Consider the following 72089-nt stretch of genomic DNA (forward strand, 5'->3'; position numbering starts at 1 on the left):
AAATTATTTGCTTTCAGTCTGTCAACTTCCTCCTTTAGTGCTTTCTTTCTGTCTTCATCCAGCTGTCTTCGCTTTTGTTGCTTCGGGGGAAAGCTTTTGTCTATATTCAATGCGTGGCTCACTACATTAGGGCTTATTCCCACCATGTCAGAGTGTGACCATGCGAAGACATCCTGGTTTTTCTTCAGAAAGTAAATTAATTGCTATTTGGCTTCGTCTAGGAGGTATTTTCCGACCTTTACCTTCTTCGAGGGTTCAGCTTCGTCAAGCTGAACTTCTTCGAGCTCTTCCAACGATTCGAGGTCAACTTTCTCCTCAATCCTTGGATCGATTTCCTCGTCGATTTCTAAAACCATCCCATCCTTATTTTGTATGATAACGAGTGCTTGAGCGCTCGTTTGTTTCTTTCCCCTCAAAGAGATGCTGTAACACTCTCTCCCTGCCAATTGATCTCCTTTCAATGTTCCGACCCCGCTCGGAGTTGGGAACTTAAGGGCTAGATGCCTTACAGATGAAACTGCCCCCAGCCCGACCAGGGCGGGTCTCCCGAGCAGTACATTGTAGGCAGATGGTAACTCTACTACCACGAACTCCATCATCTTGGTCACCGAGACTGGATAGTCTCCCAAGGTCACAGGGAGTTCGATGGACCCCATACAGGCGGTTCCTTCTCCAGAAAAGCCGTACAAAGTGGTTGCGCAAGCCTTCAGGTCGCGAAGGGAGAGTCCCATTTTCTCTAGTGTTGCTTTATAGAGAATGTTAACTCAGCTCCCATTGTCTATGAGAACTCGGCGCACTCTTTTGTTGGCAAGCTGCAGGGTGATGACTAGTGGATCATGATGAGGGAACTGGACATGGGAAGCATCTTCCTCGGTGAAGGTTATAGGTTGAGTTTCAACCCTTTGGCTTTTTGGTGCCCTTGGTTCGGGTTCATAAGGAGACCCGTCCCCTGTCTTCAGCTCATTCACATATCGCTTTTGAGCATTTCTACCCCCTCCTGCGAGATGAGGACCTCCCGAGATGGTTATTACGTCCTCTCCATCTATCGGCAGAGGCCTGTCTTCTTCCCGAGATCGGGAGTTATTATTTTGTGCTGCCGGAAGTGCGGCTACTCTCTGACTTGCAGTAGTCTGTCCAGTACTCTGGTTTTTGACATACTACCGGAAATAACCTCTCGAGATCAACCCTTCGATCTCGTCCTTCAGCTGTCGGCACTCATCAGTTGTGTGTCCGGTGTCTCTATGAAACCGGCAATACTTACTGGAATCCCTCTTGGAATTTTGATTCCTCATTGGGTCCGGACGCCTGAAGGGGACCTGGTTTTCATTAGCCAGGTATATATTTTCCCGAGACTCGTTGAGCTCGGTGTGTACTTTATATACGGAGTAATACCTTTCTCCTTTCTTTTTCTTTCCTCCTTCAGCCTCGGGGTTATTTCCCTCGCTCTTTTTCCTCTTGGAGGGATTCTCCGAGGTAGGCAGTGGAGCTGCTGGGTCAGCCGAGGTTGAGGCGGAGTTAATGTTTATTGTTGTAGTTTCGTTCTGCGAGGTCGCCTTAAGCGTTGACCTCGCCTCCTCTACATTGACAAATCTCTGCGCCCGTCTGTTAAACTCGGTTATCGACCTCACCGGTTTCCCTTGCATGTCATCCCAAAGGGCACTCCCAGGTAAAACACCAGCTCGGATAGCCATTAGGTGTCCACTGTCATCCACATCTCGAGCTCGGGCGACCTCAAGATTAAATCTTGTCAGATAGCTTTTCAGTGTTTCGCCCGGCTGTTGTCGGACGTTGGTCAAAGTGGATGCCTCTGGTCTGACTCCCATCATAGCCCGAAACTGCTTCTTGAAGTCCCTAGACAACTGATCCCATGAGGTTATCGAGTGTCTCTTGTACTTCTCGAACCAACTCTTGGCAGGTCCGGCCAATGATGTTGGAAACAACATGCACCTGAGCTCGTAACCCACGTTACTAGCTCTCATAATAGTGTTGAATGTACTCAGGTGGCTACATGGGTCAGTTTTTCCCTCAAACGCTGGGACGTGAGGAATCCGGAACCCTTGGGTAAACTGAGTGTTAGAAATATTGGGAGCAAACGGCTCAAGCTCCTCGTCAGAGTCCTCATATCGACCACTCCCTCGTTCATTCTTCAAAAGCCTAAAGGCTTTTTCGAGCTAATCAATCCTTTCTTGAACTGGGTCCTTAGGTGGTGTCTGGAATTGATAGTCATTAATCGCGATCCCAGGCTCGCGTCTCCGTGAGGGATCTCTACGCCCATTCAGATGATTCCTTAGATCCGGATTTGTCTGATCTCCCTTTCCCCTGCTCTGATTCAGATGATTTCGCAGGTCAGGATGACTCTTGCGATTCCCAGTATTTTTACGACCTCGGTCGTGTTTACTGACGGACCTAGTCTCTCCGGACTCATCACTGGTGAAACTCATTGATCGGTCATTTCGTGGTGGATCCTTTCTACGTCGCCTTGTCTCCGCAGTGCGAGATCGAGACGTCTGACTTCTCTCAGATGGTGCGCCTCTCCGCTCCTGGAACGTCTCCCTGTTTCCTTGTCTTTCCCCTGCACGCCCTTGATCCTGATCTCGAACAGGTTGAGCGTTTCTGCGGGGAGGTGAAGGATATCTTATGGGAGACGGAGGGAACCGTATAGGCGACGGTGGTTGTCGCCCTTGCCTCGGCCTAGAGGGTCCAGAATTTGCCCGAGATGGGTCAGTCGCGTTCGGTGCACTACCAGGAACCTGAGTCCGAGCCTCGGCAGGAGCTCGGTTGTTCTCAGTTCCTGCAGGCACTTCCACAGGTGGATTAGGCGGGACCCGAGCTCGGGTACTCCTCTGAGGCCTAGAAGGAGCAGATGGCTCTGCTGGTGCTGGAGGTTGTGTCGGCCTCCTTGTGGCAGCATTTTTTCGTGGACGTCCACGGGGCCTCCGGGGAGGAACGTGCACGTCCCTTGGAGGAGGGACTTGGTTTTCGCGCGGAGGCGGGGGCTGAGCCACCTGCGCCTCTGCGGCTATCCTGGTCAACTCCTCGTTACGTTTGTTGGCTTCTGCCAACAACTGTTTCAGCTGCCGATTCTCCAATTCTACAATGGGAACATAACGCTCAGGATTGTAGTACATGTCCTCATCCCTTGGTTGTGCAGGTGGTCCCCGGGAATCAGAGGACCCACTTCTTTCATCAGCATCCGGGTTCTCCATTGGTTGTTTTCCAGGGCGCCTTGGGTAATTTTCTTCAGGAGTGTTCTGATTGTTTGCAGCCATGAATCTCTCAGGGATGGATGCTTAAGGCTCTCAATGAAAGCACCAAACTGTTGACGCCGTTTTTCGTCAACAGATAAAAGAAGAGAGCACGTAAACAATTAAAGACAATGGCCAAAAGAAATAAACGAATCAAACACACGATTTTTTACGTGGTTCAGCAGTTAAATCTGCCTAGTCCACGAGTCTCTGTTATTAATCTTAAGATTATCTCTGAAAAATTCTTTAGCATGAATTCTCCAGAGTTTTCTCTCAAAGATCAGAATTTCGGTCCATTACAATGGTGCATGGCTTCTCTATTTATAGAGAAGGATGCAGAATACTATCTCACATATTTTGGGTAGTTACTCTTTTGTGAATAAAATAAATGGCTTTAAATTCCTTTAATCAGATAAAAAAGGAAACGTCCCTGAAGACCAGGGAACGCATAACTGACTAAATAATATCTCACGATTCTTGGGGATTTACATCAATAAATGAGGATTACATCTCATGTTTACAATACTTGTAGATATTCAAGGTGGTTATAGCGTATCTCCAAGGCTTCAGCATCTCAGGTTTCATATCATTGTGCGAGCCACAGACATCTCCCGAGCTAACATTGCTTTCGAGATAGTACATCGAGCTCAAGACCCATGCTCCGAAGTTCCTGAAGATGAAGTGTTCTCGGAGCTACCTTTCGAGATCGAGATCATTTCGAGGTCACCGCATTCGAGATCATACATCATACTTTGCATGCTCGATTTACAATCCTAGATCATACTCTAATCCTCACGAGACCATTTATTGCGAACTCAGCTTTCGAGGTCATATTTACCATGGCTCGAAATCTGGGTATAACAAATTGTTATAAAATATCATTAATTATATATTCAAATGTTATAAAATATCATTATTATTCTATATAAAAAGTGTGTAGATAATAGAAATTCTAGTTTTAACAGTTTATTTTGTTAACTTAAACCGAATGTTCAAAATATTTAATGGAATATATTTTTAAAACCAAATAAAAATCATTTTTTATTAATTATATTAATATAAATTCAAATGTTATTATATTCAAATATTATAAAATATCATTAATTATAAATTCAAATGTTATAAAATATCATTATTAAATTCAAATATTATAAAATATCATTAATTATATATTCAAATGTTATAATTATTGTTTACCGAGTTTTTCGGAAACTATAATTATAAAAAATTAGAGAGCTTAAACGAAAAGATTTAAGAAATGTAAACAAGGTTTTTACGTGGTCTGGGCATTAATGAGCTTTAGTCCACGAGTCAGTTGTATTAGAACTCAGAGAGCTTTTGACAATGAAGTTTTCTACAAGTTTGAGCAGAGTAATTGCTTATATTAGAAAATCTAGGACCCCCTCCTCAGTGCACCACTATTCGTATTTATAGGCACACGAGTGCACTGGGCTTGGGCCAGGCTAGTCCAGGCCCAATAAGGGTGTAAGTACCATTGGCTTCTCTGATGGGAGTCCAATACAAATGATTGAAATATGAAACATACATTAATCAAAGCCCATTGGGCCAGCCCAAACAAAATCTTATTATAAGACATGCGACAACTGGTGTTTCAGTTTGGGTGTTGTGGGCTATGAGGAAGATTTGGGGGATAAGATCGGTCAAAGTAGTGGCGACGCAGTTCTGAACCAATGGCGTACAATCCCGAGGTAGCCTCATCTGCAGATTACTTAAGGGGACAACACTCCAGGCTTTTGGGACGGTGTCAGTATCGGGGATACTTTATCACGCCAAACTCGACCAACCTATCCAGGTCCATTTACCAACGTCCCCCTCCGTTTACCAGGGTCTCGGTCCGTTTACCAAGACCCGAGTTTATCCACAGCGATCCTAGCCCAATCTCGGATTCGGGAGCCGCGACCTCCTTTACCGCATCTTGGGGGACATCCCGATACGCGGTCCCGGGTTTATACAACCGGCCCATGGACTTAGAGTGCGGATCCGTAAATTTTGGAAGAAACGGGGATAACAATTATATTAATACTAGACTAGATATTTATTAATTATATCTATACAAATTTAAATGTTATAAAATATTATTATCGTAATAATATATAATTCTAATTTTATAAATTTTTGCTAGAATAAATATTTAGTAATTATAATAATATAAATTCTTATGTTATAAAATATTATTATTACAATAATATATAATACATAATAAATATATTATATATAAGTTTCGTGTGTACAAATAGTATTACTATGTAACTAAATAAGAATTTAAAATAGCATTTATCTTCTATCAATAATAAATAAGTTTATTCTCCAATCATTGAGGTGTGATTTAAATAATATCATAAATGTTTTCCACCTTAAATATGTTAGTTTGTGATCTAAAATGTTATCGTATTGTGTTTTTTTTTTTTAGAAATCATAAACAATATTTTGGCTTAATTTTTCTTTTAATATATTTATATCATTCTTTTATATATAACTAGATATAAATAACGTGTAATATGCACGTTTGCTTAATTTTATTTATAGAATTTATAAATTATTTTTATTAAATTTATATTAATGTCATATAAATTTCAAATAAATATCTTATTTTAATTAAATAATTTATTTATTTTTGTTTATGTTGACGCCGTTTTTCGTCAACAGATAAAAGAAGAGCACAAAAACAATGAATGACAATGGCTAAACGAAACAAACAAATCAAACACACGGTTTTTTACGTGGTTCAGTAGTTAAATCTGCCTAGTCCACGAGTCTCTGTTATTAATCTTAAGATTATCTCTGAAAAATTCTTTAGCATGAATTCTCCAGAGTTTTCTCTCAAGGATCAGAATTTCGGTCCTTTACAATGGTGCATGGCTTCTCTATTTATAGAGAAGGATGCAGAATACTATCCCACATATTTTGGGTAGTTACTCTTTTGTGAATAAAATAAATGGATTTAAATGCCTATAATCAGATATAAAAGGAAACGTTCCTGAAGACCAGGAAATGCATAACTGACCAAATAATATCCCACGATTCTTGGGGATTTACATTAATAAATGAGGATTACATCTCATATTTATAACACTTGTAAATATTCAAGGTGATTATCGCGTATCTCTAAGGCTTTAGCATCTCAGGTCTCACGTCATTGTTCGAGCTAATGGCATCTCCCGAGATCACGTGTCTTTCGAGATCGTACGTACATCTAGCTCGAGACCTCCGATCCGAAGTCGTCCCCGAAGACGAGTGTGTTCTCAGAACTACCTTTCGAGATCGAGATCGTTTCGAGCTCATATATTCGAGGTCATATATCGTACTTCGCAGGCTCAATATACAATCTTGGAGCATACTTCAATCCTTACGAGACCATTTGTTGCGAATCCAACTTTCGAGGTCATATTTACCATGGCTCGAAATCTGGGTATAACATCTTGCCCCCTCAAAAGTATTTGTTCGAATCCTAAGAGAAGGAAACTTTTGAACTACTTTCTCTGGGAACTGTACCGTCACACCTTTGAAAATGGTCACGCGTCAGCTGGGTATTGCTCATTTTAGGTACTTGAGTACCTTGGAAACACGCCCACGATCGTCCGTCTGACAACTTTTCGGCGCCTTCTTGTCATTGATCCCCATCCGTTCGATCTAGTGAGGATTTTATTCAATGCTCCTGATTAACTCCATTTTCCCACCTATATATACAAGACCCCGCTTCATCTTTACCTTCACTTTTGTTCCTCGTAAGCAAGAGAAGAAGAAAAAACATCCCCAGAAACCCCTTGCCACAGATTCTACTCTGTGCATGTTTTCTCGGCCAAAGAAACACAGGAATCCTGGTCTGTTCGAGTCAGTGAGTTCTTTCTTGCAACCTCTTCTTCAGTCGACGATTTCTCTGCAATCACCATCACTGTGTAAGTACGCCATTTTTGTTTTTCAGTTTTTTATCCATACTGTTCTTATTGTGTATGCTAGCTTACGTTCTTAGCATACTAAGATAGGGGGTTTCATTTCGATAGGCTTTCAAGTTTCTTAGACTTTCCCTGCTGGATTTCGCATCACTGGTTTATATCCAGTTTTAACGTTTGAGCGAAGTTTCAATTTTCTGGGTTTTGAAAATTTTAGGCCATGTTTCTTGTCTACTAAGTTTTTGGGTAAAAACCCTTGTCCTTGACAAATGCACAAAACCCAAGAATACCCTTTCTGGTTAACCGCCACCTTTCTTTCCCTTGAATCTCGGGATTTTCAAAAAATCTTCCACGCTCCTTTTCTTTCCCGTGGAACACACGCTCTGACTCTTTAGTAAGGGTCTCAATATTTAATTTCTTGTTCCTAAATCTCCGAGCTCATACCATCGAGCTCGTGATTCTTGCATGCATGGCCCTCACCATTTTTTCTTTCTCGTTAGATGTCACAGAATCTGGAAAGACGGTGGGGGTCATTGCGAGCCATCCCTTACGAGCCTAATTCTCCGAGCCCATAATCGATGTTCGCCCGGAATCAGCGTCGGATAAAAGAATACGAGCTTGCGCGCGAGCAAGAGGACATTCGAGCCCACTATCGCCGTCAGATAGACGAGGTCATCGAAAAGAAGAGAAGGGTTCTTCGGGAGGCTATCTATCCGGAGCCCAACCCAGGACCTAGACCAATTCCCCTCGACCCTGCGCTAAAAGTCACGGTTGCATATCATCCAGGAGAACTCCAATTTTCTCTAATGGCGGAACCTTCGTCCTCGCAGCCTAGGAGAGAGATGTTTGAAGCTGAGCTATACCAGAGCTCGGTTACCACCACCGACCAAATAACTGACATTTTGGCCCTCCATGGCCTTGGTTTGTTGGACACCCTAAAGTGTCGAGCTCCGGCTAGTCATGAACGAAGCTGTTTCGCCCCTGGGGGCCGCGATGTCAATGTGAAATATGCGGCCTGGAGCCAGGAACATATAAGGGCAGGAGCTCTGCTGCCCTTGAAGTCCTTTTTCAGAGATTTCACTGATTTTGTTGGGTTGGCTCCATTCCAACTCAACACCAATTCATACAGGGTGCTGTCTGCCCTGAGGTCCTTGTTCCACGAGCTGGGGTGGACAGGACCTTCACCCCAAGAGATTTTATATCTCTTTTGTTTGAAGAGTAACCCCTCCCGAGCTCAGGGAGGAGATGGTTTTTATTATCTTTCGAGCTACCCCAAAGAGACGAAGATTTTTGAAGATCTTCCAAACCACCCTCCTGACTCCAAAAAGGCTTTTTTCTGGACAGATGGTCTGTCCCTGTCTCGACATCGTTCGTTCAGGCGGATTCGTAAGTACTCTTGTTACTTTTATTTTTTTATTGAGCTCGGAATTTCAGCCCTTAAGACCATACTTAGCTGAAATGTGTTTCGCCTTTCAGCTAATTTTCAGCGTCCCTCCCCCACCAAGGCAATGAGGGAGCACAGAGAGGCCTTGCTCCGACTTCCTTATGGCAGGAGGTCTCTTTCATACCTTCTTCAAGAGGGCAAGCTCCGAGCCTGTGGGTTGTTGGGAGAAGGCCAGTCAACCTCTGACTGGTCTAACAAAAAATACGAACGTTGGGAGGAGGTGCCACAGCCCACAAGCACCCTTCCTCCGAGGAGAGAAAAGAGGGCATCTCTCCCAGTTCGCTCGAGGAGTCCACGATCTGGGAATGAAGCCAACGACGAGGCCTCGAGCTCGGACTCAGATGAAGGTAAAACCCTTCCTACCTTGAGAATGTAGTCCCCCACTTTGCTAAAACACAGGCCCAATAGGTTAGTCTCGTGCCCACAGGATAGGTACCATTTCTACATATGGAGTTGGGTAGACGACTGTGTCCATAGGTTTGATAGTGGGCTTGGGAAATACGACACTATGTACACCACGGACGAGGTGTGGAATGGGATAGCTGTGTAGTATGGGACCAATGATTATAGGGACCTCTCGAGGTTATCACCAACTTATAGGGAAGGCACTCCCCTCGCCTCTTCTGAAGACGGGGGAATTTCATGGTCCCCAAGCTCGAGCTCGGGGGAAAGTTTCAGTTAGATTTTTTCTACCATCACTCTATACGTCTGTGATACTGAAGTAACTTATACACCTCTTTTACTGACTCACTGTGTTGACTTGTGCAGGCGAGATGGACTCCGACCTTGACACCCTTATCGACAATGCGGGTGCCAAGAGGAGCAAACGCCCCAGGGCAGGGTCACTGAAAACCAGCCAGCCGGGGAAAGGCTCCAAGAGATCTAAGAAAACGCCTCCTCCTGCCCCGCCGGCTTCGAGCTCTGCTGCTGCGTCGACTGGCCAGATCAGCGCCCCCACGACGATGCCATCCTCGCAGGTCGTCGTCTCTGCGGTGGCACCGGCCTCGTTGGCTGGTACCCCTGTCGTGGCTGAGTCCCAACCTTCCGCGGTGGGTCAAATGTCTTCTGCTCAGCTCGCCAAGAGACCTTCTACTTCTCGAGCTCAGAAGCTAACCATCTCCACCCATATGGGCTCATATGTGGTGGATAACGCTGCCGGACCTCATGGATCAACGCTGATTTCGGATGTCATGTCCCGGATCGGCCAGAGCTACGGCAGTTTCGAAGCTCCTCAATGGCAGTGCCTAACTGGCACCCGAGACCGCACTGTTCTCTACGAGAAGAGTATCGAGCACACCGCTGCAGTAAGTATTTTTCCATATTTCTTTCGCTTATATCCATGCTGTCTTGAGGCTAATGGTGGTGTCTTCCTTTTTTCAGGCTTTTGCCTTCACGGCCCAGCTCAACTACGAGCTTAATAACGAGGTCCATTCGAGCAAGACTCATGCCCAAGAGGCGAAGGATCTCCACCTTAGAGCGAACGATGATCTGAAGGCGGCGAATGCTAAGCTCGAGGCAGTGGTTAAGGAGCGTGAGGATATGGCCAAGGAGCTCGGAAAGTTGAAAACTGAACTCGAGGAGCAAAAGAAAGATAACACCCAGCTTCAGGAGACCAATAAGAAGCTCGAGGAGGACAAGACCGCCACCTTCGACCTCATAAAGGATGTCAAAGCTCGCCTTACGGCCGAGTACAAAGAAAAGAAGGAAAAGGCGGTCGACTCAGCCATGTACCGGATGTGGGCCTTTAACGAAGAGCTGGACACCAGCTTCTTGGGTCCCCACGAGGCACTGCTTCTCGAGCGATGGAACGCTCGACTCGAGAAGGAAGAGGCCGAACAGCTCGAGAAGGAAAAGGCTGAGCAGCTCGAGAGAGAAAGTGCTGCTCCAGGCACCGTTTCGGTGGAAGCTCAGGGGGATAGTCATGCTATTCATCCTGGTGGGTCCAATGTTACTGATGCTAAGAAGGCCAAGGAGACTCCTCTTCCTTGAATCTGGCCTCGGGGAGATCAGTTATCGGGGCTGCGTCCCCTTATCTCTGTAATTATTTTAATTTATGCCCAAGGGGCTGATACAATTTCCTTTACTATTCTTTTATATGCTTTACATTTCTTGGCTCGAAATATTTTGCATATTTTTATACTGATGAACCGGTTATGTTTATTTATTCGTACAAACATAGTTTGGATTTGGGATCGAAATTCGATGCATTCATGCATAGTTTATTCAAATTATCCGCTTCCGACCTCGTTATTCATCAAGGTCGGATATTACTTTAACCATGAACTGAAAAGTACTTATATGGTATGTAATATGAATGATTTGGTTATCTTTTTAGTCACTTTTCCTCATCCTCAGTATTTTGGCTCCGAGGTTATGAGTTCGAAACTATTTTTCTTTAAGATATTCCAGCCTCGATCTCGACATATTTCGCAATAGGTTTAGGTTCCCATTTATCATCGATCAATAATTTGGCTGGTTTGTTCCAAACCTGTTGTGTTTGCATATCTGGTTAACTCCAAATATTTTGCATATCTGGTTAACTCCAAATATTTTAGGTTCTTGATGGTCGGTTATATCCGAACTATCTAAGCTCGTGTATTTGGTCATATCCAAATACTTTGTTTTTGATAATTCGGTTATGTCCGAACTATCTAAGATCGCGTACTTGGTTACATCCAAATACTTTATGTTTTTGAAAATTCGGTTATGTCCGAACTATCTAAGGTCGCGTACTTGGTTACATCCAAATACTTTATATATATTTTTTATTTTTTAAGCTGGTGGTGTGTATACCAATGATGCCCCCTTAATATCCTATGAGTGTGACCATAGGTTATTAAATTAAGAGAGTTTGCAAAAATAAAAATACATTACATGTGAAACAAAGCAGACCTTTTGTTCATAAACAAACAAACAAACTAGTACAGATAGAAATTCATGGTTACAGGCAACACTTCCTACACTATTGATAATATGGTCTAAGGTGTTCGCCATTCCATGCTCGTGGTATCAGGCTCCCATCTAATCTCGCAAGTTTGTATACGCCAGGTCGGATGACTGATTCTATCTGGTATGGTCCTTCCCAGTTTGGCCCGAGCACTCCAGCTGCTGGATCTCGGGTTGCTAAGAATACGCGTCTCAATATCAGATCTCCCACTCCGAACTTTCGATCTCGAACCCTTTTATTGAAATATCTTGCAGTTCGTTGCTGGTAAGCAGCATTTCTCAGTTGAGCCTCTTCCCTTTTTTCTTCGATCAAGTCTAGGGTTTCTTCGAGCCGAGTGTGATTTGAATCCTGATCGTAAATTTGAGTTCGAATCGTTGGGATTTCGACCTCGATGGGCAACATTGCCTCGCATCCGTACGCTAGAGAGAACGGGGTATGTCCCGTTGATGTCCGAGCTGTAGCTCTATATCCCCAAAGGACTTGAGGTAATTCCTCGGGCCATCGTCCCTTTGCCTCCTCCAACTTTTTCTTTAGAGAACTCTTGAGGGTTTTGTTAACGGCTTCGACCTGACCATTCGCTTGAGGGTGAGCCACTGATGAAAAACTCTTTATTATACCGTTCTTGTCACAAAAGTTGGTGAATAAGTCGCAATCGAACTGGGTCCCGTTATCAGATACAATCTTTCTTGGTACTCCATATCGGCATACGATGTTCTTTACCACGAAATCAAGGATCTTTTTCGAAGTTATGGTCGCCAATGGTTCAGCCTCTGTCCATTTTGTGAAGTAATCAACGACGACCACAACATATTTTACTCCGCCTTTGCCAGTTGGGAGTGAGCCTATGAGGTCGATGCCCCATACCACGAAAGGCCATGGGGATGTCAACATGGTCAGTTCGGAAGGTGGAGCTCGGGGTATCGTGGCGAATCTCTGGCATTTGTCGCACTTTTTCACGTATTCGAAAGAGTCCGCTTTAATGGTTGGCCAGAAATATCCTTGGCGTATAATCTTCTTGGACAGGCTATGCCCCCCGGTATGGTCTCCGCAGAACCCTTCATGAATTTCTTCAATGATCTTCTTAGCTTCGGGAGGAGTTACACATCTAAACAGCGGCATGGAGTACCCTCTTCTGTATAACTTTCCATCCAGAATGGTGTAACGAGGAAGTTGATACATCAACCTTCGAGCTTGATTTTGATCTCTTGGAAGAATTCCATTTTCGAGATAATCAACTATTGGACTCGTCCAGGTTGGTTCTGTTTCAATCATACACACATCTTCCCCGTCTGGCTCAGTAATGCTGGGTGCTGATAGGTGTTCTACGGGTATAACATTCAGTTCTTCATTTTCGGCGGAAGTGGCGAGCCGAGCTAAGGCATCTGCATTTGAGTTTTGTTCTCGGGGAACCTGTTCGATCGCATAAAACTCGAAATACTCTAATGCAGATTTTGCCTTCACCAGATAAGCTGCCATTCTTGTGCCACGAGCCTGGTACTCCCCCAAGATTTGATTAACCACGAGCTGGGAGTCGTTGTAGCAATGTATAGCTTTGGCCTTAAGCTCTTTTGCTATTCGTAGTCCCGCAAGTAGAGCCTCGTATTCAGCTTCATTATTAGATGCATTAAAACCAAATCTTAAAGCAGAGTGAAATTTGCTCCCTGCAGGAGTGATCAGAATAACTCCTGCCCCCGCTCCATTTTCATTTGACGAGCCGTCGACGTAAAGTTTCCACAGCTCGTGGGCCGTGGTTATTACCTCATCGTCGGCTATACCAGTGCACTCCACTATGAAGTCTGCCAAGGCTTGTGACTTAATGGTCGTTCTTGGATGATAAGTGATCTCGAACTGTCCGAGCTCAACAGCCCATTTAAGGAGCCGACCTGACGCCTCTGGTTTAGACAGGACTTGCCTAAGTGGTTGATCTGTCAGTACATGGATGGGATGTGCTTGAAAGTAGGGGCGGAGCTTGCGAGATGAGTGGATTAGGCTGAGGGCAAGCTTCTCCATCAATGGGTATCTTGACTCTGCACCCAGTAATCTTTTGCTGATGTAATAGACGGGTTTCTGTAATTTCTCTTCTTCTCGAACGAGCACCACGCTTATCGCGTGTTCGGTAGTTGAGAGGTATAGGAACAATACTTCTCCCGTCTCAGGCTTCGATAGGATGGGCGGTTCAGCTAAGTGCTTTTTGAGCTCCTGAAAGGCCAGCTCGCACTCCTTTGTCCATTCAAACTTCTTACTTCCTTTCAATAAGTTGAAGAATGGAAGGCCACGATCCGTTGACTTCGAGATGAATCTGCTCAGGGCGGCCATCCTGCCAGTCAAGCTTTGGACATCTTTATGCTTCCGAGGTGAAGGCATATCAATCAGGGCCTTTATTTTGTCGGAATTAGCCTTGATCCCTCGAGAGTTGACAATAAAGCCCAGAAATTTTCCCGAAGATACCTCAAAAGTGCACTTCTGAGGATTTAGCTTCATGTTGTATTTCCTGAGTACGCCAAAAGCACTCTTCGAGATCATCAACATGGTTCTTGTTAAGTTGAGACTTTACAAGCATGTCATCAACATAAACTTCCATGTTGTTCCCTATTTGCTCTGAAAACATCATGTTTACGAGCCGCTGGTACGTGGCTCCAGCATTCTTGAGTCCGAATGGCATGACATTGTAGCAGTAGAGCCCTTTATCTGTGATGAAGCTCGTATGCTCTTGGTCGGGGGCATGCATAGGAATCTGATTATATCCAGAATAGGCATCCATGAACGACATCAGGCCATGCCCCGCCGTGGCATCCACGAGCTAGTCAATTCTTGGCAGCGGAAAACAGTCTTTTGGGCAGGCCTTGTTGAGGTCCGAGTAGTCAATGCAGGTTCTCCACGTCCCATTGGGATTCGGGACTAACACGGGATTGGCTACCCAGTCAGGGTAAAAAGCGTCCCTAATGAAATTTTTTGCTTTCAGCCTGTCGACTTCCTCCTTTAGTGCTTTTTTTCTGTCTTCGTCCAGCTGTCTTCGCTTTTGTTGCTTCGGGGGAAAGCTTTTGTTTATATTCAATGCGTGGCTCGCTACATTCAGGCTTATCCCCACCATGTCTGAGTGTGACCATGCGAAGACATCCTGGTTTTTCTTCAGAAAGCATATTAATTGCTATTTTGCCTCGTCTTGGAGGTGTTTTCCGACCTTCACCTTCTTCGAGGGATCAACTTCCTCGAGCTGAACTTCTTCGAGCTCCTCCAAAGGTTGGAGGTCAACTTTCTCCTCAATCCTTGGATCGATTTCCTCGTCAATTTCTAAAACCGTTCCATCTTTATTTTGTATGATAACGAGTGCCTGAGCGCTCGTTTGTTTCTTTCCCCTCAGAGAAATGCTATAGCACTCCCTTCCTGCCAATTGATCTCCTTTTAAAGTCCCGACCCCGCTTGGGGTTGGGAACTTAAGGGCCAGGTGCCTCACAGATGACACTGCCCCTAGCCCAACCAGGGCGGGTCTCCCGAGCAGTACATTGTAGGCAGATGGTAAATCTACCACCACGAACTCCATCATCTTGGTCACCGAGACTGGATAGTCTCCCAAGGTCACAGGGAGTTCAATGGATCCCATACAAGCAGTCCCTTCTCCTGAAAAGCCGTACAGAGGAGTTGCACATGCCTTCAGGTCGCGAAGGGAGAGTCCCATTTTCTCGAGGGTCGCCTTATAAAGAATGTTGACCGAGCTCCCATTATCTATGAGAACTCGGCGGACTCTTTTGTTGGCAAGCTGAAGAGTAATAACCAATGGATCATGATGAGGGAACTAAATGTGAGATGCGTCCTCCTCAGTGAAGGTTATCGGTTGCGTTTCAACCCTTTGGCTTTTTGGTGCCCTAGGTTCGGGTTCATAAGGAGACCCGTCCCCTGTCTTCAACTCGTTAACGTATCGCTTTTGAGCGTTTCTGCCCCCTCCCGCGAGATGAGGCCCTCCCGAGATGGTTATTACATCCTCTCCATCAATCGGCGGAGGCCTGTCTTCTTCCCGAGATCGGAAGTTATTATTTTGTGCCGTTGAAGGCGCGGCTACTCTCTGACTCGCAGTAGTCTGTCCAGTACTCTGGTTTTTGACGTACTGCCGGAAATAACCTCTCGAGATCAACCCCTCGATCTCGTCCTTCAGCTGTCGACATTCATCAGTGGTGTGTCCGGTGTCTCTATGGAACCGGAAATACTTACTGGAATCCCTTTTGGACTTTTGATTTCTCATTGGGTCCGGACGCCTGAAGGGGACCTGGTTTTCATTAGCCAGGTATATGTTTTCCCGAGACTCGTTGAGTTCGGTGTGTACTTTATATACGAAGAAATACCTTTCTCCTTTCTTTTTCTTTCCCCCTTCAGCTTCGGGGTTATTTCCCTCGCTCTTTTTCCTCTTGGAGGGATTCTCCGAGGCAGGCTGTGGAGCTGCTTGGTCAGCCGAGGTTGAGGCGGAGTTAATGTTTATCGTTGTAGTTTCGGTCTGCGAGGTCGCCTTCAGCGTTGACCTCGCCTCCTCTACATTGACAAATCTCTGCGCCCGTCTGTTAAATTCGGTTATTGACCTCACCGGTTTCCCTTGCATGTCATCCCAAAGGGCACTTCCGGGTAAAACACCAGCTCGGATAGCCATCAGGTGCCCACTGTCATCCACATCTCGAGCTCGGGCGACCTCTAGATTAAATCTTGTCAGATAGCTTTTCAGTGTTTCGCCCGGCTGTTGTCGGACGTTAGTCAAAGTGGATGCCTCTGGTCTGACTCCCATCATAGCTCGGAACTGCTTCTTGAAGTCTCTAGACAACTGATCCCATGAAGTTATCGAGTGCCTCTTGTATTTTTCGAACCAACTCTTAGCAGGTCCGGCCAATGATGTTGGAAACAACATACACCTGAGCTCGTAACCCACGTTACTAGCTCTCATAATAGTGTTGAATGTACTCAGGTGACTGCATGGGTCGGTTTTTCCTTCAAACGCTGGGACGTGAGGAATTCGGAACCCTTGAGGAAACTGAGTATTAGAAATATTTGGAGCAAACGGCTCGAGCTCCTCGTCAGAGTCCTCATATCGACCGTTCCCTCGTTCATTCTTTAAAAGCCTAAAGGCTTTTTCGAGCTGATCAATCCTTTCTTGGACTGGGTCCTTAGGTGGTGTCTGGAATTGACAGTTATTGATCATGATCCCAGGCTCGCGTCTCCGTGAGGGATCCCTACGCCCATTTAGGTGATTCCTTAGGTCCGGATTTGTTTGATCTCCCTTCCCCCTGCTCAAATTTAGATGATTTCGCAGGTCAGAACGATTCTTGCGACTTCCAGTATTTTTACGACCTCGGTCGCGTTTACTGACGGACCTGGTCTCTCCGGACTCGTCACTGGTAAAACTCATTGTTCGGTCATTTTGCGATGGGTTCTTCCCATGCCGCCTCGTTTCCGCAGTGCAAGACCGGGACGTCTGACTTTTCTCAGATTGTGCGCCTCTCCGCTCCTGGAAAGTCTCCCTGTGCCCTTGTCTATCCCCCGTACGCCCTTGATCCTGATCCCGAACAGGTTGAGCGTTTCTGCGGGGAGGTGAAGGATATCTTATGGGAGATGGAGGGAACCGTATAGGCGACGATGGCTGCCTCCCTTGCCTCGGCCTAGAGGGTCCAGAATTTGCCTGAGATGGGTCAGTCGCGTTCGGTGCGCTACCAGGAACTTGAGTCCGAGCCTCGGTAGGAGCTCGGTTATTCTCAGTTCCTAAAGGCACTTCCACAGGTGGATTAGGCGGGACCCGAGCTCGGGTACTCCTCTGGGGCCTAGGAGGAGCAGATGGCTCTGCTGGTGCCGGAGGTTGAGTCGGCCTCCTCGCGGCAGCATCTTTTCGTGGTCGTCCACGGGGCCTCCGGGGAGGAACATGCACGTCCCTTGGAGGAGGGACTTGGTTTTCGCGCGGAGGCGGGGGCTGAGCCACCTGCGCCTCTGCGGCCATCCTAGTCAACTCCTCATTCCGTTTGTTGGCTTCTGCCAACAGCTATTTCAACTGCCGGTTTTCCAGTTCTACAATAGGAACGTAACGTTTAGGATTGTAGTACATATCCTCGTCCCTCGGTGGAGGCGGTGGTCCCCGGGAATCGGAGGATCCACTTCTCTCCTCAGACTCCGGGTTCTCCATTGGTTGTTTTCCAGGACGCCTTGGGTAGCTTTCATCAGGGGTGTTCTGATTGTTTGTCGCCATGAATCTCTCAGGGATGAATGCTTAAGGCTCTCAATGAAAGCACCAAACTGTTGACGCCGTTTTTCGTCAACAGATAAAAGAAGAGCACAAAAACAATGAATGACAATGGCCAAACGAAACAAACAAATCAAACACACGGTTTTTTACGTGGTTCAGCAGTTAAATCTGCCTAGTCCATGAGTCTCTGTTATTAATCTTAAGATTATCTCTGAAAAATTCTTTAGCATGAATTCTCCAGAGTTTTCTCTCAAGGATCAAAATTTCGGTCCTTTACAATGGTGCATGGCTTCTCTATTTATAGAGAAGGATGCAGAATACTATCCCACATATTTTGGGTAGTTACTCTTTTGTGAATAAAATAAATGGCTTTAAATGCCTATAATCAGATATAAAAGGAAACGTTCCTGAAGACCAGGAAACGCATAACTCACCAAATAATATCCCACGATTCTTGGGGATTTACATTAATAAATGAGGATTACATCTCATATTTATAACACTTGTAAATATTCAAGGTGATTATCGCGTATCTCTAAGGCTTTAGCATCTCAGGTCTCACGTCATTGTTCGAGCTAATGGCATCTCCCGAGATCACGTGTCTTTCGAGATCGTACGTACATCTAGCTCGATACCTCCGATCCGAAGTCGTCCCCGAAGACGAGTGTGTTCTCAGAACTACCTTTCGAGATTGAGATCGTTTCGAGCTCATATATTCGAGGTCATATATCGTACTTCGCAGGCTCAATATACAATCTTGGAGCATACTTCAATCCTTACGAGACCATTTGTTGAGAATCCAACTTTCGAGGTCATATTTACCATGGCTCGAAATCTGGGTTTAACAGTTTAAATTTATGTTTGTTTTAGTTTTTAAATTTGAGAATGACAACAAGAGATTTTATATTATATGTTTTAAAAAAATAATTTGTTGCTAATTGAAAGTAGATTATATTATATGTTTAATATGATATTATTCTAATAAGTGAGTTTGAGTTTAATTAAATTTTATTTAAGTCATAAAACGTATAGTTTTATTATTTTTAAATAATTATTATTGTAAAATATCTTAAAAATATCATATTTTAATTTGTTTAATTATTTATTATTTTTAAATAATTATCATTGTAAAATATCTCAAAAATATCATATTTTAATTTTTTTTTATTTTTATTTAAGTTGAAGTATTTACAAACTACCGTTAAATATAAGAATATTCCGTTAAAATTAACCTAAAAAAATATAAAAAAACCGTTAAAACAAAAAATTTCTGTTATCTACACACTAATTATATAGAAAAGATATTATTTATTTATTTAAAATTTAAATGACAATCATAAAAACTTAATAAAAATAATTAATCAATTTTCTAAATAAAACTAAGCAAACGTACATAATACTTTACTTGCACCTAGTATTATAATATTCATAAGTATAGACAATTGAAAATGATTTTATTTGTTTTATTTTTAAAGCATAAAAATAAAAGGAATTAAATTTATCATCCAAAAAAATATATTTTAATGTTGTCTATCTAATTAAACTAAGACACATATTTAATTAAATTTGGTTTTTTAGGGAATTAATTATATTTAGTTAGGATTTTAGGATTAATGTTTTATTTAAAAATCTATCATTTTAATAACTATTAATAAATAATTACAGACACCAAATTCACCAATTAAGTTTGTAGTTTGTACAACAAATTTGAATATGAAATAAAATAATTTTTTCGATTTTTTTAGAATGATTTTAATATCCACTCTCTCCTTTAAACTTTTCAACCCTCGTCTATATATATAGGCTTAATGAAAACACAAGTAAAATTTCACAACTTTTCTATAGTCAAACAAAATAATAAGGCGTACGGACGTAAATTATGCAAACTGTAAAGTTAAGCTACGAAGACTACATTGAACTAATAATTAATAAGCCCTCATCACATTGGGATTGGTTAATATCTAATTATTCTCATCCAAAAGAAAATTCTCGAAAGTTCTCCAAGTTGACTTTCTCCCCCTAAATAAATAATATATATATATAATACTTAAAAATAAAAATATACATATATTTATAATAGATATGTACAACTTCAATTAATTTATATTTACATTTATATATTATTTATATAATATTTTAATATTATTATTTTTCTTTATAAGATTTCTCTCTTCTATTTAGTATATATATTTATTATTTCTTTTTTCTTTTTTAATTATTTTATTTTACTTTAATTAATAAAATATGTTTAAAGATATAATATTTAAATAATGTAGAGAAATATATAGAGAAGTTGAAATATGGTATAATGTAAAACTTAGAGATAAAATAGAAAAATGTGTGTTTTGGGAAGGTATTTTAAAGAAGGGATATTTGCGGCGAAAATACCTAAGTTTTGCAAATTATGACACTTAAATACCTAACTCTTTTTTTTTGCAGCTAAAATACCTTCCGTTACACTTTTTTGGCACCCATTGGTACCTAACCGTTATCTAACAAGTAAGTTCCTATGTGACAGCTTCTGATTGGTCCAAATAAATAATTTTTATTTAAAATTAAAAAATATATTAAATATTCAATTTTATATAATTAAAATTTTAAAAATCAATTTAAAAAGTAAAATATATATAAAAAATTAAATTAAATTAAATCTTAAAACAAAATTAAATTAATTAAAATCTGATCTGAATTTTAAACTTAAACTAAATAAAAATATAAACTAAATTTTTTCTTAAAAACAATCGTTATTCTCTTTCTCTCCCTCCCGATTCTTCATCTTCTTCACCATTCTTCATTTTTTTTTCGTGTGTGTTGGCTTGCACAAAACAGAGAAAAAATTTGTTTTGTTACATCTCATTCCTCTTCCCCTCTTCATCTTGTTCTTCTTGTTTTTTTTTCTTTTCGCAGGTGGAGTGCAGATCTGGATGAGTGGAGGCTGGAATGTTGTCGTCGTGCAAATTAGACAACGTCATCCGTGGGGGAGGATGGGTGACGAACGGGATCTGGGTTTGACAGAGATTTTGGAGTCGCCACTCGCCATGCTCAGGGGTGGTCAGGTTCCGTGTGAAGCTAGCCCCATCGGCGTCACAAATCTATCTTCTCCAGTCTAGATACTGACTGCCCTGCTCCATCCAAGCAGTCCCAGATTTGTGCTCTTCGTCCTCCTCCGGTCCAAGCAATCCCAGCCACTGTCGACATCCATCTTCTCCAGCCTAGCAACCCAGGAACAAAAACAGAAAAAAGAAGAAGAATGGTGAAGATGAAGAATCGGGAGAGAGAGAGAGAGAGAGAGAGAGAGAGAGAGAGAGAGAGAAAAAGTGTTTATTTTGATTAGATTTTTAGTTTTAGGCATTTTGATTAATGAATTTTAATTTAATTAAAATATGATTTTTATATAGTTTTTAAATATTTTAATGATTTTTTAAATAAAAATTTAATAATAAATAACGGGGACCAATCAGAAGCTGTCACATAGGAACTTACTTGTTAGATAACGGTGAGGTACTAACGGGTGCCAAAAAAGTATAACGGAATGTATTTTAGCCGCAAAAAAAAAAAGAGTTAGGTATTTAAGTGTCATAATTTGTAAAATTTAGGTATTTTCGCCGCAAATATCTCTTTAAAGAATAGAGCATAACATCCATTGAGAGTACTCTGACAAAATACATCACCAAAACATAATTTTTTATAATTTACCTCAAACTTTTACATTATACCATACATCAATTTCTCTACATCATTTAAATATTATATTTTTTTGAAAATATTTTATTCATTTTAAGAAATAAAATAATTAAATATAATAATATCACGCTCATATATATACAAAAGTTTATAAAAAAATAATAAAATATTTATATCTTGATTAATAGTATTTAACTATTCATTTAGATAAAAAAAAATATAAGTTTACATCACTTATTGAAATACTATGTAACAATTTTTTATCTATATTATAAATAATAAGGCATTTTACCTATTCTATTACAAGTGCTCTACCAAATGAAAAATAAATGTGTAAATCATGTGAAAAATGCTTCATCAAATTTATAGTTGACATATCAGCTAACCCCATCTCTCACCCATCCGGATTTAGCTAAGGATGAGTTCGATTTCGCTTTTTTCTCTTAGCTTGGGTTTATCCCCATCGGATCTGTCTTTTATAGCCCTACTGGGTGTACGTCGGTGCCATAAAAATTTGGTAACATAATTTTATATTTTTAACAAACAAATAAATAAGTTACATTTAAATATTATATTAAATGCAATTAAAAATGAAAATCCTATCGTTTATTCACTACCACGCAATAGTTTAAGTCTAGCTAATACTAGATTAGAGCTATAGCTAAAAAAAATAATGACTTAAAATTATTGATCCTAATCTTCTACCAATATTCCAATGCTTCAACGGTTAAGTGTTACCTAATAAACCTATTTTAATTAATAAGAGTTAGCTAGCTATTTTCTTAATTAAATTGACCTCAGTATATTAATCACATTCCTTAGAATAGCTACAAAGTACAACTACCAATCAAGATACCTAATATATACATTATATATATTGTTATTAATATTATATGGAGTAATTAATCAATTCCACACATCATTGATTTTGACTGTTTCTCTTTTAATAATGTTATTTTTACAATGTTACACTACTAAAGAACAAATTGGCATTTATATTCAAGTATTCATGTACATTTAATTATATATATTAGAGATGGGGTCATGGGGCCAAAAAAACAGTTGTCCACTATGATATAATTTAATATTGTTTTTTTTTTGTTGTTGATTAATTGTTTCTTAAAAAGAGAAAATTCCAATACAGAGAATGGATAACAACAATATTTATATTTAATTAAAAACAATAAGAATAAGAATAGATAGCTATGATGATTATAAAGGCTTCTAAGCTTTGGTAATCACCTAACAATTAAAATGACATAATTTGTTGTTTAAATAGATAAGTGCACAAAAGTTAATGATAACCCAGTTGTAATGTTGACCATTTTTCCATTTATGTCCCACTTTTTTTTGTTGTTTAGTAGCATAGCCTTTCAATTCATTATATTCACTTCATAAAGTTACGGTGTACTTTAATTTTTTACTATTTTTCATGTTTTACTTAAACTTCCTGTTATTATTATCTTATTATGTATAAAACATGTTCAATGTGCAAAAATATTTTACTTTTTGTATACGGCAATCTCGAGATTTTTACGGACCGTTAAAAATAAATCAAATTCATCCAATTCCTTTGATTGTATGACAATTTGGATATTTTTTTGGATAGTAAAATTGTATTTTAGGACTTATAAATATATATGGATATTTGCGTCAAAAGTACTTAAATTATAATAATTATAACACTTAAGTATCCAATTTTTTTTTCCAGTGAAAGTACATTCCGTCCATGTTTTGTTGTAGCCGTCAGTTGCAACCGTTAAGTGTGTCTTTGACATGTTGGTGAAAGTACCAAATTAAATGAATATTTGTGGTGAAAGTACTTAATTTAATAGATATATGCAGTAAAAGTACCCAATTTATGAGATGTTTGCAGCAAAAGTATCCATATTATAAGCAAATTTAACATCACGTGGTGGACTTAGCGGCAAAATAAACAATTGCAACAAAACATAGACGGAATGTACTTTTGTTAGAAATAATATAGTGGAGAAGAACGAAATATATATTAATATATTTAATTGAATAATGAAAATACAAAAAATACAATACAAAGAATAAACCAAAGTCGAGGCATGCAAAACACGCTTTCCTTAAAGCAGATTTGTCCCCTCTACCTGAACAGTACTAGAGGATTCGTGAGCAACCACTTCCCAGGATACAACAGCTATCAAGCAGAACGAAAGCACCACTGCGTCTGCTTAGGCGAACTCGAAACAAACATTTCCTCTATCACTAGAAAATACTACAGAGACTGAAGAGAGAAAGAGACTAAGTGTGTGATACTCTATATCTGTGTGACCTGTAATGAGAGGAGAAGCCTCCTTTTATAAGCTTCATGGAGAGTTGAAAATGTGTGAGAATCAAGTGCATTAATGCCCAAATATCCAACAAATCTGAAATCTTAATTTCTGAAAATCAATCAGAATAAATCACACTTATTCTGGTAATATCAGTAGTTACCTAAAGTGATTTTCTGAAAATCAATCAGATTAATCACACTTATTATGGTAATATTAGTTATTACCCAAAGTGATTTTCTGACAATCAATCAGAATAAATCACACAATATTATGATAATCTCATCTTTAATTAAAGTGATTTTATGAATCATTACCATTTTAGGCATCAATTTCTCATTCACTCAATTTTTTTCAAAAATCCCCCACATGAATGAAATTAATCAACATTAAGAAACAATGACTCGACGCAACAAGGTGATAGAGTTCTCTAATTGATACATGCGTAGGATAGGTAGGTGTTAACCTTTTAACCTTCCCTTGTGATAATATATTTACTTTACTAACTGATCAATAAACGCGATGTTTTTGAACTATTCTGTCGTTTGTGTAAATGATGATATATCTCACACCGATATCTTTCCAGCATAATTTTGGTTCTCATGGTTATGTTCATTTTGGTCGTGAACATCTACCTGGTTCTGTGAGAGGTGTTAGAGAATTGAGCCCCACAATTCTCCTTCGAAGCGGCCCCACTTTTCTCTCACATAGGTGACATCTTATCTAAGAGCAATCCCGCATTACTTTGCTCGAACTTCCGATGCGTAAAGGTCATTAAAAGCTTGAGCTTAACCTCTTTTACAACGGACATCACTATTTCACCATTGGAACGGGTAGGGGTAATCCCCCACAGTGATCCTACTCAATCTCAATAACTAGGTTGTCCCATTGAACTTGGATCTTGGGATCTCTAGTCAACTAGGTTGGGTTTTCTTTATATCGACCTTAATTTCCTTTGGGCTTAAGTCCCATTCCTTCTAATGTCTTTTCAACTTGATCTTTGTTTAACACTTTGGTTAACGGATTTGCAATGTTATCTTTTGACTTCACATAATTAATCGAGATAACTCCAGTTGAGATCAGTTGTTTAACGGTATTATGTCGTCGACGTATGTGTCTAGACTTATCGTTATACAAAACATTTTATGCCCGATCAATGTTGCTTGGTTATCACAATATATGCATATTGCAGGCACAAATTTTAGGCCATTATGGAATATCCTCCAATAAATTACACAACCATTCTACTTCTTCACTACATTTATCCAGAGCTACAAACTCGGATTTCATCGTGGATCTAGTGATTACAGTTTGTTTTGAGAATTTCTATGAAACAGCTGCGCCACCTAGAGTGAACACATATCCACCAGTACCTTTCGAGTCTTGGATGTCAGAAATCCAGCTTGCGTCAGTGTATCCTTCAAGAACAACTGGATCTCCGGTATAGCTCAACCTATAGTTACGAGTATACCGCAGGTACCTAAGTACTCTTGTAATTGCCTTCCATTTCAATACCTGGATTACTCGTGAATCGACTTAAAGTACTTATAGTGTAGGCAATATCTGGTCTTGTACAATTCATCAAGTACATTAGACTGCCTATCACTCTAGCATACTGAGCTTAAGAGACACTGTCGCCTTTATTCTTTGACATATGATGACTTATGCCAATTGGTGTTCTGGACACACCAGAATCATTTTTACCAAATTTGTCAATAATCTTGTCCACATAGTGTGATTGACTGAAACTAAGTCCAACTGACGTTCTTGTAATCTTTAATCCTAAAATTACATTAGACAGTCCCATGTCCTTCATGTCAAACCTTGAGTTCAACATATCTTTGGTAGATTTTACCATTCACTGGTTGCTTCTAACAATGAGTATATTATCTACATACAAACAAAGAATAATACATCCATCATTTGTATTTTTTATATAAACACATTTGTCACACTCATTGATTTTAAAGTCACTTGTCATCGTGACATTATCAAATTTTCCATTTGCATGTATATATATATTACTATATAAAACATTTATCCTGCATGTAATATATAAAATTTCAAAGTAACTTAAACTTAAATTATATAAAATATGCGCATATATGTATATAAAATTCCTATGCAACTACATTCATATATATATATATATATATTTTTAATATGCATAAATCATTCATATATGTGAAAAAATAAATCTACATAATATGTTCATAATTATCGTGCTGATAATATACGCTCACATGTATATATATAAATAAATAAATATTTGTAACGACAATGTAAGTGAATATGCATATACCTTTCCCCATTTATTATAAGAATGTGTGGAGCATTTCATTAACATGCATATACATATTTAAATTAGACAATATGCCAAAGCCATAAATATATGATATATATTTAAAATTCTAGAATATACATTAAACATATATGACATATATATATATGTTTCATGCAAATACAATAAATGATATATTCCATATGGATACAACATAATATAAAAGTACCGAAAAAATGCGGGATAATTGCGGCATAAGTATCCAATGTTTGGATTTTGTACGCGGCATAGACCTAATGTTTATTTTTAGTGGCAATAGTACCCAAAGTTAGTAAAACTATAATTCCGTTAGTCTCCTCCGTTAGGTCTGTTAATGAGCTTATTAGGCAGACACGTGTCACATTTTTATTGGTCCAAATCATAATTATTTTTAAAATATTATTGAGTTGGACCAATCACGAAGTGATACGTGTTGGTCCAGTCATCACGAAACGGAGACCTAACAGAGGAGGCTCACAGAATTACACTTTTACTGACTTTGGGTACTATTGCCACTAAAAATAAACATTGAGTTTATGCCGCGTACAAAACCCAAACATTGGGTACTTATGTCGCAAATATCCCAAAAAATGCATATAACATATATACAAAACTTTTATATCAATACATATGTAAGATAAAGAATTTTGGCAGAGAATCGATCCAACTGTTCAGTAGTCAAGATATATATATATATACACACTAAACAAAGTTAGGAGCATATAAAGATAATAAAATATTATCAGCACCGATTAAATAACAAAACAAACAAAATTCATAAATGGTTTCTGCCCTTCAATCGATTCGTCTTCTCTAAGGAGTCAAAGTCTGCCTTAAGATTGTTAGAAATAATATAGTGGAGAATAACGAAATATATATTAATATATTTAATTGAAGAATGGAAATACAAAAAATACAATACAAAGAAAAATCAAAGCCAATGCACGCAAAACACGTTTTCCTTAAAGCAGATTTACCACATCTACCTGAATGGCGCTAGAGGATTCGTGAGCAACCATTTCCCAGGATACAACAACTATCAAGCAGAACGAAAGCACCATTGCGTTTGCTTAGGCGAACTCGAAACAAACATTCCCTCTATCACAAAAAAATACTACAGAGACTGAAGAGAAAGAGACTAAGTGTGTGATACTCTGTATCTGTGTGTCCTAGAATGAGAGGAGAAGCCTCCTTTTATAAGCTTCATGGAGAGTTGAAAATGTGTGAGAATCAAGTGCATTAATGCCCAAATATCTAACAAATATGGAATCTTAATTTCCAAAAATCAATCAGAATAAATCACACTTATTCTGGTAATATCAGCAGTTACCCAAAGTAATTTTCTGAAAATCAATAAGAATTAATCACACTTATTCTGGTAATATCAGTTGTTACGCAAAGTGATTTTCTGACAATCAATCAGAATAAATCACACAATATTCTGATAATCTCATCTTTAATCAAAGTGTTTTGCTGAATCATTACTATTTGATGCATCAATTTATCTCTCACTCAATTTTTTCCAACAACTTTCGCCGGCAAAAAAATAACTTTGGTACTTAAGTGTTACAAACATAATAATTTTGGTACTTTCACCGCAAATATCCCTATATATATATTTTTTGTGGGAATATACTTTATCTTTATTTAGATTGAAAAATGATAGAAATTACAAATTGGAGAAGAGATTTTCTCCAATTAACAAAATTCATTGTTTGACCAATCTATGAGTCGTAGTATTAAAATTACGACTAACATAAAAAATAGATGCCTTAAGAAAATTAGACAATAGAGGTTTAATATCAGACAAAATAACACCCAATTTATTTTGATATACTACATTTACATTATCGTTCAAAACCAAAACAATAGAAAAGTGAATTAGGAGAAACAACATTGATAGAAAAGTAGAGAGCTTGAGCCCATAAAAGGCTCACCAGTAGTGCAAGAGCTATTGGCATCAAAATTTATGAAGACCATATCTAATTTAAGTGTTAAATGTTAAATTTAGAATAAATATAATTAAATATTATATTTTATCATAATAATTAATATCATGCTTTAATAAACATAAGTTTTTTTTAGAGGAAGATTGCATTTTGTTATGAAATATACTAGAGTTATAGATGAGAGGAGGAATCCATTTTATCTGTGAAAGCTTATTATATAGCCTAAGGACATGCTTAGTCAATTTATGGGCCGCAATGTTAAAATTGCGACCAACATGAAAGAAAAATATCTTTTATTAATTAGAAAATAGAACTTTAATATCAGTAAAAAAAAATAGCATCTAGTTCATTATTGTACATAGTGCTATTATTCAAGGCCCAAGCTAATAAAATTGAATAGGAGAAAAAAACTTGAATGGGAAGAGCAGCGATAGTTTGAACATAGTTAACTCCCACTAAAAGTGTCAGTGCTTCAACTTGAAATGGAGTTAGGACTCCTATATCACAATTATAAAAGCTAATAATATTCAATTGAAACAAATTTGATTATAATTGAGTTTTAAATAATAAATGTAAAAAAAAACTATAAAAAATATTTAATTGGTAAAATTTGAGTATTTATGAAAAGTATAATATTCATTATTATATTAAATTTAATATAGTTTTTAACATTATCACGCAAATTTGACACTTTATTAAAGATAATTATAAATATTGAAGATGCACATAATTGAGTTTTTATTTTAAAAGATTACTTGCTTTGTTTTAACGAAATGTTCTTACATATTTTAAGAAAGAATGTCATTGAAAGAGTGAAATTTTAAGGTAGAAAGTTAGGAAACCACACAAAAGTAAATGTGATATTTTATTTATTTTGTTTGGTTATTGAATTAATGGTTATTTATTCATAGAGGTGAGTAAATATGTTGTAGGTGACATTTAGTATAGTCATATTTGCCTCATCTATAATCTCATGATTCACAAAATTAATGTTACACTATTCACAACACCATTTAAAGAAAGAGCATTAATCAATTTGACCAAAATTAAAAACCATATTCTTCTACCAAATTTCATCTTCCACTTTTTTTAACTCTTTCTATTACTTTCTTTAAATAATTATATTCTTTAGACCATAAAATTTAATGAATTAAATACCACAATCTGATACTTTTGTTTGGAACCTACACAAGTGACATACATATAATTTTGTTTTATTTGAAAATTTTTATCGTTTATTTAATGTTGTACGACACAATTCATCAGCGGCATAATTGAAAATAAATAAAAAGAAAAGGTGTGAATTTCGTAATATGAGACAGTTGAGAGGCAAAGTGAAAATAAAATATCACTGAGAAAAAGCTGGGAAAAAGAAAAGAAAAAAAGAATAAGAAAATCAATGAAGTTTGCTGCAAAAGAAAGAAGAAGCAAATATTAGAACGATAACAAAAGAAAAGAAAAGAAAAGAAAAAAGTTTATTTAGAAGAATTTTCTCGGAGGAGAGAGAAAGTGAGAAAATGCTGGAAAATTTAGGGATTGTTTACACCGATCCGTTTCTGTAGAGCTCCGATCCGTACAATCCACAGACAAAGCAATAAATGCGTTAGATCCGGCTGTCTGATACAGCATTAGTCGCATTGTAATTTGACATTTCAATTCTTTTCGAGGTTTATCTTCGAGTTTGGGGATCTCTCAGTGGTACTACCATGGAGCTTCATATACAGAGTTTGAAGTCCGCTTTGACTTGGTAAGTATGAGTTGAGCATAGATACTCATTTTCAGCAGAAGCGTGTCTAAAATTCTTTCAACTCTGAATGGAGTAGTGTGGGTGGTTACTTGGAAGTTGAATTTGAGTCTGAATTAGACTTGATTTCCGTTAATACTCTCACTCAAAAGAATTTTAGGGTTTTTGATATTTTGTTGATTGTATGTATTTAAGTATGTTAATTTTGATTGGTGTTTTTCTTCTGTTAGATTGGAAATGGACGTTTTGGCCTCTGCGTTTGGAGTGGTCCAGTTGCTTCAGTAATTATGCTAATTTATGCAAGTTTTGTAATTATGATAAATATATATATTACGAGGATTTGATGTTGAGTTGACTTGGACTTACCATCTACGGTTCCTATGGGGTATTGGGTCGCTTGCATTGGAAATTAATTGATTCTGTGACAAGTTTTCGAGAAGGGCGAACCACATAAGGGTTTTTTATGAGCGACAGTGATTGCGTGCTTTAATTATTTTCCTATGCATTATCCCATTACGGGTTCATTTTTGGGAGTTTGGGCTTTTTAATTTTTGGGAATAATCATCTTCACTGTGGCTAACAGCGTGATATATACATTATGGATAATTCTTTCTTGTACAAGGGTTGTTTGATTTTGGGTTGTACTGAGAGATTGGTGTTGAGATTTTGAGAGACTGTAGCTTTTTGGTGGCTGGCGGAGATGTCTCCTTCTCCGGCATTGAGGTCTTCTCCTGGAGGGGAAGTGAGAACCAACAATAATCACAAACGAGGACACAGTTTTGAAGGTGGGTTGTTTCTCAGAGAAAAAGATGACGATCTTGCTTTGTTCAGCGAAATGCAGACCCGAGAAAGAGAGAATTTTTTGCTTCAGTCCTCCGATGACCTAGAATTCACACTTCGTAATATCCTATCTAGACTTTTATTATAAGATTTGTTTTCTCCTTAAGTTTAGATTTTTTCTTTTTTGGGTGTTCATCTGCCTTACGGGTATATGGTTTTTCTTTTTTCAACAGCTTCAAAATTGAGACACTTTTCAGATATTAAGCTTGGGATCTCCATTCCAGTACGAGGAGAGAGCACTAGTAACCTGCTTAATGCCGATGGGGAGAAGAATGACTACGACTGGTACGTTTTTCCCCTCCCTAATTGAGTAATTGCTGATAATTTGGACCTCCATTTGCCGGGAACTGGCTCTGTGCAATTCTGGTGACAGGGAAGATAACTAAATGTGCACTTATTGCAACTTCTGCTTTCAATTTTTTTTGGAAATTTCAACATTCATCGGTTGTGATATTGTACCTCGAAAGTGTTAAATTCTTTCGTAATCTGGACAGACTATGATAATGCCTTGGTTAAGCAGAACGGGTTATCTAGCTGGCAGCTAGAGGATATTATCCATGATGCATGTGTATGTGCATCTTGCATCTTATCTCTATGTTAATTTAAGTATGTTCTTAAAGCTGGAAAATATTATCCCTTCAATTTGTCTAGTTTTTCAGTCACAACTAAATGGTGGTTGATTTAATAGAAATATATTAATTTTGTTGATGCTAAACCCTCTGTTTGTACTTTTCTTTGAGGATGTTTGATGACATATATATTTATATATATTTGTTTCATAGGTTATTAACACCTCCCGACACTCCTCTGTTTCCTTCACTGGATGATGAGCCACCACAACTAACTTCTGCAAGAAGGGGAAGACCTCGAAGTCAACCTATTTCAATATCCAGATCATCGACGGTAAGTGGTTATATCCTTTCTGTGATTTTGATTTTGTTGATTATGTTCTGTGAAGATATAGAATAGATATCTCTTTTCCTCTTTTCTTAAAGCATATCAGCGTCTTTTGCAGATGGAGAAGAGTTATAGGAGCAGTAGGGGTAGTGCAAGTCCAAATCGTTTAAGTCCATCTCCTCGTTCTGGAAGTAGTACATTTCAATCAAGGGGAAGGCCATCATCAGCACATCAATCTAGTCCATCATCAGCTCGTCAATCTAGTCCATCATCAGCTCGTCCATCCAGTCCATCATCAGCTCGTCAATCTAGTCCATCATCAGCCCGTCAATCTAGTCCATCTCCAGGTTTACGACATGCTACTCCATCACGAAGACCATCTACTCCCCCAAGTAAACCCTCGTCTCCTGCTCCAAGATCTTTAACCCCGACTCCCCGTAGAATGAGCACTGGTTCTGGTAGTCTGCCCTCATCAGGGGTAAGAGGAGTCTCCCCTGTAAAGACTAGCCGGGGGAACTCAGCATCTCCTAAAATAAGAGCATGGCAAACCAATATTCCTGGGTTCTCCTCTGATGCACCTCCAAACCTACGTACTTCTCTTGCCGATCGACCTGCAAGTTATGTGAGGGGTTCCTCACCAGCAACAAGAAATGGAAGGGACTCTTCCTCCAATTACAGAAGGCAATCAATGTCACCAACTGCAACTAGAAGTGTTAGCTCATCTCATAGTCATGAGCGGGATCCATTTAGCTCTCAAAGTAAAGGTTCTATCGCTTCTTCTGGTGATGATGATGTTGACTCTATACAGTCCATGCATGTGGGTAGCTTAGATCGATCAACAACAAGAAGAGTTGCTACTTTCTCGAATAATAGAGGTCCTTCCCTTGCCAAAAAGTCAACCAAAATAGCGTCTCCATCTTCTGCTCCTAAAAGATCATTCGATTCTGCTCTCCGACAAATGGTATTTCTTAAAGAATGAAACTTTTAAGCTCATGAGTCTATGTTCTTTTGATTTTGTGTTTCCTTGTTATTTCTTTAGCTGCAGGATGTTAGTTATGTCGGGGCTCATTTATCATTGTGAAAGAAGCTATTGAATGCTACTTTATGGTTTGGTTGCATATCAAGGGGAAATGTCAAATTCAATGTTGTTTGATAGAGTTTTGATGTTAGTTAGTTTCTATTTCATACCTAGAAAACCTTCTTTTTTACAATTATGCTTGCAAAGTGTCAATAAATATTTTGAACTCATTTGTCAATTTTTATCAGTGATGAATTCATTGTTTGAGGTTGTTTGAGTGTGAGTGATCTAGTCATTTTAGGGTCTGTTTTTGTTTACTCTACATGAATTGCTTGACAACATTGTGAATCTCAATGCTTCTGTACTACTAGTATAGCATGCAGACTAGAAGTGTAGAATCTTTTGAATCCAATTAAACCTTTGAGCAGTGCTTTCACGATCCTAGCAGGTTTTTTTTTCCGTTTTCTCTGTCTCTCTGAGCTAGTTTTGTGGTGATTTATTTTGCTTCAAGTTTCAAAGTTCTTTTTGATTCTGTATTGTTCATTTTGACATGTATGTTTGAGTCGAACCTTTTCATTATGAGGTTGCTCTGATTCAGTTCACATCTAATGTGCTCCAATGTCTTTGCAGGATCATCGGAAAAGTCCTCAGAATATGTTTCGACCCCTTTTATCCAGTGTCCCTAGTACCACCTTTTATGTTGGAAAAGCAAGTTCTGCTCATCGTTCTTTAATCTCTAGAAATTCATCAGTCACAACAAGTAGCAATGCAAGTTCTGATCAAGGCACTAGTGCAGCACCTGATACTGAAGGGAGTGATCACAACCAAGATGATGGGGCTAGTGAATTTGAGAGAGTACCATTTTCTGATGTTCCTGAGGAAGTATTTGCCTTTGATAAGATGGATGTTGTAAATGAAGCCATTGGACATGAAATTGATGATGGATCAATAAATAATGGTGATTTTGATAAAGGCCCTAAAACTGAGTTTGTTGTTGCTGACCCTGGAGAGTCCCATCACCACGGTATTGTCACAGTAGTGGGTCCAACTTCAGAAGCATCTGTTGTTAATGATGATTTTTCAGAAGTGGATAGTATTGAAAATATGGCAGTTTGTTCTAGATGTGGTTGCAGATATCATTCTTCTGAGACAGAGGAGAAGTTCAATGGACTATGTCAAGAATGTAGTAGGAAAGATAAACTTTTGAGGATAGCCACTCTAGAGACAGCTGTAGTTGTTGATACCTCCCCTGTGTCATCTACAAAGATTACAGAAGAGAAACATTACGATGATTTGACATCTGGGATGGCTGTGCCTGAGTTGTCACAAGATAATGATGAGAGGGGGCCAAAGAGTTTTCAGGATGAGGAGAATGTCGAAGAAGGCAAAACTTCTTACAATGAGCAAAGTCATAATTACTTGCAAGAAAATTCTCGTGCAAGGTCAGAGGAGCAAGGAGGAGAGGTTAGTTTTGCCAAGAAGCTAGAGGATGGCCCATTAGCTGTTGGTCAGGGTTTACCCAGTAATGACATTGGGAGTCAAAAACTGCATCACGTCGCTGACTATCCAAATTTGAGGTTTGATGTTTCAGAGAGTGCAGGAATTTCAGTATTGCTGAAGAGAACAAGCAGCAGCAAGGGGACTGTTGTTCGTGGCAGGAATTTTTCAGCCGCTAGCATACCGTATGATGACCTGTCATATGCTAAAGATAGTGTAAGCAGCATGAGAAGCTCCATCGGGCATGGCAGTTTCTCCACTTCATCCTCTGTTGATTTTGGTACCCGACAAACAGATAGCCGGGTACAGCGGCAGTTAAGTAGTGGCAGGAAATCAGACACAGAGCACTATAGAAATGACAAGAACACGAGACCTCAAAACCATGGCTCATCTTTCTCTGGGATTGGAAACCTATCCCGTCAAGCATCATCTCTTTCAACAAACACACATGAAGATAATTCTCAGGTTTCCGTGGGCAATGTGGAATACGATCTTTCAAAGGAGACACTTGTATTATCTCGAGAACATTTGGTAGCTTCAGATCAAACTAAAGCAGATGTTACTGATACACCTTCTACACTTGTTGAGGAAGATGATTATGAACACAAGGACAGCAGAACAGTCGATGCCTCTACCTCTGAACTTCAGAATCCTGCAGTTGGTATTGGTTTAGAGGAAAAACTGGTAGCATCAGGTACAAATTTTGAGGCATGTGGTTTATCTGATGTACAGTCGCCCAAATATGCCACTGGTACGACAGAACTAGAGCCACGGGATACTCCAGGGTCTTCTTGTACGGAGGAACATGCCAATCTGGATGGTGATAGAATGGATAGAGATGTTGCAACTCATAGTTCCATGGTTATAGTGTCTGAAATAGAAATTGAAAATGGTCACCACAGTACCCCTGGTTCACTGAGTGATAATGTCTCTCTTGCATCAAAGAGCACCTCGGAGGAAGAGCCTTCACCGTTTAACCCTTCTGACAAGGATATGATAGCTTCGGCTACAGAGTCCATGAACTCTGTTCAGGCACATGACATCCTAGGTACGATCTACATCTTGGATTGTGGTTTTTGTTATTGACTTTCATTCCCTTACCTCTAGTAGTTCAAATGTCTAATCTTATTGAATGTCCCTGCTTTAATATGTTTCTAACTAAACGAGTACCCATCAACTGAAGAAAGCATGATTTTAATAATTGAACCAAATATCATAGATCACTGTTCTACTAGTACAGCTTTCAAAACTACTGACGCATATAGAACAAGAAAAAACTAAATAATAATGCAGATTTCAGATCAGTGCTAATGTTAAATGAAAAGAGACTTTATGGAAACTTCTTCCATAGACGATCTTCTTTCATGTTACAGATATTTTGAATCATATCAAGATACCCAGGCTAAGGATTGAAATTATGACAAATTCTTGTTAGTCTCTTTCTATGCACCTTAGCCATGAGAAATAATTTTGTATTTATGTATTAAAATCTTATGTATGATTTTGAAGTGAGCTTTTCATGAGTTAGATTTACCAGTCCACTCTAACTTCCTCTGGGTTTCGTTTCTACCATAAACTGACATACTTTGTATATTTATTAGAACAAGAATCAACGATAATGGTAGAGTGTCAAAAGGGAAGAAGGGGAAGAAGCCTAACACTCGACGAGGCAACGGATACAATTCTTTTCTGCAGCTCCATTGTCCATGATCTGGCCTACAAGGCTGCAACCATAGCACTGGACAAGGAAAGTTCAGATTATCCATTAGAAGGCTCCCAGCCAACAGTTACAATATTAGGAAAATCCAACCATGACAAGAAGGACGTGCCACATGGCAGAATTGTCGGCCATGGCCCTTTGAAATCTCTAAAGACCGCCAGGAAAAGGAAGGTAGAGACAGGTGCCAAACCTCCTAGCGTGGACGAGAACGACGAGAACACTGTTGAACCATTAAAACGCAGTGTTGAGCCTCCTAATAAGGTGGATACCTTGAAGCCTCCAAAGCTGGAATCAAAATGCAATTGCACAATAATGTAAGTTCGTCTCTCCCTACCAACCCCACTATTAGCATAATTATACGAAGGCGATGGAGCCAAGTCCTTGTATTTTGATGGTTTTATGTTTGAAGGGCTGTTTTGTTCCCATTTATTTGTAAGAAATACCACGTTGTGTTGGTGACCAAATTGTAAAGCTTCTTTTTTTCTTTTTTTTTAGGCTAATATTAGTTAAGGCAATGAAGGGTTGTGTTTGCTCCAGTTGCCACATTCTTGTTGGTTATTCTGATTTGGGTTAATTCCTTATTAGTAGAGATAAGTGTGAATGAAAAAAGAAAAAAAAAAAACCCCACTGATTCATATTTGTTATGATTGTGAAGATTACCTTCCATTTATTCATCCATGTTGAAGTCAACTCTTTTTTGTTTTAGTTTGCTTTTGGCTCTCAGTGCAAACTTACGAGAATATAGTGTGATAAAACCACGGTTTTGAGACAACAGGCGACATGTCGTTTTCTCAAATCTTAGTTGGGTGACAATCTAAGCCATTAAACGACAATAAACGATTACTGTGAACGACACGTAACTCGTAAAAGTCAACAACGTGCCGCTTTGTGGACGTGAATTGACAAGTCAACATCCCAACGATGAACAACAGAAATTTTGTAAAATGTGGTTAGTCCTATCATGGAACAAGTTATTATTGTAAAAAATAGAACTAAATTTAGCATAAAAAAGTTAATAAAGGACTTATTTAGTACAATTTTTATAATTGTGCTTCATTTAATGTAAAAAAAAAATCTACATTTAATATCAACAATAAATATGATATAAAAAATAATAATTAAATAATAAGTGATAAAAAATAATAATTAAATAATAAGTGATGACAAAAAAATAAATAAAATAGTGAACATTTAATGTCACTGATAAATAGGACACCAAAAATAATAAGTAATGACAAAAAAAAATATATTTATATCTCATCCAAATTTGTATCAACTTTTTAACATGTTTCAATTTTAGCACAAGTTTTAACACATCATTGGAGAAGTCTTTCTTTGGGGGAAACTTGAGTTTCTACACTTAATTGGGGGGTCCTAATTAAAAAAAATGCTAGGGATTTTGAACATTTCAAAAAGATGTCAATTGTCGCTACTATACCCAAAATGTCATTGGCATAATTTCTACAATTTCTCTCTCCCTCAACTCATTCCTCTCAACTCTCATTCTTTCTCTCTAGAAAAAATACATGGATAAGGTAAAATGTAAGAGAATTCAATGTAATGACAAGTATTTCTCACTTAAGACACTAAAATACTCATTTCGAACAGATCTGAGTATGATTTTTAGGTTTCTTTTGTGATTTTTTTCCAAATCTGATACTCTAAAATCTGCAGAAAATCGATCTTGCTTGATGGTACTCGATGCCAGCTCGATGGGGCATTTAAAATTAAGATTTTCATGAAAAAATCAACGTTGTTCGCTGGTGGTTCGATTGTAGCTCGATGATGTTCGATGCGATTCTTGCAAGAGACGAAAATTTTCACTTGGGTCTCCGTTTGGGGTGATTTTTGTATTTTTTTTTTGTATTTCTCAAGATCTACACGTTTGAAATGTGTATAAGCACATTTGAGAAGTGTAAATCTTGAAAGAAAATCCAAAATGCAAAACATAACTCATGTTAAAGACATATTTTCAAGTTCTAAACTTTGAAAATGTGTATATGCATATCTCAAACGTGTAGATCTCGAAAAAATACCAAAAATTTAAAAAAAGTCACCTTAAACGGATACTCGAGTGAAAAATTATGTCTTTTACAAGAATCGCATTGAGCACCATCGAGCTACCATCGAACCACTACCGAGCAACGTCGATTTTTCATGAAAATCTTGATTTTGAAGGCCTCATCGAGCTGACATCCAGCACCATCGAGCAAAGTCGATTTTTTTGCAGATTTTAAAGTTTCAAATCTAAAAAAATCGCAAAAAAACCCAAAAATAAAGCCTAGATCTATTCAAAATGTAATATTTAGTGTCTTAAGTGAAAGAAACATCACTATATTTGAGAAACAATTACTTACCCACAAATTTCTACTCCAAGAAACCTCAAAATGTATATTGCTTTGGGTATTGTGTTTATCTTTACAAGGTGACCGAAGTTATGGAGGTTTTTCTGGTGTCGTCGCTGTTGTGGGTGGTGGTGTTGGTGGTTCTGTAAGGGGAGTGAGAGTGAACCTAGAGAGAGAGGGAAAAGAGAAGAGAGAAGTGATGGAAAAAATGGCAAGGGTATTTTAGGTAGAGTACCAAAAAGTGGCATTATTTTGAAATGTTCAAAATGCTTAGCATTTTTTTAATTAGTACCCTCTATTAAGGATATAAAGACAAATTTACCTTCTTTGAAGTGTGCTATATTTTAACAATGTATCATAGATTTACATCTCTATTGGAAATGTTCAAAGTTATATAAATGAACATACTCATCCATAAAGCTATAACTAATTTCAACTTTTTTATAGTATAATTCGATATATATATTTAGAACTACCACTCTTTTCATTCACATAATATTTTTCGAACACTTTTATAGTGGGGTGCTACCTTAACCTTATTTGTGGGTTATTTTTTATAGTGATTGACATTTTATTGACCTATAATAGTGAAGTATTTTATTTTAGAGTAATGATATGTGCACCCAAAATATGTAGTCAAACATCACACATTTGATGTGACACTGTTTTTTAAAAGAATGGGTCTCAATTTTAATAAATGTGATCGACTAGACTAAATTGTCACGTCACTGTACATAAATATATTAATTTTTAATAATAACATGTGACACTCTCTTTCTTTAAAATGTATTTTTTTAAAAATATATATAATAAATAAATAAAATAAAATTGATAATTTTGAACATTTGTGCATATTTATGTCGTTTTGTCGATCATGTCAATTTTCATTGAACCTACAATATTTTTGTTGTTAGGTCTATTGTATATCGTTTTGTATATTATTATCGCTTTCTATGACGAGTTTATACATTTTTAGATTATGTGCTTTGTCTTATTACCTATTTGAACCCTTTATTTTGACAAATTACTTTTTAGATCTTGTGTGATTGTAAAATGGTTCGAATAGACCATTAAACCCAATTTTGATGAAGAAAAATAATTTAATATGACAACACAATTGTTAAACATAATGACTATGTTTTTGTTCTGAATTGTTAGTTTGACGAATAATTTGTTATTTTAGTTCAAAAAACTTTGACCAAAATCGAGTTTAGGGGTCTATTTGAACTTTTTATAAAATGCAAGGTCCAAAAAGTAATTTGTCAAAATACAGGATTTAAACAAGTAGTGAGACAAAACACAAAGTCCAAAAATGTATAAACCTTTCTATGATATATGTGGTTTTATATTTTGGTCATTTTTAATTTTATTTGTCATTTTTTGTGATTTATGTCGTTTTTTTTTATTTTTTTGTCGTGACTGCAATTTATGTCGTTTTTTTTAATTTGTGTTATTTTTCATATTTATGTCGCTTTTTTGATTTCCTGTCATTTTAACGACTTATGTCATTTTTACATTTGTTGTTGTTTTTCTGATTTACTGTTGTTGTTAGAGTTTTATGTCATTTTCCAATTTTTTGTCATTTTTGATTCATTGTTGATTTTTGGATTTATGTCGTTTTATCGATTTAAGGTTGTTTTAGGCAATTTTATGTAGTTTTTGGATTAAATGTCACTTTTAAGATTTATATCGTTTTCATCGATTTATTTCATTTTTTTGATTTAATGTCATTTTCGTTGATTTATGTAGTTTTATGATTTCTCGTCGTTTTGTCGGACAATGTTGTTTTAGAGCTCCCAATGGAGGAGGTAAAATGTTTTATTCTTTATAATATAGAGAAAAAAATGGTTAAATAGTCTTCCAATGGGTGATGTAAATTTTTTTTTTTTACCTAAATGGATAGTATTTCTCTATATGTAGTGAAATACTATTCATCAAGCTATAAATATTTTATTATTTTTTATAAACTTTTGTATATATATGAGTGTGATACTATTATATTTAATTATTAAACCTTTTGTGAATCTTTCTCATCTCTGAGACAGTCTCTTCCAACTTAACGAGGTTTGACCAAACAGTGTTGTACGACATAGCAAGAACAAGAAGTACTTACTTCAAAATCATCAAAACTTTTGTGAATCTTTCTCATCTCTGAGACAGTCTCTTCCAACTTAACGAGGTTTGACCAAACAGTGTTGTACGACATAGCAAGAACAAGAAGTACTTACTTCAAAATCAAGAATTATGGCTAAGTTGTTGATGTTTTATTAACCAACAGACCTCTCGGTCTAAAAACAATGAGACAAATGGGCCTTAGAAAAAATGATCTTATTATGAAAAACAAAAGAAAGTTGTATGTCCCATATTTACACTGGAAAAGCAATATATATAGGGTCCAAACCAAGAGCCCAAAACAAAACAACCCAATAACAACTAACAAACAAAACCCAACCAATTAACTAAAAAATAACAACTCAGCGAAAATATGTTTTCTGTTACTCCCCCTCAAGATGGGGCAAAGATGTTGAGAAGACCCATCTTGGAGAGAATAGAGTGAAATTGAGGTGATGGCAAAGCTTTGGTGAGGATGTCAACAAGCTGGTTGTGGGTAGAAACGTGTAAAGTTTTGATGATTCCTTGGTTGATTTTGTCGCGAACTAAGTGACAATCTATCTCTATGTGCTTTGTGCGTTCATGGAAGACAGGATTGGAAGAGATATGAAGAGCTGCTTGGCTGTCACAGTAGAGAAGAACTAGTTTTGTTTGAGGAAAACCAAGTTCTTTGAGTAATGAGAGCAGCCAAATAACTTCAGTGGTGGCATTAGCCATTGATATATACTCAGCTTCAGCAGAAGAGCAAGAGATGGTGTGTTGTTTCTTTGATTTCCAAGAGACCAAAGAGTTGTTGAAAAACACACAAAAACCTGAAATAGAACGCTGAGTGTCTGGGAAAGCGGCCCAATCAACATCACAGAAAACTTTGATGGAATTATCTAAGGGACAATGAGTGGTAGTGATAGAGTCCTTGCTGGTAGGATAATAGAGGCCATGTTCGGAAGTGGTTTTGATGTAGTGTAGCACTTTGAGGGTAGCTTAATAATGGGGTTGCCGAGGCGAACAAACAAATTGGCTCAATCTATTGATGGCATATGATAGATCGGGCCGAGTGATGGTCAAGTAGATGAGGCGGCCAATGAGTCTTCGATAGGCTTTTGGGTCCTTAAGTAGTTCGCCATCTTCAGCGGACTACTTGAGGTTGACATCCATTGGTGAAGATGTGATCTTGTGTAATGACCCACTAATCTAGACTATTTGGACCATTAACGAAACTATACATAAAACTTACATTTTTATGAAAATACCATAAATTTTATTGAATAACTTATAAAATAAGAGTTACTTACAAATAAATAGAATACTAAGAAGGATATGGGATCCCATTTTCTTTAAAAATAAAACATGATTTAAAATAAAAGACATTACATAAATGGTGCGGAAAATACATGTAAAAAAAAAAGACATAAAACAGAAACTACATCCTCGAATCAAATAACGCTCGGCCCCTTGACTCAATTCACCATCGATACACATCCTCTAAGCGTCACGAATCTTTCCGCCTCTAAAGCTTATTTTCCTGCACATAAAACAAAAAGGAATGAGCCTAATGCCCAGCAAGAAAAATCTAACACATAGTCATAAACATAACTTCATAAGAAACATAAAGACTTAACATAATACATATAACATACACTTATTATAATGACCATTATTGCTTGGGGTCCCATAGACTAAACAAGCATATGCCCATGGGATTAGTGGGGTCCTACTAGCTAAGTAGGTCATATGCCCATAACCCATTTGGGGTCTTGTTAGTCATATGGGTCATATGCCCAAGCCTACAAACATACATGCATACATATCATAACACATTTAACAACATAAAACATAGATAACATAAGCATATAACATATTGATTCTAGCCTATTTTTCTTACCAAAGTTACCGGGATATGTGGACTGAGTTGGGACTTTTGGAACACTCCTAATAACCATAATGAACAAGAGTGAGTTGAAAGAAGAAAAGAGATGAAAAGGAAAATGGGAAGACTAAACCATTTGAGAATCATGCTTACCGAAACTTATGTGCTCAAGAACTTAGATTCCCTAACCAAAATGAAGATTAAGGTTAGAGATTGAGTAGAAGACTATGAGAAAGAAAATAACATAATACAGAAATGAACTAGAGTTTTGGTTACCTCAAAGACTTGAAAGACCAATCTACACCTCAACCGAAATACTATAGAACCTCACTTCCCAAAGTGTTTGATAAGCTTATGATGTTTAAGCTTATGTTTTTCCCAAACCAGGTGTTTATACTCTCACACTCACTTAACACTAGCAGCTTCTGAACTTAGAGCAAAAGGTGAATAATGGCTGGGTACTAGGTCCTATTTATAGAGTTTGGAGATGAAAGGATCTTGATTTTACTTGAATAAAAATAATGGCCTTTTAGGTGAAAATCATTTGAATAATCGTTCAGCAGAGGCTGAAGACTCGTTCAAAAGATGCTGGACTGTTGAAGGAGTTTGAATGGCTGAAAGGAAATGAATTCAAAAGAGTTTGAATTTATGCTGAAGGAGGCGATATATCGCCCCCTGTAGGCGATATATCGCCTGGGCCAGTATGCCCGAGGCGACCGTGCATCGTCTCGTGTTTTCCGTATCTACGTGCTGCGATATATCGCCCCCTATAGCTGCGATATATCGGCATACGCTGAATATTTAAACACGAAATTACATATTTTTAGCTAAGTTTGAATGGAGTAAACAGCCTTGACTAAGCCTTCAACGTATTCAAAGCTGCTGACTGACCCTATAACATTCAAACTTTACTCCTTACTAAATTTAATCCTAAAAAATACTTAATCCTTAATCACCATTCATAACATGTACTTAAAATCCTATTGGTTGATGTCTAAACCTTATAATATAATAAATATAATCCTTAATATCAGTTACATTAATCAAACCTTAGGTTATACTAAATATTCTTAAACTATAGGTTAAACTTAGAAAATCTATAAGTACTACTATGAGTGTCCAAATAATTCTCGGTCTGAACCAAAAATCCACAGTAACAAAGATAATACTAAACATACTATAATACTACTGAACAATTAGCTAAGTAAAGTTCTTGGACTCTACATCTTGCATCCAAGTGTGCCATTGTCTTCAAGGATTTGGAGAGCATATCCTCGTTGAGATAGGAAAAGACCTTGTTATTCCTAGTAATTTTAAGACCAAGAAAGAATTTTAGTCCACCAAGATCTTTTAATTGAAAACAAGACGACAGGTAAAGAATAAGAGTGTTTATGGCATGTGTAGAGTTGCTAACAATCATAACATCATCAACATATATTAAAAGAGCCAAGAAATTAGTAGTGTCATGTTTAATGAACAAAGAATAATCTGTATATGAGTGTTAAAAACCATATGCAAGTAAGAAAGTAGTGAGTTTAGTGTTCCATTGTCTAGAAGCTTGCTTGAGGCCATATAGACTCTTGTTAAGTTTACAAACTGGTTTGAGAAAATGAGTGTGCTCCCCCTTAAGTGTGTATCCTTAAGGTAGAGACATGTAAATCTCTTCATCAAGATCACCATTCAAAAAAGCATTATTGACATCTAACTGGTGTAAATGCCAACCATAATGGGCAGCAATGGCCAACAAAAGTTTAACAGTACCCATTTTGGCAACAAGGGCAAAGGTGTCAAAATAATCCACACCTTCTTGTTGAGTATATTCTTTAGCAACTAACCAAGATTTATATCTTTCTACGATACCTTTGGAATTTCTCTTAAGTTTGTATATCCATTTACACCCTATTGGTTTATGTGTATGGGGAAGGTCAACTATTGTCTAAGTGTTGTTATTGTCTAAGGCATTTAGTTCTTCATTCATGGAATTGGTCCATTCTAAGGAGAGACTAGCTGTTTTGTAAGATATGGGTTTACTTATGGAGCTAGCATTGCAAATAATAGTACGAAAGGAAGGAAGCAATTTAGAATAATCAAGGCAGTCAGATAAAGGATATTGAGTAGAGGATGTGGTAGAAGCTAAGTTATTATAACAGTGATATTGTTGTAAAAAAGAGGGAGGTTTATAAGATCTCCCTGTTCTAGTGATGACTTCATTGATGTTATTGTCGATGCTGAAATAGTGTTGTTGCCTTTGTGAAATGTCCATTTCTAAGGGAAGAAGGATCACGGGCAGCAACTCCATTTGGTACATGCAAGGACAATGAAGAATTAATATTAGAAAATAAAGAATTAATATTATCAATAGATCTATTATGGAGGAAAGGGAAAACTTTCTTATAAAAAATAACATCTCTAGATATGAATGTTTTATTTGTGGTTAGGTCCATGACTTTGTAGGCTTTCATACCTTGGGGATACCCTAGGAAGAGACAAGGAAGAGCTCGTGGAGAGAACTTGTTTCTTGAGCTTGGCAAAGTGGAAGCAAAACACAAACAGCCAAAACATTTTAAATGATCATAAGTAGGAGTTTTAGAGTGTAATACCTCATATGGTGTAATGTTTTCGAGAGGCTTGGAGGGAAACCGATTGATCAAGTGAGTGGCTGTAAGAATAGCATCACCCCAATATACTAAAGAAACACCTGATTGAAACATTAAGGCTCTTGCAACATTGAGTAAATGTTGGTGTTTTCGTTCAACCATTGAATTTTGCTCAGGACAATCAACACAAGATAAGTAATGAAGTGTGCCTTGTGATTTTAAGAAATTATCGAAAGTTAATTCCTTGGCATTATTAGATCTAACCCCTTTTATTTTAATGTCAAACTGTGTGTGAATCATTGTTAAAAAATGTGGTATAATAGTGGAGACATCAGATTTCATTTTTAATAAAAAAAGCCAAGTATAACGAGAGTGGTCATCTACAATAGTAAAAAAATATCGATACCCTTCTCTAGTCTCATGCATATAAGGTCTCCATATATCAATATGTATTAAATCAAAAGTAGCATTGGAGATATGCCCATTTGAGGGAAAAGACAATTTTCTTTGCTTTACTAAATGACAAATGTTACAAGGGATCTCTTGTTTATGAAAAAATGAAAATGAAAGTAAAAAATTTGCATTAGTAGAAACATGTAAAGAAGGGTGTCCCAGTCTTGAGTGTCATATGTCAGTAGAGATAGAAGCAATCCTAGGCACATCCATGACATATAAATTCCCAATACATTTAGCCCTCCCAATCAGAGTATGGAAATCCTTGTCTTGAATAATGCAATCATGTAATGTAAATATGACATTAGAAGCATATGTTTGGCATAATGCACTAACAGAGATGAGATTTATGGTGAATGTAGGGACAAATAACACATTATGCAAAATAAGTGTGGCTGATAGTTTGATAGTGCCAATATTAAGGACAAGGGCAGTCATGGAATTAGGCATAGAAACAAAGTTAGGAAAAATAGTATCATCAAAATTAGTAAACAAAAATTTATCTTTGCAAATGTGATGACTAGCACCAGTATCAAGCAACCAAGAAGAAGTGTTAGAGTGTATACCAGAAACTTGTGAAGCCGAGGCAGTAGGCTCGGGATGTTGAGATTGCATCTGATTAGCAAGATATGTGAGGAGTTGTTGGCACTGTTCAGGAGTGAAAGTTGAAGAAGGTGACCATTACAAACAGCAGCGGCTACTCCCTGTTTCAGTGGAGGCTTGGATGGAAAATCAAGTTTATTGGTAGTCCATGAGGCGTTTGAGTCACGAGATTTTGGCTTCCAACCAGGGGGAAAACCATGGAGTTTGTAGCAATGGTCGCGTGTGTGATTTTGGAGGCCACAGTGAGTGCACAACAAGGTTTCTTCCCAAAAGATTTGCTTGTGTGAACAGGGGCAGCAATGGGTAACTGAAGGTTAAACAAGGGTCGTTGTTTTTCCTCTTGGATGATGAGAGAAAACACTTTGTTAATGGGAGGGAGGGGCCCCATCATCAGAATATTGGAACGAATTTGGGCATAGGATTCATTTAAACCCATTAGAAAATACAAGACATAATCTTGTTCTTGGTAATTCGAAGATGCACTATCAGTGAGTGGCCTAAACATGGTCAATTCATCACAAAGAGTTTGCAACTTGGTAAAATATGTGGTAATGTCAAGATCCCCTTGTTTGATATTGGAAATGGACTGTTTCAATTGGTAAATCCGAGGGCCATTGCTTTGATAGTATCGATCATGAAGGTCTTGCCACATGGTAGAAGCACGATCACGATACAAAATGTTGGCAGCTATGGGAGGTGAAACTGAGTTAATGATCCAACCCATAACCATTGAGTTGCAGCGGGTCCAAGAACTGTAGTGTGGATCATGAACCAGAGGTGCGGGTATTGTAACGCCCTGGATAACCATGACCGTTACACTGTGTGTCTAAAATAGTGCGAGACTTGCTAACCAAGTCATTTAAGTAAAATGTGAGTCTAAAGACATAAACAGGTTAGGTTTAAAGGATTTTGGTTAAAAGTGAATAATTTTCATTAAAACAAATGTTTGATACATGGGATCACAAATCAGGGTTTAAATGACACATTTACAGGGTTTCCAAATGTTATAAACAATCAAAGCCACTCTAATGGCAAAATACATATTTTAGGTCTCCGTCTCTGTACAAACCCTCGACCGTGGCGGCCGAGCAGCTGGCAATGTACACCTCGCCCCCAGAGCTCTCCAACCAATGGTTGAACCATCTTACTCTCGCCTTTACCTGCACCACATAGCACTCGTGAGTCGAGGCCCAGCAAGAGAACATAACATCATAGCATAATCAATATCAATAACCAAGTAGTTCACAAAGTATAGCCAAATGATTTACAAGACATTGATCAATTACCCAGCAAGCCATAGCATTCGTTCACTCCAGGACATCAGTCAATAACCAATGATCTAGTTTCCAAATATTCAGCATATCATATACATCAACTTAACAATAGTATACAATTCAAGCAACAACTAGGGTTGACGCCCGTAGGCCGCACCCTCTATTTAATCCACTGTCTTTGGCTCGCTTAGGCCAAGCCCAGTGTTCACCCCACAGACTCTGGCCCGCTTAAATCGAGCTCAGTGATTATTAAGCTGTCCTCAGCTACTAGTGGCTGAGCTGCGCCCTGTGTGCAAGTATTGATTCTGACACTCTTAGGTCGTTTATCACATGTCCCCATGGCATAATACCACCCATGACATTCATACAGTTATAGGGAGATCTTAGTCCCAACGTATTCACATGGTTTATCACAATCATATAACAGTGGATACAAATATATGGAACTCTTAGTCCCATCCTATCCACATAAACGGGTGCAGTTTTCTTACCTTTAATTCTAAGTGCTTTGACTAGGAAAGACGACCCCCGAGCACGTTCCTGCCCAAGCGTACACCTAGTCAGAACCATGATAAAGGATTCCATCAATAATTGTATAAAGGTTTCCAGATAGAGTTCTAACCTTCGGGACATCAAATTCCACCAAATACGGTAGTGGGATTGATCCCGAGCACCCTAGGTTAGGTTCCCGTGCTTAAAAACTCCAAAAGGCCACAAATGCCTTTAAAGTCCGTGGCCCAAGCTCCCTATGTCGCGGCTTGCCCCCAACCAGAGGCCCAGCCTCGCCCAAAAATAGACACGGGCCGCGGCCCACCCTTCTTCCCCAGCACCAATCAGCTTCGAAGGGCTGCGGCACACCAAGAACTGAGTCGCGGTCTGACCCCTTCGAACCCTGAAAATCCACCATTTTTAACTCTCAAACCTCACTCAAATCCACCCAAAACCATCCTAATGATACAATCTAATTATCACAAACTTTCTAACATGCTTTCAGCGACATAACCCAACAAAAACCTAGTCTAGAAACTTTTATGACTAGTTTTGGTATGTTTTTATGGCGTGTTTTAAGACGCAATTTTAATATTTTATTTGGTTTTGTGCGATATTATGCCGGTGTTTATTGTGTTTTTAGGATTAAGTGTGGTTATGAAGGAAATAGTTTGAAATTGAAGGAAAAGCGCTTGATTCTTGAAGAAACGGTGTTAAACGGGCTAAGGAATGGAAGCTAGGTGAAACTGGGGGTCAAATTGAAGATTTGGTGAAAAAATGGAATTAGAGCCGCAGCTCTATGGTGTAGAGCTGCGGCCCTAAGAGTTACAGAGAAGGCAAAAATAAAGTTGTCAGCATTAGAGACGCGGCTCTATCAAACAGAGTCGAGGCGCTACATAAAGTCAGAGAGGAAATTCGGGTCGCGAAATGCACTAGAGCTGCGGCTCTATCAAATGGAGCCGCGGCGCCAGTCCGTATGGAACCTGAAGTTAGGGCATTTTTCAAGGGCAATTTTGTCCTTTCGCACATAATTAATTAGGGATTATAAAAGCTTTCTTAATGACGTTTTTAAGGGGGAGATTAACCTTAGGAGACGGCTGAAGGCACATTGGAGAGGATTACAAGCGGAATTGAAGAATTCATCACAGTTTTCTTCTTTTCTACTTTGAATTTCTGTATTTTGGATGCTTTTAATTTCTTCTATGGTTATTATGGATTTGATCATGAACTAAACTAGTTTTCTAGGTTGTTAATGGATTCTCCTGAACCTTTATTTTAAATTAATGCAAGTTTTATGATTTCAATTTTATCTTGTGATTTATTCAATTTGATTCTAATGCTTGTGAATGATTGATCACCATTGACATGAAATATATGATTTTGATTCGAAATCTGAGAAGTGAGAATTGAATATGAGAGTACCTGTGTGGTCTGTGTAGTTTTAGGGTTGTTAATCTTAATGCCTATCTTATGTTTATTTATCACAAAGATGTAGAAAATTTGCATAATATTGAGACTTATATATCCTAGTACGAATATAAGTTATTATTGTTGACCTGCTATCACAAGAGAAAAATTGAATAGTAAGATTTGTGTTAATTAGAATTAAAGAGGATGGTTGATGAAATTGATTGTCCTAGTTTTTAATCCATTGAATTTTCTTAACGTTATTTATTTTCAGTTCTTGAAGTTAATTTTAGATTTTTGTTTTACAATTTTAGTTAATTCTTGTGACTCAATTATTGTTAGCCAAATAAAAATAGGAATTAAGTTTTGGTACTTAATATACAGTCCTCGTGGGAACGATCTCACTTACTCTTTATTACTTGTTAAGACTACGTGCACTTGTGTATTGATTTTACACAACAAGTTTTTGGCGCCGTTGCCGGGGACTGTTTTTACTAATATCAAGAAATTAATTCTTTTTCTAATTTAATTGCTTTTCTTTTATACCGTTCTCATTCTGGTTTTCTTTTGCAATCTCTAATTTCAGGTATTCATATAGTTTATGCGACGACAGGGGTCTAAGTCAAGGGTGCCTGTTGATCCGGAAATTGAGAAAACCTGTAGAAGAAATCGGAAACAGAAAAGGGTAGAAAGAATGGCTCAAAACAGAGGTAACGGAGGGGTTGACAACATTGCCCATGATAATGCTGAGAATAGAAATGCTGGGATAGCAGCGGGTAATGTTGGAGGAATAGGAGTTGCACCAATTCAGCAACCAATGCAAAGAAGTTTGAGGGACTGTGTGCTACCTACTGTAACGGGGGCACAGTCATGCATTAGACCTCCAACGGTTGAGGCTAATAATTTTGAAATTAAGCCTGCTATTTTGTAAATGGTTCAATCATCAGTACAGTTTGGGGGATTGCCAACAGAAGACCCAAACTTACATTTGGCTAATTTCCTAGAGCTATGCGCCACATTCAAGATGAACGGAGTGACAAATGATGCAGTGAGATTGCGACTTTTCCCATTTTCATTGAGGGACCGAGCAAAGAGTTGGCTTATTTCTCTGGAAGCCAATTCTATAACAACATGGGAGGAACTAACTCAGAAATTTTTAGCAAAATTTTTCCCACCATCTCTGTCTGCAAGGTATAGAGGTGAAATCAACAATTTTCACCAAAAAGATGGAGAATCGATGTATGATGCGTGGGAGAGGTTTAAGGAGCTGTTGAGAAAATGTCCCCATCATGGAATAAAAAAATGGATGTTAGTCCATATTTTTTACAATGGTTTGTGTGGTACTACTCGCACAATCATAGATGCAGCATCTGGATGAGTGTTCATGAGTAAGAGCGCCAATGAAGCTTATAATCTATTGGAAAAAATGGCCATGAATAACTATCAATGGCCATCAAAAAGAGAAACCACTAAAAAGGTGGCTGGAGTGCATGAATTGGATGCCATTTCAATGTTGTCTGCTCAAGTGGCAACATTAACTAAACAGTTACAGCAGAACAACATTCATGCTCAGGCTCCCGTGATGCAGATGCAGATTATATGTGAGTTATGTGGGGGGCCTCATTTATTTGAACAATGCACAATGAGGGATCTTAACAATATGGCTCTGGAGCAAGTGCAAACAATAGGGAACTTCCCAAGGCCCTCAAATAACCCATACTCAATGAACTACAATCAAGGGTGGAGGAATCACCTTAATTTATCATGGACAAGTGGTCAAGGTAGTCAGCAGCAGTTTCAACAGAGCCAACCTCGGTACTCAAGGCCTCCTCCTGGATTTTATCAATCACAAAATAGACCACCACAACAGCAAATACCTATGAGGCAACCTGAAGCACAACCTGATGTACTTAATCAATTTATGACAGAAACGAGGGCATCTATTCGAAACTTGGAAACTCAGATTGGACAGTTGGCCACGTTAATGGCAAACCGAGCTCAAGGGAACTTGCCAAGCACTACTGAAGTGAATCCGAAGGGAAATCTTAATGAACAGTGTCAAGCTATTACCTTGAGGAGCGGAACAGTGTATGAGGGACCAAGTATAGAGAAGAAAGTTGAGCAGAAGCAGGATCAACAGGCACCTATCACAGAGAACAAGCAGAAAAAGGGTAAAGTTGAAGAAGAGGCTAATGAGAACCTTGAGAAAAAGCAGCCAGAAATAAGCATAGATCACCATATAAAGATCCCATATCCTCAGAGGCTTCAAAAGAATAAGCTTGACAAGCAGTTTTCTAAATTTTTGGATATCTTTCGAAAGCTACACATCAACATTCCTTTTGCCGAAGCACTTGAACAGATGCCGAGTTATGTGAAGTTTATGAAAGAAATTTTGACTAAGAAAAGGAAACTAGAGGATTATGAGATAGTGGCACTTACTGAGGAGTGCAGTGCGATACTTCAAAAGAAGCTACCTTCCAAGCTTAAAGATCCAGGTAGTTTCAACATTCCATTCTCTATAGAGGGTTCAATGGTGACAAAGGCTTTATGTGATTTAGGGGCTAGTATAAATCTAATGCCTCTATCTATTTTTCGAAAGTTAAAATTGGGAGAAGCTCGGCCTACTACCGTGTCTTTGCAAATGGCGGATCGATCACTGGCTCATCCGAGGGGGATCATAGAAGATGTGTTAGTAAAGGTCGATAAATTCATCTTTCCTGCAGATTTTATTATTCTTGATATGGACGAAGATGAAAATATTCCAATTATTCTTGGAAGGCCATTTTTAGCAACTGGTAGGGCCTTAATAGATGTGCAGAAAGGCGAGTTGAAGTTGCGAGTGCAAAAAGAAGAGGTAACATTTAATGTTTTTGCAGCAACGGAGGTTCCAACTTGTTGTAGAGTTGATGTGGTGGAAAGTAAGGGTGATAAGCTGAAATTTACTAAGAAGAAATCTATGGTTGAAGGTGGAAAGCGAACAATTCGTCATAAAGTGAAAAAGATCTTTAGTGAGAAAGCTCGATTGTTTCATGAACGGTGGAAAGTTCCAAAAATGTGCATTATCAAGAAACGGGCGTCTTCTCATGATACTATGGCTCTTAAGGACATGAGGCGTGGTTTGGATCCGAGTTGAATTTAAGAAAGTGGTCAGCGTCCGGCTAAATGACGTTAACGACAGCGCCCTTGAGAGGCATCTCAAGTTTATGTTTTCATTTTTATTTTTATTCTATTTTTAGTTGAACAATTCTATTTTATTTTATTTTATTTTTGTTTAGTTTTTTTATAGTTTATGTAATTAGAACCGTGAAAAACGTGAAAAAATAGCAACAAAATAGCACAAAAGTTGAATTAGAGCTGCAGCTCTAGGGAAGTCAGAGAGCAAGTGCTGAGAAAAGTAAGAATTAGAGCCGCAGCTCTATACACCAGCGCCGCGGCGCCAATTGGGCCCAGAAACGCAATTTAAGGGTTTCCATCAGAATTTTTTTTAGCACGACTCCCATTCCACCTCCTCCTCCATTTTAATGTTATACAATGGGGTCTCAGATAAGTCTCTTCTTTTTATTTGAGTTTAACATTGGAGACAATGTTAGTCTTAAGTTTGGGGGAAGGGATTTATTTTTCTAGCTTTGCTGTTATTTGTTGTTTTTCAAGTTTAGTATTAGTTGTTATTGTGTTTGGGTCTAGTTTTCACGGGGTTGTTAGAGTGTAAACCAAGTTGATAAATTGTTGCCGATGAGATTGAATGATTGCTATGTTGTATAATCTAAAGGAAGAGTTGTGCATATATATAAAAAAAAAAAAATCTGTGTGCTTGATTGAAATACTTTGTCACTTCACTGTGGTTAATTGGATACTTGTTTGAACTATTGCTTATTGTTGTAAATGTGGGAATTGAACTTTGTATATGCATGTTGAATTTGGATTTTGGATTGTACAAGTTGAATTCTTTTCTAGAACTTGCTTGCTTGCTATTTGAGACGAAATCCTAAACAATACACACTTAAGAAGAGGATATAGGCCATCTTTGGAACGTTTGGGCCTTTCAAGCTAACCCTTATATATTTTTATCCCTAGTTACCCTATTTGAGCCTTACAATTGACCTTTTTCATTGCTTAACACATGTTTTGAGCCTATACTTGTATCCGTATATTCATTATTCCCTTTGTCCTATACCATGAGCATAAAACATATCTTTTGATTTGAAGGGGGAGTGAATGTTTAAGGGACATATGTAGAAATATGTGGTTACTCAGTGCATAAAAAAAAAGATTGAAGAAGAGAGAAACAAAAGGAGAAAAAAGAATTACAAATTCATAATAAATTACATTCCTTAAGTTATTTACTGAAAAATCTAAGTTTGGGGGAATATAGTTTGAAAAAAAATGTGATGAATAAATAGTCAAATCTTCTCAATCTTGAAAAAAAAATGAGTAACAATGGGATGTGAAGTTGAGTTAAAGGGATAGGTTACTTGGTTTCAATGCTTATGGTATAATTGAGCCTAAAATGTCTTTTCATACACCTTTTCCTAAGCCATCTATTACAAGCTTTGTAAAGTCCTATTGATTTTTAAGTGTGTATTTGTTTACATTAGTGGAGAATAGTAAGTATAGCAAGCATATGGAATAATCGTGTTGAGTGGATTGATGGTGAGAATTTGGCATGTATAGATTGGTTCAATTCTTTACATTTATTGGTTATGGGTGAATGAGCATGAGTATCGATGAATTACAGTGAATTGGTGAAGTATTTTGATTGAAATTCTGGATTAATTTTTGAAGTGGCGTGTTACTTTTCTTTAGAATTATATGCATATGGTATTCATGATTTTTGAGGCTATTTTAATGGTTGTCAATTTGGTTTGTTTAGGTTTTATTGAGTCTTAGTTGTGTTCTTTACTCGAGGGCGAGTAAAGGATAAGTTTGGGGGAATTTGTTAGGACTAGTTTTGGTATGTTTTTATGGCGTGTTTTAAGAGGCAATTTTAATCTTTTATTTGGTTTTGTGCGATATTATGCCGGTGTTTATTGTGTTTTCAGGATTAAGTGTGGTTATGAAGGAAATAGTTTGAAATTGAAGGAAAACCGTTTGATTCTTGAAGAAACGGTGTTAAACGGGCTAAGGAATGGAAGCTAGGTGAAACTGGGGGTCAAATTGAAGATTTGGTGAAAAAATGGAATTAGAGCCGCAGCTCTATGGTGTAGAGCTATGGCCCTAAGAGTTACAGAGAAGGCAAAAATAAAGTTGTCAGCATTAGAGCCGCGGCTCTATCAAACAGAGCCGCGACGCTACATGAAGTCAGAGAGGAAATTTGGGTCGCGAAATGCACTAGAGCTGCGGCTCTATCAAATGGAGCCGCAGCGCCAGTCCGTACGGAACCCGAAGTTAGGGCATTTTTCAAGGGCAATTTTGTCCTTTCGTACATAATTAATTAGGGATTATAAAAGCTTTCTTAATGACGTTTTTAAGGGGGAGATTAACCGTAGGAGACGGCTGAAGGCACATTGGAGAGGATTGCAAGCGGAATTGAAGAATTCATCACAGTTTTCTTCTTTTCTACTTTGAATTTCTGTATTTTGGATGCTTTTAATTTCTTCTATGGTTATTATGGATTTGATCATGAACTAAACTAGTTTTTGTGACAGTCAAAATCCCGTGATCCGTAAGGGGAAAGACCGGGTAAGCTGTGCAATCCCACACCGCCTGGGGAAGGTCAAGTGTAATGATTCTAAGACTGTGTAGGTATGGGACTACACAGTCGAAGAGGGCTTAAATGGATTGATGGGTACTACCTATATCAGGAAGGTGCATCTTCTTTTCGGTAGCCCATCACTTAAGAACTCCATGGTTAAGCGTGCTTGGCCTGGAGTAATCTAGGGATGGGTGACCTCCTGGGAAGTTTTCCCAGGAAGTGTGCGAGTGAGGACAAAGCACACTGGAAAGACTTGTCTTGGTTTGTAGGGCCAGTCGTCATTCCAGAAAGCAGCCATAGTGATGTGGGGCGTCACAGTTGGTATCAGAGCCTTGACCCAGCCGGAAGTGTGGCCGACGGGGACGTCGGGCCCGTAAGGGGGGGTGATTGTGACAGTCAAAATCCCGTGATCCGTAAGGGGAAAGACCGGGTAAGCTGTGCAATCCCACACCGCCTGGGGAAGGTCAAGTGTAATGATTCTAAGACTATGTAGGTATGGGACTACACAGTCGAAGAGAGCTTAAATGGATTGATGGGTACTACCTATATCAGGAAGGTGCATCTTCTTTTCGGTAGCCCATCACTTAAGAACTTCATGGTTAAGCGTGCTTGGCCTGGAATAATCTAGGGATGGGTGACCTCCTGGGAAGTTTTCCCAGGAAGTGTGCGAGTGAGGACAAAGCACACTAGAAAGACTTGTCTTGGTTTGTAGGGCCAGTCGTCATTCCAGAAAGCAGCCATAGTGATGTGGGGCGTCACAGTTTTCTAGGGTGTTAATGGATTCTCCTGAACCTTTATTTTAAATTAATGCAAGTTTTATGATTTCAATTTTATCTTGTGATTTATTCAATTTGATTCTAATGCTTGTGAATGATTGATCACCATTGACATGAAATATATGATTTTGATTCGAAATTTGAGAAGTGAGAATTGAATATGCTATAATTGAATAAACATAGATTTCATATTAGGACGAGAGTACCTGTGTGGTCTGGGTAGTTTTAGGGTTGTTAATCTTAATGCCTATCTTATGTTTATTTATCACAGAGATGTAGAAAATTTGCATAAGATTGAGACTTATATATCCTAGTACGAATATAAGTTATTATTGTTGACCTGCTATCACAAGAGAAAAATTGAATAGTAAGATTTGTGTTAATTAGAATTAAAGAGGATGGTTGATGAAATTGATTGCCCTAGTTTTTAATCCATTGAATTTTCTTAACGTTATTTATTTTCAGTTCTTGAATTTAATTTTAGATCTTTGTTTTACAATTTTAGTTAATTCTTGTGACTCAATTATCGTTAGCCAAATAGAAATAGAAATTAAGTTTTGGTACTTAATATACAGTCCTCATGGGAACGATCTCACTTACTCTTTATTACTTGTTAAGACTACGTGCACTTGCATATTGATTTTACACAACAGAATGTCATCAAAATAACATTTTAATCTCTGAAACCCATAAGCTCAAGAACACCAAAACCAGCCAGGAAATCACAGAATTCAAACACTAAACCATAAATTGAAACTTACCTTCACTGAAGAACCAATCCTCCAAGAGATTGTTGAGTTATCTCCCAAATCTTTAGCCTCAATTCAGTTCTAAATTCAAAACCCAAAAACTCTTAGAACCCAGCCAAAACTATAGAAGTTAATCAACTAAACCACAATTCAATACTTACCTAAACTCTTGGTTTGAACCTTCAGATTGCTACTTAAATTCTCCCCTGAATCCTAGCTCAAATTCATGAGTTTCCAGCCCAAAAATCCTTTGTTTCTGTGGTTCCCTTGAGAGAGAAAGAGAGAGAGAGAGAAAGAAAGTCGGTTTGGGTATCTTCTACTATTTTCTCAACTTTATCTAACCTATCCTTAATTAATCAAGTCAATCCCAAGGCTCGGGGTACCGAAAACGTCCTCGAGGGCGAAATGGTAAAATTCCCCTGTATTCCCACCTAGGCTTCCTAACCTCAAATATATCTCAAATTATTTATTTTCACAACTCAATAACCCAAATAAATGTCCACTACCCAAAATACTCCTTGACTCACCCCGAGTCAGGTACCGGGTCCCATTGTGACTTTCCCGCTACTTGCTCCCTAGGATCGCCTCGTGCCGAAGGCTGCAAATATATATCCACATAATAATGTGGTCTCAACAGTTATCACAAATAACCACATTTATGCTGTAACGGGCCAAAATTACAATTATGCCCTTACAGACTAGACAGGGCTTGCATGCTTATCTAATACTCATAAACATGCATTTCACATATCCATATAAACTTAGCATCATGCATATCACATAATCATGCATTTTCACCATTAATTCACATAACTTCCAATTATGCCCTCCCGACACACTAATCAAGGCCCTTAAGCCTTATTAGTAATTTTGGGCCGTTACATGTATCGTACCAAGAACGAAACCCATCTTATTCTTGGCAACAAGAGAAATGGTGATAGATCGAACCCAAGAATTATAATTGTTGCTGCCATTGAGTATACTAGAGGCCAAAATAGCTCCTGGTTGGTCAGCGTGAGAAAGGGAATAGGGATTCTCATATATGGGCGGAATCGGTGGAGCTGTGAGAGGTGGAACCGTGGCTGGCGGAGCTACAGTGGGCGGAGCTGTTGTCGGCGGTGGTGGAATGGGCGAAGTAGAGCGGCCATGATCGGAGAGAGGGGCGTCTGAACGAGCTGGAGATCCATGGTTAACAGAGTTCTCGTCTGTTTTAGTGGTTTGGTGCTGAGAACGAGTTCTGGCCACGAGGAGAGGAAAGTTGACCAAGAAGCTGCAGAAAAGGATAAAGATGGTGGCAAAATAGGTAGAAAGAATCAGAGCAACTGAACAAGAATGAAAATAAAAAAAAAAAACTTGCAGAAATAAGCTGAAATGAAGAAAGAACAGAGTAACGGAGCAATGGAGTAATGGAGAAATGAACTGAAATGGAGCAATGGAGTGTGTGGTCCTAGCCCTTGAGCCGAGAAGAAATCGATGGAAAGATATAGCAAGGAAGATGGGGTGGCGGCTGAAGGGGGTTTAGGGTTACAAGGAGCGGTTGAAGAGATGGCTAGGGTTGAAGAAGGAAGATGAAAAAAAATGGGAATAAAACTCCGATACCATATTAACCAACAGACCTCTCGGTCCAAAAACAATGAGACACATGGGCCTCAGAAAAAATGATCTTATTATGAAAAACAAAAGAAAGTTGTATATCTCATATTTACACTTGAAAAACAATATATAGGGTCCAAACCAAGAGCCCAAAACAAAGCAACCCAATAACAACTAACAAACAAAACCCAACCAATTAACTAAAAAATGACAACTCAGCCAAAATATGTTTTTTGTTATGTTTACTACTGGTGATCAAGAAGAGTATAGAAGAAATTTTCGTGTTGCAGTGGCTAAGAAAATTATCGATTGAGAAAAAACATAAGAAACTTGATCATGATGTTAGAGTCTAATGGAATATGGCGGACAAAATGAAATCACACACGTAAGTATACTATTAATATTATTCCCTTTTAATTTTCAATGATTAAAAATAAATTGCATTATGGCTTCAGAAGCTTGGTGTTTTTGGCTGGATCCATCCTCAATGTCAATGGTGTGGCTAAACGCGTTTTACTCCTCTTCACTGGTCGTTTGTTGCTTGGTGTGGGTGTTGGTTTTGCCAATCTAAAAAACTGGTTGGTTTTGGTTATTCAACAGTGCTGATTCCCTGTGGTTCTTTTCAACAAATGTTGTCTTTTCCAGGTAATGTTGTCGTTTTTGTTTCTAAATATGTTTGTGTATATTTGTGAAAGAACTATATGATATAGAAGAAGAATAAAGCTAAGACGAGAGGGCGAAATTAGATCAGGTGCCCACTTTTAGATAACCATTTTAGTTTTTACCTATTTATTAATTCTCTTACTTTTATACCCAGATTTATAATGAATGTTCACAATAGGATAACATAAGAAGCCACATAACCATCATATCCAACTATTTTTACTGTTAGTTAGTAGCTTTAAATAATATTTAATAACAAAGAAACACAACAAATACATAGTAAAATTTATAGCTAAAAATTTATACATTTTATTTTGTTAAGCCTAGTAGTATAAATTTTAAGCCTTGTGCTTTAAATTTTAAATAATCGTGATTGAATTTTAAGTATTGTGGTTTAAATTTTAAAAAGTTGTGGTTTAAATTTTAAGTCTTCTAGTTTAAATTTTAAAAACTGGTGATTTAAATTTTAAGGACTCGTGGTTTAGATTTTAAAGGACCATGATTTATATTTTATATGATCATAGTATATATTTTATATGGTCTCGGTTTAGATTTTAATTGTGTGGTTTAACTTTTAAGCCTTGTGGTTTAAATTTAAGAGTCGTGATTTAAATTTTAAGTCTTGTTGTTTAAATTTTAAAAAGTTGCGGTTTAAATTTCAAGCCTTGTAGTTTAAATTTTAAAGACTAAGGGTTTAAATTTTAAGGATCCATGATTTAGATTTTAAAGAATCATGGTTTATATTTTATATGGTTGTTGTTATCCCCGTTTTGACCCAGAACACATGGCACGACATATTGGGTCTGGGGGCTCTTTCGGAAAGATCAAAAGCCCAACCCAAGCCCAATGAACAGGGAGGACGAGGGGACTAGTGACCCAAACGTCAATGGGCGCCACCATAACAAGGGAATCGGGACGAAGGTTCGGGCCCAGCTCATCTTCCCGGTCTCGATTCAATGGCATCATCCAAGATGCGAATAAGGGTGAAGTTCGACCGTCCGAATGGACTGAGACATTAGTAAACAAACCCGAGATCTGGAAAACGAATCGGGGTCCTAGTAAAAAAATCGGGACATTAGTAAATGAATCCGGACCTTACATCCGGGTTGGCAGGATTGAACTTCCCAGACTCTGACACATTCCCGAGAAACACAGAGTTTGGTCTCCCCAACTAACCTGCAAAGAGGTTACATACGGAATGTACGCTGATACTGAGGAACAGTACTGCCACTACTCTGATGGATCCTATCCCCAGGATCTCCTTAGAAGCCTACACGGACTAGACTGAAGCTGCGTACTGTTGTCAGTTGTATAGCGTGGTTATGCTCTAGCCAGCCCAATGGGCCCTGATTAAAGTGTATTATTTTGCAAATTTCTTTGTATTAAGCCTCCATTAGCGTGCGAACCATGATTACATTCCTATTGGGCCCAGATTAGTCTGGCCAAAGTCCATTACACCCAACTGCCTATAAATAGGATAAGTTGTACACTGTAGAGGGGATCGCCAAATTATCTCTTGTAAGCAATTACTCTACTCAAATTTGAAGAAAAACCCCATTGCTAAAGCTCTCTAAGCTCTAATACAATAGACTCATGGACTAAGGCTCTTTAACGCCCCAACCACGTAAAAAACTCTTGTGTGATTATCTTTAAATCCATTCTTTCTGCTCTCTTATCTTTCATAATTCTAGTTTCCGAAAAACTCGGTAAACAGTTGCGATTTAGATTTTAATCGCATGGTTTAACTTTTAAGCCTTGTGGTTTAAATTTTAAAGAGTCGTGGTTTAAATTTTAAGTCTTGTGGTTTAAATTTTAAAGACTAGTGATTTAAATTTTAAAGAGCCGTGCTTTAGATTTTTAAGGATCATGGTTTATATTTTATACAATCATGGTTTAGATTTTACGCCTAGTGGTTCAACTTTTAAGCATTGTGGTTTAAATTTTAAAAAATCGTGGTTTAAATTTTAAAGACTAGTTGTTTAAATTTTAAAGAGTCGTGATTTAGATTTTAAATGATCATGATTTATATTTCATATGGTCGTGGTTTAGATTTTAAGCCTAGTAGTAGAGCTGTAAATGTGGGACAGGCCGGCCCGACCCGGCCCACATTTTTGTGCCTCCAATAAATTCGGGCCGGGCCCGGCCCGTATTCAATTCGTGCCGGGCCAGGCTGGCCCATTTTTGAAAGAGTAGGCCCAGCACGGCCCATGTTGTGCCGTGTCGGGCCAGCCCACTTTCTATATTCGGGCCCACTTTATTATTGCCAAAGAATGTGAGGATGGAAAATTGAACCCTCCACCTCCTCTTTAACCATCAATGGACTTACCACCAAACCAAATACATTTCTTTGTTTAAATTATAATTTTAGATATTTTTATATACTTTTTAACAATATTTTACACAAAATTATATCAAAGATAATTATTAGAATTTTAATACCTACTAATAAATGCTAAAAAAGTTAACTCACAAATCTTAAAATAAATTAATATAATTATAAAAATATAAACATAGAGAAAAATAAGACTTCTATTATCATTTTAATTTATTAATAATTGACAAATAAAAATTTATTATGATTATTAATGTCAAAATATCGGGCTTTTTATCGTGTCGTGCTTTCAGGGTAGTTTGTTCGTGCTTTCGTGTCGTGCCTTCGGACTTATCGTGCTGTGCCGTGCTCAAGCTCATGTCGTGTCGTGCCGTGCTGTGCCAATTTTCAATTCGTGTCGTGCCTGGCCCAGGCCCATATTTTTTCGTGCCATGTCATGCTCGTGCCTCCTAGGCTCGTACCGGTTTCGTGCCGTGCTAGAAAGCCCGGCCCGTATTTACAACTCTACCTAGTAGTATAACTTTTAAGCCTTGTGGTTTAAATTTTAAGCCTGGTGGATTAAATTTTAAAGAGTCGTGGTTTAAATTTTAAAGACTAGTGGTTTAAATTTTTAAGAGCCGTGATCTAGATTTTAAATGATCATGGTTTATATTTTATATGGTCGTGGTTTAGATTTTAAGCCAAGTAGTTTAACTTTCATGTATCGTGGTTTAAATTTTAAAGAGTTGTGGTTTAAATTCAAGCCCCATGGTTTAAATTTTAAAGAGTTGTTATTTAAAGTTTAAGTCTTGTGGTTTAAATTTGACTAGTTCCAAAAAATACACATTTATTGATTTTAATAGTCAAAATAAATTAAGTTTTAATTAATATTTTCATGGAATTAATATGATTTAATTTATAAATGAAAATATTTAATTTTAATTTAGTTTATTTTATTTTATTTTGTAGGATTTAATTGGTATTTTTGACACTTAGAAACAAAGAAAGAAGAAAGAATCAAAATTGAAAAAAAGACTTGGATTGTGGCATTTTTTAAGAGAGTTGGCCCAGAAACAGGCCCAAAAGAGCCCAGTCCCGCCTATATTCTGCTCCACCTCTAGCGCGCCACGTGTTCCAACAGACCCACATTTCTCCTCCTGCGTTGATAGGTCAAACCAGCCTCCTCCTTTCCCTTCATTTGACCCACGCCTCACCTTCAGCAAAGTCCCAGTCGAGCTTCCCATCAAGCCTCCAACGCCACGTAGCACCTCCAAGCAAGCCCAGCTCCATGGCTTCAGCAAGCCCAATGAACCTCCAGGCCCAAAGCTAGTCACGGTCCAACACCCAATGACATCTTCCAGCAGCCATTCAAAGCCCAGCCTTCAGCAGCCCATCCGAAGACCCAACTCTCCCAGCCAGCCGCCTACGTGGCACCTCCCCATTGGTTGGGAGTGGGTCAAAACCCTCTTGTGTCACCAGCCACCTTCAACCCATGTTTTGTGGGTATAGGGCTTTGCAAAATTGTTATTTTGAGCTTTAAAGCTCATGTTTTTGTGGTATTTTAAAAAGGGAAAAATGACCATACACCAAAATAGCTACGTTAATATTAATAATAAGATTTGATTTTTCAAAAACATATTTTATTATTAATAATTCAGATTTATTTTGTAACCCCCATTTTGTTGTTTAATTTCTTTTTAGTAATTTTCTCCCTCTATAAATAGGGACTCCTTCTTCACACTTAGTATATAATTTTTAGAGTAAAGAAACTATAGCAAAAATTTTACTCACTTTCTTCTTAGAATTTTGAGAGAATCATGAGCATAATGGCTTAATCTTCTTAGGAAGGTTAGGGATGATTTCATATGCTAGTGATGTTATTTTGCTACTTTGATTTACTATGTTCTTAATGTAAAATATTTGAGTTATTTATGTTCTTTCATCTCCATCTCTATTTTGTTATCTTTATTTATTTATGCTAATAGTATATAGGATTAGTCATGCTCTTTCTATGTGCTTCTAATTAGTAAAAGTAATATTGATACATAATTTTATGTATAATCTTTTATTGCATTATTGCCCTTGGGTATTTTGTCATTTTTAGATTTTTCATAAGATTAACATTGTGCTTTTAAAGTAAAGAACTTTATAACTCAAATGAACTTTTGTTAGAAAAGAATATGGACTTTAATGTTAGATTTTCCAAGTAAATGTTGGGATGTGAACTATTTACTTGTGTATTTTTGTAAATCAAGTAACTAAGTAACTAAGCAAGCATATGGATGATTCCTGAAACCTTTCCATTTCTCAAACTCTTGATTACATCTTACCTCTATTTCACTTATCTCATTTTATCACTTTATCAAAAAGACAATACCAAAACCTCAAACCTCTTTTCATTTCCATTCCTTATTTATTTCTTGTTACTAATTTTTTTTTATTTTCTACTAATCTTTTGATTTTAGGTTACCTCCTTGTGGATCGACCGTCCGATTATACTACAACCACCCACCGCTTAGTCGTTGTCACGATTTGGGCGTCAAATAAATTTTGGCGCCGTTTCCCCAGTTTTCAAAGGTTTGGTGAAATATTTACAAAAATATTAGTAACTTTAATTGTATTTTTGTTGGAATAAATATTGTGTCAGTATAGTTTTTTATTTACTACTTTTTAGTTAATTAGATTATTATTATAACAAAAATAAAAAGAAAAAAAAACTAAAAAAAAACAATCATAAAAAAAAAAATCTTTGTTTATATATATATCTTTTCTTTCCTTTTTCTTTTTTATTCTTTTTTCTGGGTAAAGCAAAAAAAAACATATTTCTATTATAAATATATATATTGTTGACGCGGTTTTTCGCCAGCAAATAATTATACGAATAAACATGATGGATTAGTGCGAATTGATAAACCGTAATATGAAAATACTAGCAATCTAGAATGTGGAAACTAGTTGTAAGGAAAACATGGTCACTCCTTTTTTAGGTGGTTCGAAGGTTAAAAATCCCCCTAGTCCACCAGTCGATATTATTGATATATCTTTCTTCTTTCTTACAAAGTGCTTGCTTTACAAGAAGGGGGCAAACCCCTTGCACTACCCAGGACTTCGGTATTTATAGGAGATTGATCTTTGAGTAGGTACTGGGGTCATCCCGTGATCTAATCATCCATCAGTGTCATTTACGTGACACTGGTGATTAATTCCTAAACCTTACAGTGAAGTGTGGTCTAATCAATAGGTAAGGATGGGTAATGGGCTGCATTGCCCAAGTCAGGCGAGGGATATCCAAATACGCACGTTTATACTGCGTATCCAAAAATTCAGGAATAGAACAAACACGTGATGTCTGATATACGCACGTTTATATTGTGTGGTTAACTTTACAAGGATTCATGCGTGCCAGACCTCTGATGTATCACGAGCTAAGTGTGGCGCTAGCTCATGGTTTCTATTATGTCGACGCGATGGCTCCAAGGAGCAGCTAAATCATCCACCAGCTCGGGCTAGTTTAGTAGGGGACCATAACAAATAGCTCCGGGTGGACGGTTGACACGTGGCAAATCGATTTAGGCCATTCCCTAGCTCGCCAAAGTGTGTGCGGATATTTAGGGCATCCATATATATATACATAACTATAAAAATCCAAAAATATATATTTATTCTTATTTTAAATTTCCTTTCTTTTTCAATTTCCTTTCTGTTGGATAAAAAAAAGGAACCATATATATATTTATATAATTATTTTTTCCTTTTTAGTTAATTCTTACTCCATTTTTCTTTCTTAATTTCTATTCCATTTTTTTTAGTTTAATACATATTCAAAAAAAAAAATTAAGCTTGTTATTCTATTTTCACTTTAATTCTCTTTTCTTTATTTTATTTTTGTGTTGTTTATTTTGTTGCTTAGTTTAGGCTTTTATTTTCTTTGCCTTATTCTTCCTTAGAATTTAGGTTTTCAAAAAAAAAAAACACAACATAAAATTGTTCATAAAATTTCAACCATAAAACTCTTAGTATTGGGAACAATTGCGTAATATTACAAATGGTAGAAACCGATATTGTTCTGTCTAGAAAGATTGATCGTTAAATAAGGTTTGTGATAGCGTTACCCTCCACACTTACCTGGGAACCTCAAGGAGTTCTGTCTAGGCAAGTGTGGGTCTAAAGCGGTACCTTGGCAACCTTCCCAATCGACCTGGGAACATTTTGAGCATCTACCTTTGCACTATTACATTGTTGAACTTATTACCATAAGAAAACCAAACTTAATCTGTCAAAATAAGCAATTTCACTCTACTTAAAGGTTTTTGGTCGAAAAGATTGACTTGTGATCCACCATACTTACTCAGTAACCTCGGGGAGTTCTAGTAAGGCGTTGGAGATCACCCGAAAACCTCCAAATCTACCTGGGAACAAGTTTAACAAAAAAAAAAGAGTCAAAAAAAAAAATCAAAAAAATAAAGACATAAAATAAATCTAATTATGATTTCCGAGAGTGGATGAATCATCACGAAACTTCTAGTGACTCTTCTTCCAATTCATCCACCACTCCTTTCAGAACTCCTTCCACCAACCCTGCTTCTCTACAAACTTTCGCTGATAATAATCCATTCACAATGGCTCGCAATGATAAAATCCAACCAAGAACTCTCAATGACTACCTCCATCCTACTCGCACTTCCACGCCTTCATGCATTATCTTCCCTCCTAATATGCCTGCATTAGACTTTAAACCTGGCATGATTCAACTCTTGCCCACATTTTATGGAATGGAAAATGAAAGCCCATACGTGCATATCAGAGAATTCGAGGAGGTAGTAGCCACATTCTATAACCGAGCCGAAAATGTCGATGTTGTGCGACTGAAGTTCTTCCCTTTCTCCTTGAAGGACAAAGCCAAAAGTTGGTTATACTCTTTGAGACCTAGGTCTATTGGAACGTGGGAGGAGATGATCAAATCCTTCTTTCTGAAATCCTTCTTTCTGAAACACTTCCCTAGCCATAAGACCAACAGTCTAAAATGACAGATTTCCACATTCTCCCAAAAGGACAATGAAACATTCTATCAAGTCTGGGAAAGATTAAAAGATATGTTTAATCAGTGCCCACACCATGGCTATGAGAACTGGCATTTGGTCAGTTATTTCTATGAAGGCCTCACGAGTCGTGAGCGCCAGTTTGTAGAAATGCTATGCAATGGTGAATTCCTCGAAAAAGAGCTAGAGGATGCTTTTGAATATCTCGAAGAAACCGCGAAAAAGTCTTACACCTGGACTGGTCCAAGTGCTACTGATAGCACCAACCGACATAAACCATTTGGGATCTATCAACTTCAAAAAGATGATAGTGTTAAGGCCCAACTCAAAGCTTTGAAAAAGCAGTTTGAGGTCTAAATGATGAAAAATGGCCAAAAATTGCACATGATCGCTCAAACGGAACCACAAGAACCGTGCTTTGTTTGTGGAGGGACGGAGCACTTAACTAAGGACTGCTTAGCTTTGAATGAAATGAGGGGGGTTTATGAGGAGCAATGCAATGCCTTAGGGGCATATAACAAGCCATTCTCCCATACGTACAACCCTGGTTGGAAAAACCACCCAAATTTCAGTTGGAGAGATTCCAACCAAGCTCAATCGTCTGGAGGCCAATGGAGAAATGAGCAACAAGTTCAACCATCAAAGGCGTACTCTACACCTCAATACAATGCTCATCCACAACAAAATTCTCCCGAGAGTACTCTTCATGCATTCATGGAGGAACAATCCAAACTGAATTGCCAAATGATGGAAGAAATCAAGGAAATGAAATGTCAATTCTCAAAATTGACTGAATCCTTAGCCATTCCGGAAAAATGAAAACTTCCTTTCCAACCGAAATTCAATGTGCAAGGCCAACACATGGCCCAATATTCAAATTCAAATGATCAAAATGTCAAGAAAGGGAATGCGATAACGACGAGAAGCGATAAAACTCTGCAAGGCCCACCCATAAAATCCAACACTCCCAGTACTCCAAAAGTCATTTCCGAAAATCCACCACTCAATGCCACTCCAAAAGTACCATTTCCCCAGGCTTTGAAACCTGTTGGGAAACTTCCTGATAACCGAGCTGAACTCCTTGAGCACTTGACACAAGTGAAGATTAATCTTCCTTTGCTTCACATCATTAAACAAGTGCCCTCTTATGCCAAAATCATCAAGAATCTTTGCACTGCAAAAAGGAAGCACCATGTCAAGAAGACTGCCTTCTTGACCGAGCAAGTGAGTGCGGTGATTGAACAAAAGGCACCGCCGAAATACAAAGATCCCGGTTGTCCCACCATTTCTTGCCAAATTGGGACCCATGAAGTCAGCCAAGCCTTACTTGATCTTGGCGCGAGTGTCAATCTCATGCCCTACTCTGTATACTCGCAACTCGGTCTTGGAGAAATGAAGCCAACATATGTTGTACTACAGCTTGCTGATCGTTCCACCAAAAAGCCTAGGGGTATTGTTGAGGATGTATTGGTTCAAATTGAAAAATTCTATTACCCCGTGGATTTTCTTATTCTTGATACCCAATCTTTGGTGAATATGGAGTCTAAAATTCCTATTATCCTCGGAAGACCATTCCTTGCTACTGCAAATGCTTTGATCAATTTTTGGAATGGTCTAATGAAGATATCGTTTGGAAACCTGACTCTTAAAGTCAATATCTTCCACATCGGGAAACAACCCCGAGAAGATGATGAATGCCATCAAACATTCATGATTGACACTATAATTCCCGAGGAGGTTCAATTGCGAAGCAACTTTGATAATCTTGATGAACTCCTCCTTCTATCTGACAAAGAAAGTCCGAGTTCTATTGAGTCTACTCTTGAAATATTAAATCGCATAGACTCACGCAATAGAAGGACTTAATTTTGGCAACCTCACTTTGAAGAGCTACCTCGTGAGAGGTCACAGCCGAAAACTTCAGCCGAAGAGGTTCCAATTGTTCAATTGACCCAACTTCTCGAGGGTTTAAAACATGCCTTCATGGGAGACGGTGAAACCTTTCCAGTTATCATCTCGTCCAACCTTCAAAATTCTCAAGAATTGCAGTTACTCGAGCTACTGCGAACACATAAATCTACGATAGGTTGGACGCTTGCTGATATCAAAGGTATTAGCCCTTTAATTTTCTCCCATCGAATCAATCTGGAGGACGAAGCCATCCCTCGAAGAGACCCTCCAAGGCGACTGAACCCCACAATGAAGGAAGTTGTAAAAAATGAAGTTTTGAAATTGTTAGACGCTGGAATTATTTACCCAGTAGCAGATAGCAAATGGGTCAGTCCTGCTCAAGTCATGCCCAAGAAATTTAGTGTCACTGTTATCCAAAACAAAAAAGGGGTCCTTGTCCCCACAAAAACGGTGACGGGGTGGCGCATGTGCATTGATTATAGAAAATTAAATGCCGCCTCCCGCAAATATCATTTTCCACTCCCATTCATTGATCATATCCTTGAACGTGTAGCTGGTCATCCTTTCTATTGCTTTCTTGATGGCTATTCTAGCTATTATCAAATTGATATTGCATTAGAGGATCAAGATAAGACCACTTTCACTTGTCCCTTTGGCAGTTTTGCTTTCCGGCGTATGCCATTTGGCTTGTGTAATGCACCAGCTACTTTCCAAAGATGCATGATGCATCGTTAGTGACATGATCGAAAAATCAATGGAAGTATTCATGGATGACCTAACCGTATTTGGAAACTCTTTTGAGACATGTCTTCTTCATCTTGAAGTTGTTTTAAAACGATGCATTGAGAAAGGACTTGTGCTCAATTGGGAGAAATTCCACTTCATGGTATCTTTTGGCATAGTCTTAGGCCACATTGTTTCTAAAAAAGGAATTGAGGTTGATCAATCCAAAGTCGACCTTATCTCCAACCTGTCGACTCCTAAGACTGTCAAAGACATTAGGTCATTTCTTGATCATGCTGGTTTCTATAGGAGGTTGATACAAAAAATTTCAATGATTGCTCGTCCGCTAAGCAACCTCCTAGCCAAAGATGCCACTTTTGAATGGACACCTAAGTGTGAGCAATCATTCCGAACGCTTGTCAATTCACTCACTTCCGCTCCCATCATTCAGTCACCTGATTGGAGTCTTCCTTTCAAGATCATGTGTGATGCTAGCAAATTTTCTGTGGGAGCTGTGCTAGGACAACGAAGGGAGGGGAAACCCTTTGTTGTCTATTATGCAAGCTGAACTCTCAATAGTGCTCAAATGAACTATTCCACTACTGAAAAAGAGTTGCTTGCCGTTGTCTTTGCTCTTGACAAATTTCTCTCTTATTTGATTGGATCACCTATTACGATTTTCACAGATCACTCCGCCCTTAAGTATCTCCTTTCCAAAAAGGATGCTAAGGCGTGATTAATACGGTGGATCCTTCTCCTGCAAGAATTTGACATAACGATCAAAGACAAGAAAGGTGTTGAAAATGTCGTTGCGGACCACTTGTCCCGACTTGAATTTAGCGATCCCGTTGACAGTCCACCTATTCATGATGATTTCCCCGATGAACAATTGCTTTCTATTGCTATGTTTTCGTGGTACACTCACATTGTACACTACTTAGTAACAGGTGAACTCCCATCTGAATGGAGTTCACAAGATAAACACAAATTTCTGGTCGAGGTGCACAATTTCTTTTGGGATGACCCATACTTATTCAAGTATTGCCCCGACCAAATCATGTGAAGATACATCCACGACGATGAGGTGTCTAGTGTGCTGAATTTTTGCCACAATGATGCTTGTGGTGGTCACTTCTCTGTGAAGAAAACCGTTGCAAAAGTCTTACAATGTGGTCTTTACTGGCCCACTCTGTTCAAAGACGCCAATGATTTATGTCCTTCTTATGTAAGGTGCCAAAAGTTAGGATCCTTATCCCGTCGGCACATGATGCCCTTGAACCCAATTCTTGTTATCGAAATATTTGATTGTTGGGGGATAGACTTTATGAGACCATTTCCACCTTCTTTTGGCTACCTTTACATTCTTCTCGCAGTGGATTATGTTTCCAAATGGGTCGAGGCTGTACCATGTCGAACCAATGATAACGCTACAGTTGTCAAATTCTTGAAAGAAAATGTGTTATCAAGGTTCGGTACGTGCTATCATCAGTGATCAAGGCACTCATTTTTGCAACAGATCCTTTGAGGCTCTTATGCGCAAGTACGGTGTACTTCATAAAGTTGCAAATGCCTATCATCCACATACTAATGGTCAAGTTGAGTAAGCCAATCGGGAGATAAATCTAGAAAAGAGGGTAAATCCCGACCGCAAAGATTGGTCTACACATCTTCTAGACGCTCTTTGGGCATATCGCACTGCTTTCAAGTCCCCTATCGAGATGTCTCCCTATCAGCTTGTCTTTGGAAAAGCCTGTCATTTACCTGTCGAGCTCGAGCATAAAGAGTATTGGGCCATCAAAGCCCTAAACTTTGATCTGAATGCCGCATGTATCCATCGCAAACTCGAATTGTCTGAAATTGAGGAGTTGAGAAACGATGCATATGACAATTCCAAGATTTATAAAGCAAAATTGAAAATCACTCACGATAAAAAAATCAAAAAGTGCATCTGTACGATTCTCGCTTATCTCGGTAAACTGGGATCGTGATGGACTGGTCCATTTGTAGTGAAGCAAGCATTTCCCAACGATTCTGTTGAGGTCGAGGACCCAACCGATGGGACAATTTTTTGAGTTAATGGCCAAAGACTGAAACATTACATTGAGAATGTGAGTCATGTTGAAGATGTCCTTCTTAAGGACCCTGTTGACGCGGTTCTTCGGCAACACGTAATTATACGAATAAATAGGATGGATTAGTGTAAATTGGTGAACCGTAATAAGAAAATAACTATAGATGATCACTCCTTTCTTTTTAGGTGGTTCGAAGTAGGGCTGAGCATTGGGCGGGTTGGTCGGGTTACAAGGCATTTTTACCCGTCCAATGTCATAATCGGGTTAGCAAAAGTGACCCGTAACTTGCCCAATTAAGAGTTTTTTTTTTAACCCGTCCAATAATTTGGGCAGGTTGGTCGGGTTAACCCGCCCAAACCGAAATGGTATTTTTTTTTTGGCGGGTTAGTCGGGTTAGGCGGGTTGGTCGGGTCAACCCACCCAAACAAAAGTGGTAATTTTTTTTTTAACATTTTTGTAATTTTTTTCTTTTAAATACTAGTACTAATAGTGTGAAGTTTATATTTTTAAGCTTAAAACAATATTTTAAATTTATAGTAAAAAAATTAAAACAAAACTTAATTAATTTATATATTTATTTGAATATATTAAAAATAATAAATTCTTAATTGGGCGGGTTGGGTTATATTGGGCGGTTTAAATTTTGGTCGGTTTATTCGGGTTGCGTTTTTTGGCAGTTTTTTCGGGTTGGTTTGGGCGGTTTATTCGGGTTGTAAAATTTTTTGCATAGCCCTAGTTCGAAGGTTAAAATCCATCTAGTCCACCAGGCGATATTATTGATTTCTCTTGACTATTTCTTACAGAGTGTTTCTTTACAAAAATATGCCAACCCCTTGCCCTACCCAGGGTCTCGGTATTTATAGGAAGAAGATATATGGGTTGGCAATGGGGTCATCCCGTGATCTCTTTATCCTTCACGTCATGTCTGTGACACTGATGATTAATTCCTGAACTTTGTAGTGAAGTGTGGTCTAATCAATAGGTATGGAGGGATAATGGGCCGCATGGCCCAAATCAGGCATGGGATGTCCGAACACACACGTTTATACTGCGTGTTCGAGAATTTGGGAATAGAATAGACATGTGATGTATGATTTATGCACGTTTATATTGTGTGGTTGACTTTACAAGGGTTCGAATGTCAGGTCTCTGCTGCATTACGAGCTTAACGTGGCGCCAACTCGTGACACTCATACTCTAGCTACATGATGCCTCCGTGTAGCAGTTAACTCTCTAATCATCAGCTCGGGATGTAGAAAAGGAGGCCCGCAACACACAGCTCCAGGGGGACGATCTACACGTGTCAGATCGAATTAGGCCCTTTTCTAGCTCGCCAATATGCGCGGATATTTAGGGCGTACAGACCCAATTTATACGCTCTGAAGTTTTGAATGGTTTGTTGTTGTTCTTTTTATTTTTATTTTTCATTATCTTTATTTTCTGTCTTTCTTTTATTTTTTTATGCTTTTCGTTTTTGTATTTTGTTTTGGGTTATTGTTACCAGGCTATTTTCTCTCTCGCCTCATGGACATGGTCATCATCCAGGTGTTCTCTTTCCTTACCTTTTTCATTGATTATTCATTTTGGCATTGAGGACACTGTCTGATTTTTGGTTGGGGGTGGTGAGCATGCATTGGCTTTCATTTGGAAAATCTTATTGTTGTGTCATTAGCATTCATTTGGAAA

General features: G+C 38.0%; 1 protein-coding gene and 2 non-coding genes across 3 annotated transcripts; 1 reads left to right on the forward strand and 2 right to left on the reverse strand.

Moving 5' to 3' along the window:
* Positions 1–29376: 29376 nt before the first annotated feature.
* Positions 29377–36417, forward strand: LOC133822330 (uncharacterized). Its single transcript, XM_062254615.1, has 7 exons — positions 29377–29758; positions 29986–30654; positions 30769–30880; positions 31378–31498; positions 31611–32453; positions 33141–35055; positions 35609–36417. The coding sequence occupies exons 2-7, from the start codon at positions 30456–30458 to the stop codon at positions 36043–36045; spliced, it is 3627 nt and encodes a 1208-aa protein (XP_062110599.1). The 5' UTR covers positions 29377–29758; positions 29986–30455; the 3' UTR covers positions 36046–36417.
* Positions 36418–50063: 13646 nt separating this feature from the next.
* Positions 50064–50170, reverse strand: LOC133827976 (small nucleolar RNA R71). The gene has a single exon (XR_009890623.1). It is a non-coding gene; the product is annotated as a small nucleolar RNA R71 (small nucleolar RNA).
* A 15503-nt stretch (positions 50171–65673) lies between these two features.
* LOC133828058 (small nucleolar RNA R71) lies at positions 65674–65780 on the reverse strand. The gene has a single exon (XR_009890703.1). It is a non-coding gene; the product is annotated as a small nucleolar RNA R71 (small nucleolar RNA).
* Positions 65781–72089: the final 6309 nt, after the last annotated feature.

Source organism: Humulus lupulus, chromosome 3, assembly GCF_963169125.1.
Source record: "Humulus lupulus chromosome 3, drHumLupu1.1, whole genome shotgun sequence".
NCBI lineage: Eukaryota > Viridiplantae > Streptophyta > Magnoliopsida > Rosales > Cannabaceae > Humulus > Humulus lupulus.

What these genes read in the sequence shown, in the direction of transcription:
- LOC133822330 (XM_062254615.1), top strand. Translation starts at nt 30,456, where the DNA reads ATGTCTCCTTCTCCGGCATTGAGGTCTTCTCCTGGAGGGGAAGTGAGA. An exon ending in TGACCTAGAATTCACACTTC is followed by an intron (nt 30,655 to 30,768) that starts GTAATATCCTAT and finishes TTTTTTCAACAG; the next exon opens with CTTCAAAATTGAGACACTTT. An exon ending in TCAGGCACATGACATCCTAG is followed by an intron (nt 35,056 to 35,608) that starts GTACGATCTACA and finishes TATATTTATTAG; the next exon opens with AACAAGAATCAACGATAATG.